Raw genomic sequence first — 50,869 nt, forward strand, 5'->3', positions numbered from 1 at the left:
ACGACAAAGAGTCTAGCCTTGCCCCTGCTTTCAGCACTTGAAGGCTCAGGACAGGGCAGTCGGGCCGAGGCTCCTTTACGTCAGGTCTAAGGGAGGTGAGGTCCTTAGCCTGAAGGTAAAGCCATTAGAGGGCAGAAGGGTGGGTCCCAGGCCCTACGTGAAGCCAACTGAGAGCACTGAATAGGGACTGAGGACCCAGTGATCCCAGGATAGAAAGGACTCCACAGAGCTGTCAGCACTGTGTTCCCCCTGTCAGGGCGGTGAGCTGGGGCACCCCTCACTTCCTCCTCATGGGTCCCCGGGACCACTGAGGTGTCAACTGCAGAGCAACAGAGAGGAGGAAGCCCAGGCCCTGGCTGCCGTCCACCTAAAGATCCTGAAGATGAACTGAGCAGACTCCCCGCCCTAGAACGCGGAAGGTCCCACTGGCAGCCCCTTCTGTCACCCCAGGGACACTCAGGTAGGCTGGCAGCCTGTAGCCCAAGGCTCACTCTACCGCCCTCCACAGGGGTCTCAGGGGACAGGCGGAGCAGGAGAACGGGAGCCCTGTGGGTCCTCGAGCAGTGCCCTCAAGGACCCTGCAGAGGCGGCCTTGGTTAAAGCCAGGGAGGAATCTCCCCGCTGAAGGTGCTCACAGCATCTCCTTGTCCCTCCCCCAGGTGCCCTCATTGCCTGCCTTCCTGCCCACACTCCCGCCTGCTGGCCCTGACCTGTGTCATCGTGCCTCGGGGCCAGAAGAGGAAGCGCCGTGCCCGCGAGAGACGCCACCAGGCCCGGGGGGAGACTCAGAGTCTCAAGGGTGCCCAGGCCACTGAGGCGGCGGCGGCGGCGGCGGCGGCGGCGGCGGCAGAGATAGAAGAGTCGCCCTCCTCCCCCGCTTCTGTTTCTCGGGGTACTCCCCCGAGCTCCCGTGCTGCTGGCGCTCGCCGGGAGCCTCGGGGAGCCCCAGCCACTAGCTGTCGTGATGCAGGGGTTTCCTGCCCAGGATCTGAAGAGGGTGCCCAGAGCCAAGATGAGGATAGCGAGTCACAGATGAGCGGGCCTGCCCCATCCTGGACGGTTCGTCTTTCCCTCCCCTACCTGGACACCGGTGGCTGGAGCATGCCCAGAGATCCTCCCTCTCGTGGTCAAGGACCACTGCTAGGTTTCCAGCCATACCAGGACCAAGCAAGACAAAACCGCCAGCACAGGTTGACGCAGGCGCACCAAGACCGAGAAGGTGACTCAAGGTAACCCAGGGTTCGTTATGCCTCATTTGTAATAACTTAGCATTGCGGCTTTTGCTTCCCCGCCCCACCCCATGGGTTCTGCTTGGGTGCTTATGGGTAAGTGCCTGCATACTAGCAGGAAAGTTACATAACCTAAAGCTGTCAATCGATTTGTCAGTCAAATAACACAGGACACAGGGAGGGACCACCACTCTACAAAACACGGCCCTACCCCATTGCGGGGCTGCTTCTGGTTTCCAGACAGCCCGCTCTCCTGCTTTCTCGGGAGTGTACTTTTGCTCTGCTTAACTGAACTCTTGCTACTTAAAACTGCTCTACGCCTCTCGATTGAATTCTTCCTCTTTGGGAGGGCAAGAACCAAGGAAATCGCCATTCTGCTGGTGACAGTATGGATCACACATTCATTACTTTTATCAGGTACAAGTTAAAGTTTTCATATTTTATAAAACAAATTTAGAAACCTTCCATTTTTTTTATGACCTCGAACAAGAAAACACAGCAATGGAAGAGGGATTTCCATGGAACTGTGAATAGACTCGGCAGTTAAATAATGTGGGTCCAGTAAAAAAGAAAAGAAAAAGAGTAAATGGTGGTACATTTTTGGTTTGGTTTATTCTTTTAGTGCTTCTTTTTGTAAAATTGAAAGATGTTTTCTTAGATTATTCAAGACTGTGAGAGAAATTAAACAATAATAAAGTAGACATCCTTATCGTTGCCACTCTTATTCCCAACCATTAATTGAGCATCTACTCTTTGGAAGGCTCCATGGCAGAACTGGGGATGGTAAGAAAAAGAAGACTGAGCCACTGTGCACAGAACTTTAGAGCCTAGGAGCTGCCGCCATATCAAGAAGATGGTGAGACACACTCTAAGACCTAAATAAATGACAAGTTAAAACAAGGGGTGAGAAAGAGAGGAGGTTCCAGATGAGAGCAGTCAAGTGTAAATGCTGTTTTTGCTCACAGATGACCTAACTGTCTATGTAGGAAATCTCAAATAATCAACAACAAGAAAACTCCTGGTATTAATAAGCCAAGGTTAATACTCAACAGTCAATTGTTGTCCAATAAACAAATGGAATTTGCAATTGAAAAACCTAATGCCATCTTACATTAGCACCAAAAAAAGATTGATTATAAATAACTCTTAAAAATATACGTATAAGATTTATATGAGAAATACAAACGTCACTGAAAAAAATTAAAGAAGATCTAAATAAATAGAGAAACACTCCATGTTCATGGATAGGAGGATGCAAGATTGTTGAGATGTCAGTTACTCCCAACTTGATTTATACACGCAATACAATTCTGCTCAAAACTCCAGCAAGTTATTTTGTAGATAGCAACAAACAATCTAAAGTTTATATAAAAAATGAAAAGATCCATAATAACCAACTCAAATCAATACCGAAGAAGATCAAAGTCAGAGAACTGATATTACTGGATTTCAAAACGGACTTTAAAGCTACAATAATCAAGACCACATACTATTAGCAAAAGAAGAGACAAATAGACCAAGGCACAGAATAGAAAACCTAGAAATAGACCCCTCATACAGTCAACTGACCTTTAACAAAGGAGCAAAGGCAATTCAATAGAGAAAGGAGTCTTTTAACTCACAGTGCTGGGACAACTAGACATGCGCACACAACAAAAAAGAATGTTGATACAGACTTTACATGTTGCAAAATAATTAACTCAAAATGGATCACAGACCTAAATGGAAAACTCAAAATTTAAAAAAAGCCCGGGCCTTCCCTCATGGTCCAGTGGTTAAGACTGCACTTCCACGGCAGGGGGCATGGGTTTGATCCTTGGTCAGGGAACTAAGATCCTGCCTGCCATGCGGAGTGGGAAAACAAAACAAAACAAAACAAAACAAAAAAACAGAAGGAAATATAGGAGAAAATCTTGGGTTTGGCAACGAGATTTTAGACGCAACACCAAAAGCACAATCCATGAAAGAGAAAAATGATAAGCTGAACTTCATTAAAATTAAAAACTTCTACTCTGTAAAAGGTACTATTAAGAGAATGAAAAGACAAGCCGCAGACTGGGAAAAAAATAATTGTAAGACACATATCTGATAATAAACATGAATCAAAAATATACAATGAACTCTTAAAAAACTCAACAATAAGAAAACAAAAACGTCAATTTAACAGTGGTGAAAAGAGCTGAACAGACGCCTCACCAAAAATATACACAGACGGCAAATAGCATACGAAAAGACGATCAACATCACAGGTCTTCAGGGAGTTTGGGATTTAAACAACAATGAGATACCTATTAATATGGCTAAAACAAAAACAAACACCTGACAATACCAAATGCTGGCAAGGATGGGGACCAATAGGAACTCTCATTCAGTGCTAAAGGGAATGCAAAGTGATAGAGACACACTGTCTGGAAACTGGCTGGAAGTTTCTTTTAAGCTAAACATAATCTTATCATATGATCTAGCAATTAAACGCCTAGGTATTTACTCAAAGGAGTTGAAAACTTATGTCCATCCGAAAGCCTTCAAACCAATGTTAAGAGTACACAAATTCATAGTTGCCAAAAACTGAAATCAACCAAGATGACCTTCAGCAGATGAATGGGTAAACAAACTGTGGTAGTCCACATGATGGAATGCTATTCAGCCATGAAGAGAAATGACATTTCAAACCACAAACAGATATAGAGAAACTTAAATGTATACTGATTAGCAAAAGGAGCTAGTTTAAAAAGCCTACATATTGAGTTATTTGTAGTGAGGTGGATGGACCTAGAGTCTGTCATACAGAGTGAAGTAAGTCAGAAAGAGAAAAACAAATACCGTATGCTAACACATACATATGGAATCTAAGAAAAAAGAAATATGGTCATGAAGAACCTAGGGGCAAGATGGGAATAAAGATGCAGACCTACTAGAGAATGGACCTGAGGATACGGGGAGGGGGAAGGGTAAGCTGGGACAAAGTGAGAGAGTGGCATGGACATATATACACTACCAAATGTCAAACAGAGAGCTAGCGGGAAGCAGTCGCTTAGCACAGGGAGATCAGCTCGGTGCTTTGTGACCACCTAGAGGGGTGGGATAGGGAGGGTGGGAGGGAGGGAGATGCAAGAGGGAAGAGATACGGGGATATATGTATAACTGATTCACTTTGTTACAAAGCAGAAACTAACACACCATTGTGAAGCAATACTGCTCCAATAAAGATGTTAAAAAAAAATCAAAAAAAAGGAAAAAAAAAAAAAAAAGAAAATACACCAGAGACTAAAGCAATAATATAAAAAACATACCTAGAAAGAAACCATACAAAAATGTATATAATCTACATGGAGGCAATTAGAAGAATTTCCTGACTGACTTAGGAAAAAGAAGTCTCAACCAGAATAGTATGTTATGTGTATTCGTGAGGCACAGATATTGTAAGAATATCGATTTTCCTTAATTCATTTACAGATTTAGTACCTTATCCATAGCAGCTGATGACAATCAAACATGGGCTACTGTTTCCTGTACCCAAAATCAACCATGGAAAAATTACAGAAGGAATAAAGAGAAAACATTAACAAAAGCAAAAACACAAAACTAAATAATCCCTGAGGGACGATAAGTCTCCACTGAACTAGAACCTGAGTGTGGGCAGGTAGGGGGATGCCCTGAATTCGAGACAGGTCTGTAGCCTGCAAGAGAGGCAGATGACAGGATTGATTAGAGAAAAGCCTTTAAACTTGAGCCCTTGATTCTTCCACTGTGCTCTGGGACCATGAATCTCTACTGCTTCACTGAAGGAACCTGAGGCAGCATTTCAGAGCCCGCATGCCAGGAGCATGGGACACCAAAGATTGGGCTGGATGTGGCAGTATGGTCCACAGGCTGTGAGATAACCATCTGAAACTTTGTTAGTGGATGACAACTGGCCTTTTTAAATGATCATCTTAATAGACTATCACACACGGACTCAAAGAGAATAGCAAGTAACACAGCAGTTGTACAAAAGGACAGAAATTCATTTCTGAACTTTTGGGCAATGCCCCTGATGTCAACAAAGAGAGACCACGGTGAGAACTGTCAGGCTAAGGAGCCCCTTCACTAACTCCTCTGGGATTCTGTGGGGCATGGTTGGGGACAGGGATGGAGTCATACCAGAGAAGGATGGAATCGCAGGCCCTGCCAGCAGTCAGTGTGAGGACCTTGAGTGAGACCTGATGGGCTCCAAACCACAGAAGAGAGTCTCGTCTCCTTTCCCCTCAGCTCATCTTACCTGCACCAGCCATCTCTGGGAGGCTCCAGGCAGAAGTGTCCAGATGAGATGTGCCTGCACTTCACACCAGCAGTCTCAGGGAGCTGATGTCTTTGATGCGAGGCCTCGGCCTCAGGTCAGCAGACGGGAGGTAGCCCAGCACCTACAGGGAGTCAAGAGAAGACACTGAGAGGGGATTGAGAGCAGCATCCACCATAGAACAGGGGGCCCCAAAGAGGCCTCACTGTCAGTCTCGGGGGACCCAGGCATGGCTGTGAGGCTCAGGCCCCCAGATACTTCCGGCTGGGGGTGCCCACAGAAATGAGAGCCAAGGTGTGACGCCTGCTGACTCAGCTCAGCAGAGGGAAAAGTCCCAGGACCTGCCAAGAGTCAATGAAAGGCCCACGTGCCAGTCCTGCGGGAAGCTCCGCCGGCACCACCCCACACCTCCCGTCCCGCCTCGCCCCGCCCCGCCTCGCCCCGCCCTGCCCCGCCCCGCCCCGCCCCGCCCCACCCCACCCCGGCCGGGGTCCGCCCCGCCCCGGCCGGCCGGACCCGCCCCGCCCCTGCTGTCCTCCTGGAGCCCAGATGCGCATGACCGGATGCGACGTCCTCCTAACCACGCTGTGGGGGCGAGGCCATTTTTGAGAGCTGCCGTCCTGCGAGGGTGAGCCGCGGGAGGAGTCCCACGTCTCCTCAGGTGTTAAAGTGTGAGGTAACCCCAGTTAGAAGTGCGGGGACGCCCCCGACACCCCCAATCCCCTTTCCCTCCCCAAAGAGGCGGCCACACAGGCCCCGCCCACCCCGCCCCTGCTCTCGGCCCGAGAGGCTCGGGCCTGGCTGTTAGGCCCCAAGTCCATCCGCTTCCCCCGCGGGGTCTCGGGCAAGGAAGGCCTCGCTCTGAGGTTGGTGGACCCTGGCTCAGCTCAGTAGAGGGAGCGCCCCAGGCCCTGTGCAGTGAAGGACGGGACCCTCGTGGGGTCCGAGGGGCTCCACACCCCAGAATGGCGGCCACGCAGACCCCGCCCCTGACGTCAGCCTGGGAGCCTCCGGGCAGGTCTCAAGATGGAGGGGCTCCCTCAGTGCGAACGCGGACGGACGGACGGACGGACGCGGGAGACTCAGGGAGGAGGGGGCCTTGTTCTGAGGGGCTGGCCGCAGGTCAGCAGAGGGAGGATTTCCAGGGCACGGGAGGAGTCAGGGTGAGGACCGTCCTCCCCGTCGCAAGGGCACCTCAGAACCCCTCCCCTGCTGTCAGCCGCTTCCTTCCGGCCACACACGGAGAAGGGAGGGCGGCTGTCTGAGAGGGGAGGTGCAGGCCAGCAGAAGGCGCGTCCCTGAGCACTCCCAAGAGTCAGCCCAAGCCCTTGAGTGAGGACCAGTGGGGCCGCCAACCACAGGGCCTCGACCTGTCTGCCGCACGCTGCAGGCTTGGTAAAACTCTGCCACATGCGGCCGCGTGGTCACCCTCACTGCCTCCTAATGAGACTCAAGGAGGTGCCGGCACTGGTGCGAGCAGATGGCCCTCGGGGCAAGAGGGGAGCTCCAGGCTGCACCGGCCGTCCAGGGAGGACCCCGAGTGAGGACTAAGGGAGCCACCCACCCCGAAGAGAAGGGACGAGAGAGAATATGGCCTGTCCCCTCCTGCCAACCCGTAAACTCCCAAGGAAGGACTGTCAGGCTGAGACTGCCCGTAATTTCCTCTGCCAGGTCCAAGGGAGGTTAGAGCTTTGTTCTGAAGGGGCCATCACCAGGCAGCAGAAGGGAGGGTCCCAGGACCCTTCGGTGGTGGGCTGAACGCTCCCTCCTTTCCTCCTCCTGGGTGTCATGGAAGATGGTGGTGTCAACTTCAGAGCAGCAGACGGGATGGGGTGGGGGGGGGGAGGGTGGGGGAGTCTTGCCAGCAACTGTCATCCTGACTCTGAATGGGAACCACGAGGACCTACGTCCCCTGCCAGCCCCCACTGTCACCCCCGTACCGCCCAGGCAGGGCTGGCTGGCTGTGCCCCAAGGCTCACTCTACCGTCCTCCACAGGGGTCTCAGGGGACAGGCGGAGCAGGAGAACGGGAGCCCTGTGGGTCCTCGAGCAGTGCCCTCAAGGACCCTGCAGAGGCGGCCTTGGTTAAAGCCAGGGAGGAATCTCCCCGCTGAAGGTGCTCACAGCATCTCCTTGTCCCTCCCCCAGGTGCCCTCATTGTCTGCCTTCCTGCCCACACTCCCGCCTGCTGGCCCTAACCTGTGTCATCATGCCTCGGGGCCAGAAGAGGAAGCGCCGTGCCCGCGAGAGACGCCACCAGGCCCGGGGGGAGACTCAGAGTCTCAAGGGTGCCCAGGCCACTGAGGCGGCGGCAGCGGCGGCGGCAGAGATAGAAGAGTCGCCCCCCTCCCCCGCTTCTGTTTCTCGGGGTACTCCCCCGAGCTCCCGTGCTGCTGGCGCTCGCCGGGAGCCTCAGGGAGCCCCAGCCACTAGCTCTCGTGATGCAGGGGTTTCCTGCCCAGGATCTGAAGAGGGTGCCCGGGTGAGCCAAGATGAGGAAAGTGTAAGTACCTCCCACACAGCACCTTCCACTCACAGCACTTGCATAGATCCTCTGTCCATGAAGGCCAGCATGTTGGTGCAGGTCCTGCTGGAGACGTACAAGCTGAACGAGCCCATCCCGCAGGCAGAAATGCTGAAGGCTGTCAGCAAGAAGTACACGAAGCACTTCCCTGAGATCCTCCGGAGAGCCTCTGAGTGCATGGAGCTGGTCTTTGGCCTCGAGCTGAAGGAAGTCGACCCCAGCCGTCACTCCTACGCCCTCATCAGCAAGCTGGCCCTCCCCAGCGAGGGAAGGCCGAGTGATGAGTCGGGGCTGCCCACGTCCGGTCTCCTGATGATTCTACTGGGCATGATCTTCAAGAAGGGCAACCGTGCCACCGAGGAGGAGATCTGGGAATTCCTCAATGCGGTGGGGTTGTATGCTGGGAGGAGGCACTCGATCTTTGGGGAGCCCAGGAGGATCATCAGCGAAGATTTCGTGCAGCAGAAGTACCTGACGTACCGCCAGGTGCCCAACAGCGATCCTCCGCGCTATGAGTTCCTGTGGGGCCCGAGAGCCCTGGCTGAAACCAGCAAGATGAAAGTGCTGGAGTTTGTGGCCAAGATCGCTGGTACCGTCCCCAGTGCCTTCCCAGATCTCTATGAGGAGGCTCTGGAAGATGAGGAAGAGAGAGCAGGAGTGAGAGCCGCGGCCAGAGCTGCAGCTATGGCTGAGGGCAGTGCACTTCCAGGGCCAAGGCCCCGCAGCTCCTCCCACATCTAGGGAGGGAGGCCGCGGGCAGTTTGTTCACTTTGTTTTGGAAGGGAGCAGTCAAGCTCCTAAATAGTGCAGAGTAGTAGGGGTGGAGGGGACAAAGTATAGATCTTATTTATCTTCCTGTTTTAAACTAGTAACCTCTATACCTTATTTATTGACTTATTTAGGTTTTTTCAAATGTTTTTATCTTGTAATAGATAGTGTGTTTTCTTAAGAGTATTGAATTCGTACATGACATTGCTTGCATATTTATTGCTGTTTAAAGAGTTCTAAAGTTACAGTTTTGGTACATGTAAAAGAAATTCACGAACCATCTATATTTTCTGTATGATCCACAAGTAGAAAACATGGCACTGCAATAGAGATTTTCATGGAAACGTGAAAGACGACCACAGAAAATATTTGGAAACAAAAAATGGAGAAAACATAGAGTAAAAGGTATTTAATTCGTGGTTTGCCTTATTTCTTTTAAACTTTCTCATTTGTGAGTATTTGTTTCTTTTGTCCTAGTGCACTGCATATTCTCTGCTACCTACTGGATTAAAAATAAACTCTGATGGGAGGGTGGTATTTTGGGGGTTCATAATAATCACATCATAACTGCCATTCATCAAAAACCCAATATTTCTTAATGAGTATGCCACTGCTTTATATGTAGTACATAACATTCCAACATTCATGCAGGATAGGATTTGGCAGACTCCCTTTCTAGGTGAATAACTTGCAAATTTCTCAAGTTCACAAGACTGATTAAGTGACCTTGCTGGGTCTAGTCCCCTGGTCGGGAATAGTCTAGAGCCTACACTCTTCCACTCCTCCCAGCCTAAGGCAGACCTTATGTCTTTTAATTCATTTTTCTTCTCACCACTCCAAAAGGTATCTCATGGGATAAAAGGGGCCCTGTTCCCAAAGCACTGTTTTGGAACACAGTAATAGTAACGCTGAATAAGTGAATGGTATGAATAAAAAAAAAAATATTCGGTGACAATGGGGTCTTCTACATATGCAATGCCAGATAACCTGAAAAGATCAGCATCTCCTCATTTACTCTTCAAGTTTCTCAGGGACATAAAAGCCTTGGTTTAAGAGCTGTGTCCTCAGGTCAGTGGAGGGAGGAGTCCCAGCCTCTGATAGTTATTCAAGGTGAGGACCTTAGAAGAGAAGGGGGCCCCACAAAGTGTACCCTGCTTTCTCCCTTGTGTGGCCATGGGCAGAGCTGTGTGTCTGAAGGTACCCCTTCTTTTCCTCCGGGGCAAGGGTGGAGAGGTTCTCAGGGAGGCGAGTTCCTTGGTCTTGTGGCAGCATCTCCAATCCTGCCCAAGTAGGGGATCCTAACAGGCCTTAATTTGATTCAGGGTGAGGACACTGGGTGCTGATGAGTGGACCCCCCATAACAAAGGGGACCACACAGAGGCCCCCGGCAGGGGTAGCCAGGGAATAGGTCTCTTACCTCCCCTTCTGGTGTCTCAGGAAGGTGAAAGCCTTGGCCTGAGGCTGGCAGGCAGACAGTCAGCAGGGAGGCTGGAGTCCCATATGCCACCTGAAGTCAAGGTAAGAAACCTGAGTTAGGACTGAGGGGCCACTGACTCCAGAAGAGTGGGGCCTTGTAAAATCCTGCTCCTCAGAAGACCCCAACAGCTTTGGACAGATCTGGTTCATCCTGACTTCCAATTCCGAATTTCCAAGAAGGTAACGCCTTTGTTCTGAGGAGCACAGCTTCAGGGGAGTGGAGGGCGGAGTCCTGGGTCTGGTCCGGCATCACGATGAGGACCCTGAATGAGGAGCAAGGGGACCACTCACTCCAGAACAGAGGAGAATGCAGAGTCCCACCCCTGATGTCAGCCCCAGGCGGCCCAGGACAAAGCTTTCTGGCTGACGTGCCCCCTCTTTCCACTGGGAGTGGTCTCAGGGAGGCGAGGGCCTTGGTCTGTTGGGAACAGCCTCACTCAGTAGAGACTGGAAATCTAGTGACTCTAAATGAGGATAAAGGGACTCCACCTAGAACAGAGCCCTGCCACTGGATACTTCCCCTCGGCAAATCCAGGAATGTTGGCATGATGCGCCCCACACGTTTCCTTTTAGAGCATCTCCGGTAGATGAGGCACTTGGTCTCAGGGGCCAGCCTCACGTTCGCACAGGGAGGAGTTCCAGGTCCTGCCAAGAGTCAAAGCAGAGCACCGTGAGGACTGAGGGAACCACCCAAATCATAAAAGTGGGGACGCCACAGAATCCCTCCCTTACTGTCGCCCATGAGTGACCACAGGCAGTCATGCCCACGCGAGGCAACCCTCACATCCTCCTAGGTGGTCTCAGGGAATTAAAGGCTGTGGTATGAGAGGACAGGCCTCTCTAGGTCACGGGAAGAGTCGGTGTAAGGACTCCTGAGTGAGGACCAAGGGGAACGCCCAACCGAAAAGAGAGAGGAACACAGAGCCCCACCACCCTTTCGGCCCTGGGAAGCCCCAGGCAGGGGTAGTTCGATGTGTCCCCCACTTGCTTCCAGCTCTGGAGGACTCAGGTCAGTAGAGGGAAGAGTCCCAGATCCTGACACAGTGAGGACTACTGAGGTCACAAAGCCCAGAAGAGTGGAGCCCGGAGAATCTTGCCCTCTGCTGTTAGTCCTCAGAAGCCCCTCAGAGAGAGCTGTGGCTGCATGTGGCCTACTGTGACTTCTCCTTCTGGGGACTCAGGGTGGTGAGGACTTTGCTCTGAGGCTGGCTGACTCAGCACAGGGGGACTTTCCAGGTTGTGCTAGGAGTTGGGGTGAGGACCTAAGGCTGGAGTGGAGCAGGAAAACCATAACGATGGGGGCAGCACATCATCTCTCCCCTGCCGTCAGTCCTGGGAGACGCCTGGATAGATGTCAGGCCGAGCAGAGGCAACCCTTAACTCCTCCCAGGGTGACAGAGACGGGAGGACAGTTAATAGGTGAAGAGAGCGAGAAATTACAGGTCTTCCCAGGAGTCAGACGGAGGAGCCTGAGTGAGGACTGGCGCGGCCAACCGTAATAAGGCCTGGATTCGCCTGCCACAGCTTTCTGCCTTCGGAGACCACAGGTAGACGTGGGGAATCAGGCTACCCTCACTTCCTTCTGTTGGGCCTCAGAGAGCTGTGGGCCTTTCTACGAGCACATGTCCTCAGGTAAAGAGAGAGGAGCCACAGGCCTTCCCAGGAGTCAAACTGAGAACGCTGAGTGACGACTAAGGGGAACATGCCCCACCCCCGGAGCTGTGGGGACGACAAAGAGTCTAGCCTTGCCCCTGCTTTCAGCACTTGAAGGCTCAGGACAGGGCAGTCGGGCCGAGGCTCCTTTACGTCAGGTCTAAGGGAGGTGAGATCCTTAGCCTGAAGGTAAAGCCATTAGAGGGCAGAAGGGTGGGTCCCAGGCCCTACGTGAAGCCAACTGAGAGCACTGAATAGGGACTGAGGACCCAGTGATCCCAGGATAGAAAGGACTCCACAGAGCTGTCAGCACTGTGTTCCCCCTGTCAGGGCGGTGAGCTGGGGCACCCCTCACTTCCTCCTCATGGGTCCCCGGGACCACTGAGGTGTCAACTGCAGAGCAACAGAGAGGAGGAAGCCCAGGCCCTGGCTGCCGTCCACCTAAAGATCCTGAAGATGAACTGAGCAGACTCCCCGCCCTAGAACGCGGAAGGTCCCACTGGCAGCCCCTTCTGTCACCCCAGGGACACTCAGGTAGGCTGGCAGCCTGTAGCCCAAGGCTCACTCTACCGCCCTCCACAGGGGTCTCAGGGGACAGGCGGAGCAGGAGAACGGGAGCCCTGTGGGTCCTCGAGCAGTGCCCTCAAGGACCCTGCAGAGGCGGCCTTGGTTAAAGCCAGGGAGGAATCTCCCCGCTGAAGGTGCTCACAGCATCTCCTTGTCCCTCCCCCAGGTGCCCTCATTGCCTGCCTTCCTGCCCACACTCCCGCCTGCTGGCCCTGACCTGTGTCATCGTGCCTCGGGGCCAGAAGAGGAAGCGCCGTGCCCGCGAGAGACGCCACCAGGCCCGGGGGGAGACTCAGAGTCTCAAGGGTGCCCAGGCCACTGAGGCGGCGGCGGCGGCGGCGGCGGCGGCGGCGGCAGAGATAGAAGAGTCGCCCTCCTCCCCCGCTTCTGTTTCTCGGGGTACTCCCCCGAGCTCCCGTGCTGCTGGCGCTCGCCGGGAGCCTCGGGGAGCCCCAGCCACTAGCTGTCGTGATGCAGGGGTTTCCTGCCCAGGATCTGAAGAGGGTGCCCAGAGCCAAGATGAGGATAGCGAGTCACAGATGAGCGGGCCTGCCCCATCCTGGACGGTTCGTCTTTCCCTCCCCTACCTGGACACCGGTGGCTGGAGCATGCCCAGAGATCCTCCCTCTCGTGGTCAAGGACCACTGCTAGGTTTCCAGCCATACCAGGACCAAGCAAGACAAAACCGCCAGCACAGGTTGACGCAGGCGCACCAAGACCGAGAAGGTGACTCAAGGTAACCCAGGGTTCGTTATGCCTCATTTGTAATAACTTAGCATTGCGGCTTTTGCTTCCCCGCCCCACCCCATGGGTTCTGCTTGGGTGCTTATGGGTAAGTGCCTGCATACTAGCAGGAAAGTTACATAACCTAAAGCTGTCAATCGATTTGTCAGTCAAATAACACAGGACACAGGGAGGGACCACCACTCTACAAAACACGGCCCTACCCCATTGCGGGGCTGCTTCTGGTTTCCAGACAGCCCGCTCTCCTGCTTTCTCGGGAGTGTACTTTTGCTCTGCTTAACTGAACTCTTGCTACTTAAAACTGCTCTACGCCTCTCGATTGAATTCTTCCTCTTTGGGAGGGCAAGAACCAAGGAAATCGCCATTCTGCTGGTGACAGTATGGATCACACATTCATTACTTTTATCAGGTACAAGTTAAAGTTTTCATATTTTATAAAACAAATTTAGAAACCTTCCATTTTTTTTATGACCTCGAACAAGAAAACACAGCAATGGAAGAGGGATTTCCATGGAACTGTGAATAGACTCGGCAGTTAAATAATGTGGGTCCAGTAAAAAAGAAAAGAAAAAGAGTAAATGGTGGTACATTTTTGGTTTGGTTTATTCTTTTAGTGCTTCTTTTTGTAAAATTGAAAGATGTTTTCTTAGATTATTCAAGACTGTGAGAGAAATTAAACAATAATAAAGTAGACATCCTTATCGTTGCCACTCTTATTCCCAACCATTAATTGAGCATCTACTCTTTGGAAGGCTCCATGGCAGAACTGGGGATGGTAAGAAAAAGAAGACTGAGCCACTGTGCACAGAACTTTAGAGCCTAGGAGCTGCCGCCATATCAAGAAGATGGTGAGACACACTCTAAGACCTAAATAAATGACAAGTTAAAACAAGGGGTGAGAAAGAGAGGAGGTTCCAGATGAGAGCAGTCAAGTGTAAATGCTGTTTTTGCTCACAGATGACCTAACTGTCTATGTAGGAAATCTCAAATAATCAACAACAAGAAAACTCCTGGTATTAATAAGCCAAGGTTAATACTCAACAGTCAATTGTTGTCCAATAAACAAATGGAATTTGCAATTGAAAAACCTAATGCCATCTTACATTAGCACCAAAAAAAGATTGATTATAAATAACTCTTAAAAATATACGTATAAGATTTATATGAGAAATACAAACGTCACTGAAAAAAATTAAAGAAGATCTAAATAAATAGAGAAACACTCCATGTTCATGGATAGGAGGATGCAAGATTGTTGAGATGTCAGTTACTCCCAACTTGATTTATACACGCAATACAATTCTGCTCAAAACTCCAGCAAGTTATTTTGTAGATAGCAACAAACAATCTAAAGTTTATATAAAAAATGAAAAGATCCATAATAACCAACTCAAATCAATACCGAAGAAGATCAAAGTCAGAGAACTGATATTACTGGATTTCAAAACGGACTTTAAAGCTACAATAATCAAGACCACATACTATTAGCAAAAGAAGAGACAAATAGACCAAGGCACAGAATAGAAAACCTAGAAATAGACCCCTCATACAGTCAACTGACCTTTAACAAAGGAGCAAAGGCAATTCAATAGAGAAAGGAGTCTTTTAACTCACAGTGCTGGGACAACTAGACATGCGCACACAACAAAAAAGAATGTTGATACAGACTTTACATGTTGCAAAATAATTAACTCAAAATGGATCACAGACCTAAATGGAAAACTCAAAATTTAAAAAAAGCCCGGGCCTTCCCTCATGGTCCAGTGGTTAAGACTGCACTTCCACGGCAGGGGGCATGGGTTTGATCCTTGGTCAGGGAACTAAGATCCTGCCTGCCATGCGGAGTGGGAAAACAAAACAAAACAAAACAAAACAAAAAAACAGAAGGAAATATAGGAGAAAATCTTGGGTTTGGCAACGAGATTTTAGACACAACACCAAAAGCACAATCCATGAAAGAGAAAAATGATAAGCTGAACTTCATTAAAATTAAAAACTTCTACTCTGTAAAAGGTACTATTAAGAGAATGAAAAGACAAGCCGCAGACTGGGAAAAAAATAATTGTAAGACACATATCTGATAATAAACATGAATCAAAAATATACAATGAACTCTTAAAAAACTCAACAATAAGAAAACAAAAACGTCAATTTAACAGTGGTGAAAAGAGCTGAACAGACGCCTCACCAAAAATATACACAGACGGCAAATAGCATACGAAAAGACGATCAACATCACAGGTCTTCAGGGAGTTTGGGATTTAAACAACAATGAGATACCTATTAATATGGCTAAAACAAAAACAAACACCTGACAATACCAAATGCTGGCAAGGATGGGGACCAATAGGAACTCTCATTCAGTGCTAAAGGGAATGCAAAGTGATAGAGACACACTGTCTGGAAACTGGCTGGAAGTTTCTTTTAAGCTAAACATAATCTTATCATATGATCTAGCAATTAAACGCCTAGGTATTTACTCAAAGGAGTTGAAAACTTATGTCCATCCGAAAGCCTTCAAACCAATGTTAAGAGTACACAAATTCATAGTTGCCAAAAACTGAAATCAACCAAGATGACCTTCAGCAGATGAATGGGTAAACAAACTGTGGTAGTCCACATGATGGAATGCTATTCAGCCATGAAGAGAAATGACATTTCAAACCACAAACAGATATAGAGAAACTTAAATGTATACTGATTAGCAAAAGGAGCTAGTTTAAAAAGCCTACATATTGAGTTATTTGTAGTGAGGTGGATGGACCTAGAGTCTGTCATACAGAGTGAAGTAAGTCAGAAAGAGAAAAACAAATACCGTATGCTAACACATACATATGGAATCTAAGAAAAAAGAAATATGGTCATGAAGAACCTAGGGGCAAGATGGGAATAAAGATGCAGACCTACTAGAGAATGGACCTGAGGATACGGGGAGGGGGAAGGGTAAGCTGGGACAAAGTGAGAGAGTGGCATGGACATATATACACTACCAAATGTCAAACAGAGAGCTAGCGGGAAGCAGTCGCTTAGCACAGGGAGATCAGCTCGGTGCTTTGTGACCACCTAGAGGGGTGGGATAGGGAGGGTGGGAGGGAGGGAGATGCAAGAGGGAAGAGATACGGGGATATATGTATAACTGATTCACTTTGTTACAAAGCAGAAACTAACACACCATTGTGAAGCAATACTGCTCCAATAAAGATGTTAAAAAAAAATCAAAAAAAAGGAAAAAAAAAAAAAAAGAAAATACACCAGAGACTAAAGCAATAATATAAAAAACATACCTAGAAAGAAACCATACAAAAATGTATATAATCTACATGGAGGCAATTAGAAGAATTTCCTGACTGACTTAGGAAAAAGAAGTCTCAACCAGAATAGTATGTTATGTGTATTCGTGAGGCACAGACATTGTAAGAATATCGATTTTCCTTAATTCATTTACAGATTTAGTACCTTATCCATAGCAGCTGATGACAATCAAACATGGGCTACTGTTTCCTGTACCCAAAATCAACCATGGAAAAATTACAGAAGGAATAAAGAGAAAACATTAACAAAAGCAAAAACACAAAACTAAATAATCCCTGAGGGACGATAAGTCTCCACTGAACTAGAACCTGAGTGTGGGCAGGTAGGGGGATGCCCTGAATTCGAGACAGGTCTGTAGCCTGCAAGAGAGGCAGATGACAGGATTGATTAGAGAAAAGCCTTTAAACTTGAGCCCTTGATTCTTCCACTGTGCTCTGGGACCATGAATCTCTACTGCTTCACTGAAGGAACCTGAGGCAGCATTTCAGAGCCCGCATGCCAGGAGCATGGGACACCAAAGATTGGGCTGGATGTGGCAGTATGGTCCACAGGCTGTGAGATAACCATCTGAAACTTTGTTAGTGGATGACAACTGGCCTTTTTAAATGATCATCTTAATAGACTATCACACACGGACTCAAAGAGAATAGCAAGTAACACAGCAGTTGTACAAAAGGACAGAAATTCATTTCTGAACTTTTGGGCAATGCCCCTGATGTCAACAAAGAGAGACCACGGTGAGAACTGTCAGGCTAAGGAGCCCCTTCACTAACTCCTCTGGGATTCTGTGGGGCATGGTTGGGGACAGGGATGGAGTCATACCAGAGAAGGATGGAATCGCAGGCCCTGCCAGCAGTCAGTGTGAGGACCTTGAGTGAGACCTGATGGGCTCCAAACCACAGAAGAGAGTCTCGTCTCCTTTCCCCTCAGCTCATCTTACCTGCACCAGCCATCTCTGGGAGGCTCCAGGCAGAAGTGTCCAGATGAGATGTGCCTGCACTTCACACCAGCAGTCTCAGGGAGCTGATGTCTTTGATGCGAGGCCTCGGCCTCAGGTCAGCAGACGGGAGGTAGCCCAGCACCTACAGGGAGTCAAGAGAAGACACTGAGAGGGGATTGAGAGCAGCATCCACCATAGAACAGGGGGCCCCAAAGAGGCCTCACTGTCAGTCTCGGGGGACCCAGGCATGGCTGTGAGGCTCAGGCCCCCAGATACTTCCGGCTGGGGGTGCCCACAGAAATGAGAGCCAAGGTGTGACGCCTGCTGACTCAGCTCAGCAGAGGGAAAAGTCCCAGGACCTGCCAAGAGTCAATGAAAGGCCCACGTGCCAGTCCTGCGGGAAGCTCCGCCGGCACCACCCCACACCTCCCGTCCCGCCTCGCCCCGCCCCGCCTCGCCCCGCCCCGCCCCGCCCCGCCCCGCCCCGCCCCACCCCACCCCACCCCGGCCGGGGTCCGCCCCGCCCCGGCCGGCCGGACCCGCCCCGCCCCTGCTGTCCTCCTGGAGCCCAGATGCGCATGACCGGATGCGACGTCCTCCTAACCACGCTGTGGGGGCGAGGCCATTTTTGAGAGCTGCCGTCCTGCGAGGGTGAGCCGCGGGAGGAGTCCCACGTCTCCTCAGGTGTTAAAGTGTGAGGTAACCCCAGTTAGAAGTGCGGGGACGCCCCCGACACCCCCAATCCCCTTTCCCTCCCCAAAGAGGCGGCCACACAGGCCCCGCCCACCCCGCCCCTGCTCTCGGCCCGAGAGGCTCGGGCCTGGCTGTTAGGCCCCAAGTCCATCCGCTTCCCCCGCGGGGTCTCGGGCAAGGAAGGCCTCGCTCTGAGGTTGGTGGACCCTGGCTCAGCTCAGTAGAGGGAGCGCCCCAGGCCCTGTGCAGTGAAGGACGGGACCCTCGTGGGGTCCGAGGGGCTCCACACCCCAGAATGGCGGCCACGCAGACCCCGCCCCTGACGTCAGCCTGGGAGCCTCCGGGCAGGTCTCAAGATGGAGGGGCTCCCTCAGTGCGAACGCGGACGGACGGACGGACGGACGCGGGAGACTCAGGGAGGAGGGGGCCTTGTTCTGAGGGGCTGGCCGCAGGTCAGCAGAGGGAGGATTTCCAGGGCACGGGAGGAGTCAGGGTGAGGACCGTCCTCCCCGTCGCAAGGGCACCTCAGAACCCCTCCCCTGCTGTCAGCCGCTTCCTTCCGGCCACACACGGAGAAGGGAGGGCGGCTGTCTGAGAGGGGAGGTGCAGGCCAGCAGAAGGCGCGTCCCTGAGCACTCCCAAGAGTCAGCCCAAGCCCTTGAGTGAGGACCAGTGGGGCCGCCAACCACAGGGCCTCGACCTGTCTGCCGCACGCTGCAGGCTTGGTAAAACTCTGCCACATGCGGCCGCGTGGTCACCCTCACTGCCTCCTAATGAGACTCAAGGAGGTGCCGGCACTGGTGCGAGCAGATGGCCCTCGGGGCAAGAGGGGAGCTCCAGGCTGCACCGGCCGTCCAGGGAGGACCCCGAGTGAGGACTAAGGGAGCCACCCACCCCGAAGAGAAGGGACGAGAGAGAATATGGCCTGTCCCCTCCTGCCAACCCGTAAACTCCCAAGGAAGGACTGTCAGGCTGAGACTGCCCGTAATTTCCTCTGCCAGGTCCAAGGGAGGTTAGAGCTTTGTTCTGAAGGGGCCATCACCAGGCAGCAGAAGGGAGGGTCCCAGGACCCTTCGGTGGTGGGCTGAACGCTCCCTCCTTTCCTCCTCCTGGGTGTCATGGAAGATGGTGGTGTCAACTTCAGAGCAGCAGACGGGATGGGGTGGGGGGGGGAGGGTGGGGGAGTCTTGCCAGCAACTGTCATCCTGACTCTGAATGGGAACCACGAGGACCTACGTCCCCTGCCAGCCCCCACTGTCACCCCCGTACCGCCCAGGCAGGGCTGGCTGGCTGTGCCCCAAGGCTCACTCTACCGTCCTCCACAGGGGTCTCAGGGGACAGGCGGAGCAGGAGAACGGGAGCCCTGTGGGTCCTCGAGCAGTGCCCTCAAGGACCCTGCAGAGGCGGCCTTGGTTAAAGCCAGGGAGGAATCTCCCCGCTGAAGGTGCTCACAGCATCTCCTTGTCCCTCCCCCAGGTGCCCTCATTGTCTGCCTTCCTGCCCACACTCCCGCCTGCTGGCCCTAACCTGTGTCATCATGCCTCGGGGCCAGAAGAGGAAGCGCCGTGCCCGCGAGAGACGCCACCAGGCCCGGGGGGAGACTCAGAGTCTCAAGGGTGCCCAGGCCACTGAGGCGGCGGCAGCGGCGGCGGCAGAGATAGAAGAGTCGCCCCCCTCCCCCGCTTCTGTTTCTCGGGGTACTCCCCCGAGCTCCCGTGCTGCTGGCGCTCGCCGGGAGCCTCAGGGAGCCCCAGCCACTAGCTCTCGTGATGCAGGGGTTTCCTGCCCAGGATCTGAAGAGGGTGCCCGGGCGAGCCAAGATGAGGAAAGTGCAAGTACCTCCCACACAGCACCTTCCACTCACAGCACTTGCATAGATCCTCTGTCCATGAAGGCCAGCATGTTGGTGCAGGTCCTGCTGGAGACGTACAAGCTGAACGAGCCCATCCCGCAGGCAGAAATGCTGAAGGCTGTCAGCAAGAAGTACACGAAGCACTTCCCTGAGATCCTCCGGAGAGCCTCTGAGTGCATGGAGCTGGTCTTTGGCCTCGAGCTGAAGGAAGTCGACCCCAGCCGTCACTCCTACGCCCTCATCAGCAAGCTGGCCCTCCCCAGCGAGGGAAGGCCGAGTGATGAGTCGGGGCTGCCCACGTCCGGTCTCCTGATGATTCTACTGGGCATGATCTTCAAGAAGGGCAACCGTGCCACCGAGGAGGAGATCTGGGAATTCCTCAATGCGGTGGGGTTGTATGCTGGGAGGAGGCACTCGATCTTTGGGGAGCCCAGGAGGATCATCAGCGAAGATTTCGTGCAGCAGAAGTACCTGACGTACCGCCAGGTGCCCAACAGCGATCCTCCGCGCTATGAGTTCCTGTGGGGCCCGAGAGCCCTGGCTGAAACCAGCAAGATGAAAGTGCTGGAGTTTGTGGCCAAGATCGCTGGTACCGTCCCCAGTGCCTTCCCAGATCTCTATGAGGAGGCTCTGGAAGATGAGGAAGAGAGAGCAGGAGTGAGAGCCGCGGCCAGAGCTGCAGCTATGGCTGAGGGCAGTGCACTTCCAGGGCCAAGGCCCCGCAGCTCCTCCCACATCTAGGGAGGGAGGCCGCGGGCAGTTTGTTCACTTTGTTTTGGAAGGGAGCAGTCAAGCTCCTAAATAGTGCAGAGTAGTAGGGGTGGAGGGGACAAAGTATAGATCTTATTTATCTTCCTGTTTTAAACTAGTAACCTCTATACCTTATTTATTGACTTATTTAGGTTTTTTCAAATGTTTTTATCTTGTAATAGATAGTGTGTTTTCTTAAGAGTATTGAATTCGTACATGACATTGCTTGCATATTTATTGCTGTTTAAAGAGTTCTAAAGTTACAGTTTTGGTACATGTAAAAGAAATTCACGAACCATCTATATTTTCTGTATGATCCACAAGTAGAAAACATGGCACTGCAATAGAGATTTTCATGGAAACGTGAAAGACGACCACAGAAAATATTTGGAAACAAAAAATGGAGAAAACATAGAGTAAAAGGTATTTAATTCGTGGTTTGCCTTATTTCTTTTAAACTTTCTCATTTGTGAGTATTTGTTTCTTTTGTCCTAGTGCACTGCATATTCTCTGCTACCTACTGGATTAAAAATAAACTCTGATGGGAGGGTGGTATTTTGGGGGTTCATAATAATCACATCATAACTGCCATTCATCAAAAACCCAATATTTCTTAATGAGTATGCCACTGCTTTATATGTAGTACATAACATTCCAACATTCATGCAGGATAGGATTTGGCAGACTCCCTTTCTAGGTGAATAACTTGCAAATTTCTCAAGTTCACAAGACTGATTAAGTGACCTTGCTGGGTCTAGTCCCCTGGTCGGGAATAGTCTAGAGCCTACACTCTTCCACTCCTCCCAGCCTAAGGCAGACCTTATGTCTTTTAATTCATTTTTCTTCTCACCACTCCAAAAGGTATCTCATGGGATAAAAGGGGCCCTGTTCCCAAAGCACTGTTTTGGAACACAGTAATAGTAACGCTGAATAAGTGAATGGTATGAATAAAAAAAAAAATATTCGGTGACAATGGGGTCTTCTACATATGCAATGCCAGATAACCTGAAAAGATCAGCATCTCCTCATTTACTCTTCAAGTTTCTCAGGGACATAAAAGCCTTGGTTTAAGAGCTGTGTCCTCAGGTCAGTGGAGGGAGGAGTCCCAGCCTCTGATAGTTATTCAAGGTGAGGACCTTAGAAGAGAAGGGGGCCCCACAAAGTGTACCCTGCTTTCTCCCTTGTGTGGCCATGGGCAGAGCTGTGTGTCTGAAGGTACCCCTTCTTTTCCTCCGGGGCAAGGGTGGAGAGGTTCTCAGGGAGGCGAGTTCCTTGGTCTTGTGGCAGCATCTCCAATCCTGCCCAAGTAGGGGATCCTAACAGGCCTTAATTTGATTCAGGGTGAGGACACTGGGTGCTGATGAGTGGACCCCCCATAACAAAGGGGACCACACAGAGGCCCCCGGCAGGGGTAGCCAGGGAATAGGTCTCTTACCTCCCCTTCTGGTGTCTCAGGAAGGTGAAAGCCTTGGCCTGAGGCTGGCAGGCAGACAGTCAGCAGGGAGGCTGGAGTCCCATATGCCACCTGAAGTCAAGGTAAGAAACCTGAGTTAGGACTGAGGGGCCACTGACTCCAGAAGAGTGGGGCCTTGTAAAATCCTGCTCCTCAGAAGACCCCAACAGCTTTGGACAGATCTGGTTCATCCTGACTTCCAATTCCGAATTTCCAAGAAGGTAACGCCTTTGTTCTGAGGAGCACAGCTTCAGGGGAGTGGAGGGCGGAGTCCTGGGTCTGGTCCGGCATCACGATGAGGACCCTGAATGAGGAGCAAGGGGACCACTCACTCCAGAACAGAGGAGAATGCAGAGTCCCACCCCTGATGTCAGCCCCAGGCGGCCCAGGACAAAGCTTTCTGGCTGACGTGCCCCCTCTTTCCACTGGGAGTGGTCTCAGGGAGGCGAGGGCCTTGGTCTGTTGGGAACAGCCTCACTCAGTAGAGACTGGAAATCTAGTGACTCTAAATGAGGATAAAGGGACTCCACCTAGAACAGAGCCCTGCCACTGGATACTTCCCCTCGGCAAATCCAGGAATGTTGGCATGATGCGCCCCACACGTTTCCTTTTAGAGCATCTCCGGTAGATGAGGCACTTGGTCTCAGGGGCCAGCCTCACGTTCGCACAGGGAGGAGTTCCAGGTCCTGCCAAGAGTCAAAGCAGAGCACCGTGAGGACTGAGGGAACCACCCAAATCATAAAAGTGGGGACGCCACAGAATCCCTCCCTTACTGTCGCCCATGAGTGACCACAGGCAGTCATGCCCACGCGAGGCAACCCTCACATCCTCCTAGGTGGTCTCAGGGAATTAAAGGCTGTGGTATGAGAGGACAGGCCTCTCTAGGTCACGGGAAGAGTCGGTGTAAGGACTCCTGAGTGAGGACCAAGGGGAACGCCCAACCGAAAAGAGAGAGGAACACAGAGCCCCACCACCCTTTCGGCCCTGGGAAGCCCCAGGCAGGGGTAGTTCGATGTGTCCCCCACTTGCTTCCAGCTCTGGAGGACTCAGGTCAGTAGAGGGAAGAGTCCCAGATCCTGACACAGTGAGGACTACTGAGGTCACAAAGCCCAGAAGAGTGGAGCCCGGAGAATCTTGCCCTCTGCTGTTAGTCCTCAGAAGCCCCTCAGAGAGAGCTGTGGCTGCATGTGGCCTACTGTGACTTCTCCTTCTGGGGACTCAGGGTGGTGAGGACTTTGCTCTGAGGCTGGCTGACTCAGCACAGGGGGACTTTCCAGGTTGTGCTAGGAGTTGGGGTGAGGACCTAAGGCTGGAGTGGAGCAGGAAAACCATAACGATGGGGGCAGCACATCATCTCTCCCCTGCCGTCAGTCCTGGGAGACGCCTGGATAGATGTCAGGCCGAGCAGAGGCAACCCTTAACTCCTCCCAGGGTGACAGAGACGGGAGGACAGTTAATAGGTGAAGAGAGCGAGAAATTACAGGTCTTCCCAGGAGTCAGACGGAGGAGCCTGAGTGAGGACTGGCGCGGCCAACCGTAATAAGGCCTGGATTCGCCTGCCACAGCTTTCTGCCTTCGGAGACCACAGGTAGACGTGGGGAATCAGGCTACCCTCACTTCCTTCTGTTGGGCCTCAGAGAGCTGTGGGCCTTTCTACGAGCACATGTCCTCAGGTAAAGAGAGAGGAGCCACAGGCCTTCCCAGGAGTCAAACTGAGAACGCTGAGTGACGACTAAGGGGAACATGCCCCACCCCCGGAGCTGTGGGGACGACAAAGAGTCTAGCCTTGCCCCTGCTTTCAGCACTTGAAGGCTCAGGACAGGGCAGTCGGGCCGAGGCTCCTTTACGTCAGGTCTAAGGGAGGTGAGATCCTTAGCCTGAAGGTAAAGCCATTAGAGGGCAGAAGGGTGGGTCCCAGGCCCTACGTGAAGCCAACTGAGAGCACTGAATAGGGACTGAGGACCCAGTGATCCCAGGATAGAAAGGACTCCACAGAGCTGTCAGCACTGTGTTCCCCCTGTCAGGGCGGTGAGCTGGGGCACCCCTCACTTCCTCCTCATGGGTCCCCGGGACCACTGAGGTGTCAACTGCAGAGCAACAGAGAGGAGGAAGCCCAGGCCCTGGCTGCCGTCCACCTAAAGATCCTGAAGATGAACTGAGCAGACTCCCCGCCCTAGAACGCGGAAGGTCCCACTGGCAGCCCCTTCTGTCACCCCAGGGACACTCAGGTAGGCTGGCAGCCTGTAGCCCAAGGCTCACTCTACCGCCCTCCACAGGGGTCTCAGGGGACAGGCGGAGCAGGAGAACGGGAGCCCTGTGGGTCCTCGAGCAGTGCCCTCAAGGACCCTGCAGAGGCGGCCTTGGTTAAAGCCAGGGAGGAATCTCCCCGCTGAAGGTGCTCACAGCATCTCCTTGTCCCTCCCCCAGGTGCCCTCATTGCCTGCCTTCCTGCCCACACTCCCGCCTGCTGGCCCTGACCTGTGTCATCGTGCCTCGGGGCCAGAAGAGGAAGCGCCGTGCCCGCGAGAGACGCCACCAGGCCCGGGGGGAGACTCAGAGTCTCAAGGGTGCCCAGGCCACTGAGGCGGCGGCGGCGGCGGCGGCGGCAGAGATAGAAGAGTCGCCCTCCTCCCCCGCTTCTGTTTCTCGGGGTACTCCCCCGAGCTCCCGTGCTGCTGGCGCTCGCCGGGAGCCTCGGGGAGCCCCAGCCACTAGCTGTCGTGATGCAGGGGTTTCCTGCCCAGGATCTGAAGAGGGTGCCCAGAGCCAAGATGAGGATAGCGAGTCACAGATGAGCGGGCCTGCCCCATCCTGGACGGTTCGTCTTTCCCTCCCCTACCTGGACACCGGTGGCTGGAGCATGCCCAGAGATCCTCCCTCTCGTGGTCAAGGACCACTGCTAGGTTTCCAGCCATACCAGGACCAAGCAAGACAAAACCGCCAGCACAGGTTGACGCAGGCGCACCAAGACCGAGAAGGTGACTCAAGGTAACCCAGGGTTCGTTATGCCTCATTTGTAATAACTTAGCATTGCGGCTTTTGCTTCCCCGCCCCACCCCATGGGTTCTGCTTGGGTGCTTATGGGTAAGTGCCTGCATACTAGCAGGAAAGTTACATAACCTAAAGCTGTCAATCGATTTGTCAGTCAAATAACACAGGACACAGGGAGGGACCACCACTCTACAAAACACGGCCCTACCCCATTGCGGGGCTGCTTCTGGTTTCCAGACAGCCCGCTCTCCTGCTTTCTCGGGAGTGTACTTTTGCTCTGCTTAACTGAACTCTTGCTACTTAAAACTGCTCTACGCCTCTCGATTGAATTCTTCCTCTTTGGGAGGGCAAGAACCAAGGAAATCGCCATTCTGCTGGTGACAGTATGGATCACACATTCATTACTTTTATCAGGTACAAGTTAAAGTTTTGATATTTTATAAAACAAATTTAGAAACCTTCCATTTTTTTTATGACCTCGAACAAGAAAACACAGCAATGGAAGAGGGATTTCCATGGAACTGTGAATAGACTCGGCAGTTAAATAATGTGGGTCCAGTAAAAAAGAAAAGAAAAAGAGTAAATGGTGGTACATTTTTGGTTTGGTTTATTCTTTTAGTGCTTCTTTTTGTAAAATTGAAAGATGTTTTCTTAGATTATTCAAGACTGTGAGAGAAATTAAACAATAATAAAGTAGACATCCTTATCGTTGCCACTCTTATTCCCAACCATTAATTGAGCATCTACTCTTTGGAAGGCTCCATGGCAGAACTGGGGATGGTAAGAAAAAGAAGACTGAGCCACTGTGCACAGAACTTTAGAGCCTAGGAGCTGCCGCCATATCAAGAAGATGGTGAGACACACTCTAAGACCTAAATAAATGACAAGTTAAAACAAGGGGTGAGAAAGAGAGGAGGTTCCAGATGAGAGCAGTCAAGTGTAAATGCTGTTTTTGCTCACAGATGACCTAACTGTCTATGTAGGAAATCTCAAATAATCAACAACAAGAAAACTCCTGGTATTAATAAGCCAAGGTTAATACTCAACAGTCAATTGTTGTCCAATAAACAAATGGAATTTGCAATTGAAAAACCTAATGCCATCTTACATTAGCACCAAAAAAAGATTGATTATAAATAACTCTTAAAAATATACGTATAAGATTTATATGAGAAATACAAACGTCACTGAAAAAAATTAAAGAAGATCTAAATAAATAGAGAAACACTCCATGTTCATGGATAGGAGGATGCAAGATTGTTGAGATGTCAGTTACTCCCAACTTGATTTATACACGCAATACAATTCTGCTCAAAACTCCAGCAAGTTATTTTGTAGATAGCAACAAACAATCTAAAGTTTATATAAAAAATGAAAAGATCCATAATAACCAACTCAAATCAATACCGAAGAAGATCAAAGTCAGAGAACTGATATTACTGGATTTCAAAACGGACTTTAAAGCTACAATAATCAAGACCACATACTATTAGCAAAAGAAGAGACAAATAGACCAAGGCACAGAATAGAAAACCTAGAAATAGACCCCTCATACAGTCAACTGACCTTTAACAAAGGAGCAAAGGCAATTCAATAGAGAAAGGAGTCTTTTAACTCACAGTGCTGGGACAACTAGACATGCGCACACAACAAAAAAGAATGTTGATACAGACTTTACATGTTGCAAAATAATTAACTCAAAATGGATCACAGACCTAAATGGAAAACTCAAAATTTAAAAAAAGCCCGGGCCTTCCCTCATGGTCCAGTGGTTAAGACTGCACTTCCACGGCAGGGGGCATGGGTTTGATCCTTGGTCAGGGAACTAAGATCCTGCCTGCCATGCGGAGTGGGAAAACAAAACAAAACAAAACAAAACAAAAAAACAGAAGGAAATATAGGAGAAAATCTTGGGTTTGGCAACGAGATTTTAGACACAACACCAAAAGCACAATCCATGAAAGAGAAAAATGATAAGCTGAACTTCATTAAAATTAAAAACTTCTACTCTGTAAAAGGTACTATTAAGAGAATGAAAAGACAAGCCGCAGACTGGGAAAAAAATAATTGTAAGACACATATCTGATAATAAACATGAATCAAAAATATACAATGAACTCTTAAAAAACTCAACAATAAGAAAACAAAAACGTCAATTTAACAGTGGTGAAAAGAGCTGAACAGACGCCTCACCAAAAATATACACAGACGGCAAATAGCATACGAAAAGACGATCAACATCACAGGTCTTCAGGGAGTTTGGGATTTAAACAACAATGAGATACCTATTAATATGGCTAAAACAAAAACAAACACCTGACAATACCAAATGCTGGCAAGGATGGGGACCAATAGGAACTCTCATTCAGTGCTAAAGGGAATACAAAGTGATAGAGACACACTGTCTGGAAACTGGCTGGAAGTTTCTTTTAAGCTAAACATAATCTTATCATATGATCTAGCAATTAAACGCCTAGGTATTTACTCAAAGGAGTTGAAAACTTATGTCCATCCGAAAGCCTTCAAACCAATGTTAAGAGTACACAAATTCATAGTTGCCAAAAACTGAAATCAACCAAGATGACCTTCAGCAGATGAATGGGTAAACAAACTGTGGTAGTCCACATGATGGAATGCTATTCAGCCATGAAGAGAAATGACATTTCAAACCACAAACAGATATAGAGAAACTTAAATGTATACTGATTAGCAAAAGGAGCTAGTTTAAAAAGCCTACATATTGAGTTATTTGTAGTGAGGTGGATGGACCTAGAGTCTGTCATACAGAGTGAAGTAAGTCAGAAAGAGAAAAACAAATACCGTATGCTAACACATACATATGGAATCTAAGAAAAAAGAAATATGGTCATGAAGAACCTAGGGGCAAGATGGGAATAAAGATGCAGACCTACTAGAGAATGGACCTGAGGATACGGGGAGGGGGAAGGGTAAGCTGGGACAAAGTGAGAGAGTGGCATGGACATATATACACTACCAAATGTCAAACAGAGAGCTAGCGGGAAGCAGTCGCTTAGCACAGGGAGATCAGCTCGGTGCTTTGTGACCACCTAGAGGGGTGGGATAGGGAGGGTGGGAGGGAGGGAGATGCAAGAGGGAAGAGATACGGGGATATATGTATAACTGATTCACTTTGTTACAAAGCAGAAACTAACACACCATTGTGAAGCAATACTGCTCCAATAAAGATGTTAAAAAAAAATCAAAAAAAAGGAAAAAAAAAAAAAAAGAAAATACACCAGAGACTAAAGCAATAATATAAAAAACATACCTAGAAAGAAACCATACAAAAATGTATATAATCTACATGGAGGCAATTAGAAGAATTTCCTGACTGACTTAGGAAAAAGAAGTCTCAACCAGAATAGTATGTTATGTGTATTCGTGAGGCACAGACATTGTAAGAATATCGATTTTCCTTAATTCATTTACAGATTTAGTACCTTATCCATAGCAGCTGATGACAATCAAACATGGGCTACTGTTTCCTGTACCCAAAATCAACCATGGAAAAATTACAGAAGGAATAAAGAGAAAACATTAACAAAAGCAAAAACACAAAACTAAATAATCCCTGAGGGACGATAAGTCTCCACTGAACTAGAACCTGAGTGTGGGCAGGTAGGGGGATGCCCTGAATTCGAGACAGGTCTGTAGCCTGCAAGAGAGGCAGATGACAGGATTGATTAGAGAAAAGCCTTTAAACTTGAGCCCTTGATTCTTCCACTGTGCTCTGGGACCATGAATCTCTACTGCTTCACTGAAGGAACCTGAGGCAGCATTTCAGAGCCCGCATGCCAGGAGCATGGGACACCAAAGATTGGGCTGGATGTGGCAGTATGGTCCACAGGCTGTGAGATAACCATCTGAAACTTTGTTAGTGGATGACAACTGGCCTTTTTAAATGATCATCTTAATAGACTATCACACACGGACTCAAAGAGAATAGCAAGTAACACAGCAGTTGTACAAAAGGACAGAAATTCATTTCTGAACTTTTGGGCAATGCCCCTGATGTCAACAAAGAGAGACCACGGTGAGAACTGTCAGGCTAAGGAGCCCCTTCACTAACTCCTCTGGGATTCTGTGGGGCATGGTTGGGGACAGGGATGGAGTCATACCAGAGAAGGATGGAATCGCAGGCCCTGCCAGCAGTCAGTGTGAGGACCTTGAGTGAGACCTGATGGGCTCCAAACCACAGAAGAGAGTCTCGTCTCCTTTCCCCTCAGCTCATCTTACCTGCACCAGCCATCTCTGGGAGGCTCCAGGCAGAAGTGTCCAGATGAGATGTGCCTGCACTTCACACCAGCAGTCTCAGGGAGCTGATGTCTTTGATGCGAGGCCTCGGCCTCAGGTCAGCAGACGGGAGGTAGCCCAGCACCTACAGGGAGTCAAGAGAAGACACTGAGAGGGGATTGAGAGCAGCATCCACCATAGAACAGGGGGCCCCAAAGAGGCCTCACTGTCAGTCTCGGGGGACCCAGGCATGGCTGTGAGGCTCAGGCCCCCAGATACTTCCGGCTGGGGGTGCCGACAGAAATGAGAGCCAAGGTGTGACGCCTGCTGACTCAGCTCAGCAGAGGGAAAAGTCCCAGGACCTGCCAAGAGTCAATGAAAGGCCCACGTGCCAGTCCTGCGGGAAGCTCCGCCGGCACCACCCCACACCTCCCGTCCCGCCTCGCCCCGCCCCGCCTCGCCCCGCCCCGCCCCGCCCCGCCCCGCCCCACCCCACCCCGGCCGGGGTCCGCCCCGCCCCGGCCGGCCGGACCCGCCCCGCCCCTGCTGTCCTCCTGGAGCCCAGATGCGCATGACCGGATGCGACGTCCTCCTAACCACGCTGTGGGGGCGAGGCCATTTTTGAGAGCTGCCGTCCTGCGAGGGTGAGCCGCGGGAGGAGTCCCACGTCTCCTCAGGTGTTAAAGTGTGAGGTAACCCCAGTTAGAAGTGCGGGGACGCCCCCGACACCCCCAATCCCCTTTCCCTCCCCAAAGAGGCGGCCACACAGGCCCCGCCCACCCCGCCCCTGCTCTCGGCCCGAGAGGCTCGGGCCTGGCTGTTAGGCCCCAAGTCCATCCGCTTCCCCCGCGGGGTCTCGGGCAAGGAAGGCCTCGCTCTGAGGTTGGTGGACCCTGGCTCAGCTCAGTAGAGGGAGCGCCCCAGGCCCTGTGCAGTGAAGGACGGGACCCTCGTGGGGTCCGAGGGGCTCCACACCCCAGAATGGCGGCCACGCAGACCCCGCCCCTGACGTCAGCCTGGGAGCCTCCGGGCAGGTCTCAAGATGGAGGGGCTCCCTCAGTGCGAACGCGGACGGACGGACGGACGGACGCGGGAGACTCAGGGAGGAGGGGGCCTTGTTCTGAGGGGCTGGCCGCAGGTCAGCAGAGGGAGGATTTCCAGGGCACGGGAGGAGTCAGGGTGAGGACCGTCCTCCCCGTCGCAAGGGCACCTCAGAACCCCTCCCCTGCTGTCAGCCGCTTCCTTCCGGCCACACACGGAGAAGGGAGGGCGGCTGTCTGAGAGGGGAGGTGCAGGCCAGCAGAAGGCGCGTCCCTGAGCACTCCCAAGAGTCAGCCCAAGCCCTTGAGTGAGGACCAGTGGGGCCGCCAACCACAGGGCCTCGACCTGTCTGCCGCACGCTGCAGGCTTGGTAAAACTCTGCCACATGCGGCCGCGTGGTCACCCTCACTGCCTCCTAATGAGACTCAAGGAGGTGCCGGCACTGGTGCGAGCAGATGGCCCTCGGGGCAAGAGGGGAGCTCCAGGCTGCACCGGCCGTCCAGGGAGGACCCCGAGTGAGGACTAAGGGAGCCACCCACCCCGAAGAGAAGGGACGAGAGAGAATATGGCCTGTCCCCTCCTGCCAACCCGTAAACTCCCAAGGAAGGACTGTCAGGCTGAGACTGCCCGTAATTTCCTCTGCCAGGTCCAAGGGAGGTTAGAGCTTTGTTCTGAAGGGGCCATCACCAGGCAGCAGAAGGGAGGGTCCCAGGACCCTTCGGTGGTGGGCTGAACGCTCCCTCCTTTCCTCCTCCTGGGTGTCATGGAAGATGGTGGTGTCAACTTCAGAGCAGCAGACGGGATGGGGTGGGGGGGGGAGGGTGGGGGAGTCTTGCCAGCAACTGTCATCCTGACTCTGAATGGGAACCACGAGGACCGACGTCCCCTGCCAGCCCCCACTGTCACCCCCGTACCGCCCAGGCAGGGCTGGCTGGCTGTGCCCCAAGGCTCACTCTACCGTCCTCCACAGGGGTCTCAGGGGACAGGCGGAGCAGGAGAACGGGAGCCCTGTGGGTCCTCGAGCAGTGCCCTCAAGGACCCTGCAGAGGCGGCCTTGGTTAAAGCCAGGGAGGAATCTCCCCGCTGAAGGTGCTCACAGCATCTCCTTGTCCCTCCCCCAGGTGCCCTCATTGCCTGCCTTCCTGCCCACACTCCCGCCTGCTGGCCCTAACCTGTGTCATCATGCCTCGGGGCCAGAAGAGGAAGCGCCGTGCCCGCGAGAGACGCCACCAGGCCCGGGGGGAGACTCAGAGTCTCAAGGGTGCCCAGGCCACTGAGGCGGCGGCGGCGGCGGCGGCAGAGATAGAAGAGTCGCCCCCCTCCCCCGCTTCTGTTTCTCGGGGTACTCCCCCGAGCTCCCGTGCTGCTGGCGCTCGCCGGGAGCCTCAGGGAGCCCCAGCCACTAGCTCTCGTGATGCAGGGGTTTCCTGCCCAGGATCTGAAGAGGGTGCCCGGGTGAGCCAAGATGAGGAAAGTGCAAGTACCTCCCACACAGCACCTTCCACTCACAGCACTTGCATAGATCCTCTGTCCATGAAGGCCAGCATGTTGGTGCAGGTCCTGCTGGAGACGTACAAGCTGAACGAGCCCATCCCGCAGGCAGAAATGCTGAAGGCTGTCAGCAAGAAGTACACGAAGCACTTCCCTGAGATCCTCCGGAGAGCCTCTGAGTGCATGGAGCTGGTCTTTGGCCTCGAGCTGAAGGAAGTCGACCCCAGCCGTCACTCCTACGCCCTCATCAGCAAGCTGGCCCTCCCCAGCGAGGGAAGGCCGAGTGATGAGTCGGGGCTGCCCACGTCCGGTCTCCTGATGATTCTACTGGGCATGATCTTCAAGAAGGGCAACCGTGCCACCGAGGAGGAGATCTGGGAATTCCTCAATGCGGTGGGGTTGTATGCTGGGAGGAGGCACTCGATCTTTGGGGAGCCCAGGAGGATCATCAGCGAAGATTTCGTGCAGCAGAAGTACCTGACGTACCGCCAGGTGCCCAACAGCGATCCTCCGCGCTATGAGTTCCTGTGGGGCCCGAGAGCCCTGGCTGAAACCAGCAAGATGAAAGTGCTGGAGTTTGTGGCCAAGATCGCTGGTACCGTCCCCAGTGCCTTCCCAGATCTCTATGAGGAGGCTCTGGAAGATGAGGAAGAGAGAGCAGGAGTGAGAGCCGCGGCCAGAGCTGCAGCTATGGCTGAGGGCAGTGCACTTCCAGGGCCAAGGCCCCGCAGCTCCTCCCACATCTAGGGAGGGAGGCCGCGGGCAGTTTGTTCACTTTGTTTTGGAAGGGAGCAGTCAAGCTCCTAAATAGTGCAGAGTAGTAGGGGTGGAGGGGACAAAGTATAGATCTTATTTATCTTCCTGTTTTAAACTAGTAACCTCTATACCTTATTTATTGACTTATTTAGGTTTTTTCAAATGTTTTTATCTTGTAATAGATAGTGTGTTTTCTTAAGAGTATTGAATTCGTACATGACATTGCTTGCATATTTATTGCTGTTTAAAGAGTTCTAAAGTTACAGTTTTGGTACATGTAAAAGAAATTCACGAACCATCTATATTTTCTGTATGATCCACAAGTAGAAAACATGGCACTGCAATAGAGATTTTCATGGAAACGTGAAAGACGACCACAGAAAATATTTGGAAACAAAAAATGGAGAAAACATAGAGTAAAAGGTATTTAATTCGTGGTTTGCCTTATTTCTTTTAAACTTTCTCATTTGTGAGTATTTGTTTCTTTTGTCCTAGTGCACTGCATATTCTCTGCTACCTACTGGATTAAAAATAAACTCTGATGGGAGGGTGGTATTTTGGGGGTTCATAATAATCACATCATAACTGCCATTCATCAAAAACCCAATATTTCTTAATGAGTATGCCACTGCTTTATATGTAGTACATAACATTCCAACATTCATGCAGGATAGGATTTGGCAGACTCCCTTTCTAGGTGAATAACTTGCAAATTTCTCAAGTTCACAAGACTGATTAAGTGACCTTGCTGGGTCTAGTCCCCTGGTCGGGAATAGTCTAGAGCCTACACTCTTCCACTCCTCCCAGCCTAAGGCAGACCTTATGTCTTTTAATTCATTTTTCTTCTCACCACTCCAAAAGGTATCTCATGGGATAAAAGGGGCCCTGTTCCCAAAGCACTGTTTTGGAACACAGTAATAGTAACGCTGAATAAGTGAATGGTATGAATAAAAAAAAAAATATTCGGTGACAATGGGGTCTTCTACATATGCAATGCCAGATAACCTGAAAAGATCAGCATCTCCTCATTTACTCTTCAAGTTTCTCAGGGACATAAAAGCCTTGGTTTAAGAGCTGTGTCCTCAGGTCAGTGGAGGGAGGAGTCCCAGCCTCTGATAGTTATTCAAGGTGAGGACCTTAGAAGAGAAGGGGGCCCCACAAAGTGTACCCTGCTTTCTCCCTTGTGTGGCCATGGGCAGAGCTGTGTGTCTGAAGGTACCCCTTCTTTTCCTCCGGGGCAAGGGTGGAGAGGTTCTCAGGGAGGCGAGTTCCTTGGTCTTGTGGCAGCATCTCCAATCCTGCCCAAGTAGGGGATCCTAACAGGCCTTAATTTGATTCAGGGTGAGGACACTGGGTGCTGATGAGTGGACCCCCCATAACAAAGGGGACCACACAGAGGCCCCCGGCAGGGGTAGCCAGGGAATAGGTCTCTTACCTCCCCTTCTGGTGTCTCAGGAAGGTGAAAGCCTTGGCCTGAGGCTGGCAGGCAGACAGTCAGCAGGGAGGCTGGAGTCCCATATGCCACCTGAAGTCAAGGTAAGAAACCTGAGTTAGGACTGAGGGGCCACTGACTCCAGAAGAGTGGGGCCTTGTAAAATCCTGCTCCTCAGAAGACCCCAACAGCTTTGGACAGATCTGGTTCATCCTGACTTCCAATTCCGAATTTCCAAGAAGGTAACGCCTTTGTTCTGAGGAGCACAGCTTCAGGGGAGTGGAGGGCGGAGTCCTGGGTCTGGTCCGGCATCACGATGAGGACCCTGAATGAGGAGCAAGGGGACCACTCACTCCAGAACAGAGGAGAATGCAGAGTCCCACCCCTGATGTCAGCCCCAGGCGGCCCAGGACAAAGCTTTCTGGCTGACGTGCCCCCTCTTTCCACTGGGAGTGGTCTCAGGGAGGCGAGGGCCTTGGTCTGTTGGGAACAGCCTCACTCAGTAGAGACTGGAAATCTAGTGACTCTAAATGAGGATAAAGGGACTCCACCTAGAACAGAGCCCTGCCACTGGATACTTCCCCTCGGCAAATCCAGGAATGTTGGCATGATGCGCCCCACACGTTTCCTTTTAGAGCATCTCCGGTAGATGAGGCACTTGGTCTCAGGGGCCAGCCTCACGTTCGCACAGGGAGGAGTTCCAGGTCCTGCCAAGAGTCAAAGCAGAGCACCGTGAGGACTGAGGGAACCACCCAAATCATAAAAGTGGGGACGCCACAGAATCCCTCCCTTACTGTCGCCCATGAGTGACCACAGGCAGTCATGCCCACGCGAGGCAACCCTCACATCCTCCTAGGTGGTCTCAGGGAATTAAAGGCTGTGGTATGAGAGGACAGGCCTCTCTAGGTCACGGGAAGAGTCGGTGTAAGGACTCCTGAGTGAGGACCAAGGGGAACGCCCAACCGAAAAGAGAGAGGAACACAGAGCCCCACCACCCTTTCGGCCCTGGGAAGCCCCAGGCAGGGGTAGTTCGATGTGTCCCCCACTTGCTTCCAGCTCTGGAGGACTCAGGTCAGTAGAGGGAAGAGTCCCAGATCCTGACACAGTGAGGACTACTGAGGTCACAAAGCCCAGAAGAGTGGAGCCCGGAGAATCTTGCCCTCTGCTGTTAGTCCTCAGAAGCCCCTCAGAGAGAGCTGTGGCTGCATGTGGCCTACTGTGACTTCTCCTTCTGGGGACTCAGGGTGGTGAGGACTTTGCTCTGAGGCTGGCTGACTCAGCACAGGGGGACTTTCCAGGTTGTGCTAGGAGTTGGGGTGAGGACCTAAGGCTGGAGTGGAGCAGGAAAACCATAACGATGGGGGCAGCACATCATCTCTCCCCTGCCGTCAGTCCTGGGAGACGCCTGGATAGATGTCAGGCCGAGCAGAGGCAACCCTTAACTCCTCCCAGGGTGACAGAGACGGGAGGACAGTTAATAGGTGAAGAGAGCGAGAAATTACAGGTCTTCCCAGGAGTCAGACGGAGGAGCCTGAGTGAGGACTGGCGCGGCCAACCGTAATAAGGCCTGGATTCGCCTGCCACAGCTTTCTGCCTTCGGAGACCACAGGTAGACGTGGGGAATCAGGCTACCCTCACTTCCTTCTGTTGGGCCTCAGAGAGCTGTGGGCCTTTCTACGAGCACATGTCCTCAGGTAAAGAGAGAGGAGCCACAGGCCTTCCCAGGAGTCAAACTGAGAACGCTGAGTGACGACTAAGGGGAACATGCCCCACCCCCGGAGCTGTGGGGACGACAAAGAGTCTAGCCTTGCCCCTGCTTTCAGCACTTGAAGGCTCAGGACAGGGCAGTCGGGCCGAGGCTCCTTTACGTCAGGTCTAAGGGAGGTGAGATCCTTAGCCTGAAGGTAAAGCCATTAGAGGGCAGAAGGGTGGGTCCCAGGCCCTACGTGAAGCCAACTGAGAGCACTGAATAGGGACTGAGGACCCAGTGATCCCAGGATAGAAAGGACTCCACAGAGCTGTCAGCACTGTGTTCCCCCTGTCAGGGCGGTGAGCTGGGGCACCCCTCACTTCCTCCTCATGGGTCCCCGGGACCACTGAGGTGTCAACTGCAGAGCAACAGAGAGGAGGAAGCCCAGGCCCTGGCTGCCGTCCACCTAAAGATCCTGAAGATGAACTGAGCAGACTCCCCGCCCTAGAACGCGGAAGGTCCCACTGGCAGCCCCTTCTGTCACCCCAGGGACACTCAGGTAGGCTGGCAGCCTGTAGCCCAAGGCTCACTCTACCGCCCTCCACAGGGGTCTCAGGGGACAGGCGGAGCAGGAGAACGGGAGCCCTGTGGGTCCTCGAGCAGTGCCCTCAAGGACCCTGCAGAGGCGGCCTTGGTTAAAGCCAGGGAGGAATCTCCCCGCTGAAGGTGCTCACAGCATCTCCTTGTCCCTCCCCCAGCTGCCCTCATTGCCTGCCTTCCTGCCCACACTCCCGCCTGCTGGCCCTGACCTGTGTCATCGTGCCTCGGGGCCAGAAGAGGAAGCGCCGTGCCCGCGAGAGACGCCACCAGGCCCGGGGGGAGACTCAGAGTCTCAAGGGTGCCCAGGCCACTGAGGCGGCGGCGGCGGCGGCGGCGGCGGCGGCGGCAGAGATAGAAGAGTCGCCCTCCTCCCCCGCTTCTGTTTCTCGGGGTACTCCCCCGAGCTCCCGTGCTGCTGGCGCTCGCCGGGAGCCTCGGGGAGCCCCAGCCACTAGCTGTCGTGATGCAGGGGTTTCCTGCCCAGGATCTGAAGAGGGTGCCCAGAGCCAAGATGAGGATAGCGAGTCACAGATGAGCGGGCCTGCCCCATCCTGGACGGTTCGTCTTTCCCTCCCCTACCTGGACACCGGTGGCTGGAGCATGCCCAGAGATCCTCCCTCTCGTGGTCAAGGACCACTGCTAGGTTTCCAGCCATACCAGGACCAAGCAAGACAAAACCGCCAGCACAGGTTGACGCAGGCGCACCAAGACCGAGAAGGTGACTCAAGGTAACCCAGGGTTCGTTATGCCTCATTTGTAATAACTTAGCATTGCGGCTTTTGCTTCCCCGCCCCACCCCATGGGTTCTGCTTGGGTGCTTATGGGTAAGTGCCTGCATACTAGCAGGAAAGTTACATAACCTAAAGCTGTCAATCGATTTGTCAGTCAAATAACACAGGACACAGGGAGGGACCACCACTCTACAAAACACGGCCCTACCCCATTGCGGGGCTGCTTCTGGTTTCCAGACAGCCCGCTCTCCTGCTTTCTCGGGAGTGTACTTTTGCTCTGCTTAACTGAACTCTTGCTACTTAAAACTGCTCTACGCCTCTCGATTGAATTCTTCCTCTTTGGGAGGGCAAGAACCAAGGAAATCGCCATTCTGCTGGTGACAGTATGGATCACACATTCATTACTTTTATCAGGTACAAGTTAAAGTTTTGATATTTTATAAAACAAATTTAGAAACCTTCCATTTTTTTTATGACCTCGAACAAGAAAACACAGCAATGGAAGAGGGATTTCCATGGAACTGTGAATAGACTCGGCAGTTAAATAATGTGGGTCCAGTAAAAAAGAAAAGAAAAAGAGTAAATGGTGGTACATTTTTGGTTTGGTTTATTCTTTTAGTGCTTCTTTTTGTAAAATTGAAAGATGTTTTCTTAGATTATTCAAGACTGTGAGAGAAATTAAACAATAATAAAGTAGACATCCTTATCGTTGCCACTCTTATTCCCAACCATTAATTGAGCATCTACTCTTTGGAAGGCTCCATGGCAGAACTGGGGATGGTAAGAAAAAGAAGACTGAGCCACTGTGCACAGAACTTTAGAGCCTAGGAGCTGCCGCCATATCAAGAAGATGGTGAGACACACTCTAAGACCTAAATAAATGACAAGTTAAAACAAGGGGTGAGAAAGAGAGGAGGTTCCAGATGAGAGCAGTCAAGTGTAAATGCTGTTTTTGCTCACAGATGACCTAACTGTCTATGTAGGAAATCTCAAATAATCAACAACAAGAAAACTCCTGGTATTAATAAGCCAAGGTTAATACTCAACAGTCAATTGTTGTCCAATAAACAAATGGAATTTGCAATTGAAAAACCTAATGCCATCTTACATTAGCACCAAAAAAAGATTGATTATAAATAACTCTTAAAAATATACGTATAAGATTTATATGAGAAATACAAACGTCACTGAAAAAAATTAAAGAAGATCTAAATAAATAGAGAAACACTCCATGTTCATGGATAGGAGGATGCAAGATTGTTGAGATGTCAGTTACTCCCAACTTGATTTATACACGCAATACAATTCTGCTCAAAACTCCAGCAAGTTATTTTGTAGATAGCAACAAACAATCTAAAGTTTATATAAAAAATGAAAAGATCCATAATAACCAACTCAAATCAATACCGAAGAAGATCAAAGTCAGAGAACTGATATTACTGGATTTCAAAACGGACTTTAAAGCTACAATAATCAAGACCACATACTATTAGCAAAAGAAGAGACAAATAGACCAAGGCACAGAATAGAAAACCTAGAAATAGACCCCTCATACAGTCAACTGACCTTTAACAAAGGAGCAAAGGCAATTCAATAGAGAAAGGAGTCTTTTAACTCACAGTGCTGGGACAACTAGACATGCGCACACAACAAAAAAGAATGTTGATACAGACTTTACATGTTGCAAAATAATTAACTCAAAATGGATCACAGACCTAAATGGAAAACTCAAAATTTAAAAAAAGCCCGGGCCTTCCCTCATGGTCCAGTGGTTAAGACTGCACTTCCACGGCAGGGGGCATGGGTTTGATCCTTGGTCAGGGAACTAAGATCCTGCCTGCCATGCGGAGTGGGAAAACAAAACAAAACAAAACAAAACAAAAAAACAGAAGGAAATATAGGAGAAAATCTTGGGTTTGGCAACGAGATTTTAGACGCAACACCAAAAGCACAATCCATGAAAGAGAAAAATGATAAGCTGAACTTCATTAAAATTAAAAACTTCTACTCTGTAAAAGGTACTATTAAGAGAATGAAAAGACAAGCCGCAGACTGGGAAAAAAATAATTGTAAGACACATATCTGATAATTAACATGAATCAAAAATATACAATGAACTCTTAAAAAACTCAACAATAAGAAAACAAAAACGTCAATTTAACAGTGGTGAAAAGAGCTGAACAGACGCCTCACCAAAAATATACACAGACGGCAAATAGCATACGAAAAGACGATCAACATCACAGGTCTTCAGGGAGTTTGGGATTTAAACAACAATGAGATACCTATTAATATGGCTAAAACAAAAACAAACACCTGACAATACCAAATGCTGGCAAGGATGGGGACCAATAGGAACTCTCATTCAGTGCTAAAGGGAATACAAAGTGATAGAGACACACTGTCTGGAAACTGGCTGGAAGTTTCTTTTAAGCTAAACATAATCTTATCATATGATCTAGCAATTAAACGCCTAGGTATTTACTCAAAGGAGTTGAAAACTTATGTCCATCCGAAAGCCTTCAAACCAATGTTAAGAGTACACAAATTCATAGTTGCCAAAAACTGAAATCAACCAAGATGACCTTCAGCAGATGAATGGGTAAACAAACTGTGGTAGTCCACATGATGGAATGCTATTCAGCCATGAAGAGAAATGACATTTCAAACCACAAACAGATATAGAGAAACTTAAATGTATACTGATTAGCAAAAGGAGCTAGTTTAAAAAGCCTACATATTGAGTTATTTGTAGTGAGGTGGATGGACCTAGAGTCTGTCATACAGAGTGAAGTAAGTCAGAAAGAGAAAAACAAATACCGTATGCTAACACATACATATGGAATCTAAGAAAAAAGAAATATGGTCATGAAGAACCTAGGGGCAAGATGGGAATAAAGATGCAGACCTACTAGAGAATGGACCTGAGGATACGGGGAGGGGGAAGGGTAAGCTGGGACAAAGTGAGAGAGTGGCATGGACATATATACACTACCAAATGTCAAACAGAGAGCTAGCGGGAAGCAGTCGCTTAGCACAGGGAGATCAGCTCGGTGCTTTGTGACCACCTAGAGGGGTGGGATAGGGAGGGTGGGAGGGAGGGAGATGCAAGAGGGAAGAGATACGGGGATATATGTATAACTGATTCACTTTGTTACAAAGCAGAAACTAACACACCATTGTGAAGCAATACTGCTCCAATAAAGATGTTAAAAAAAAATCAAAAAAAAGGAAAAAAAAAAAAAAAGAAAATACACCAGAGACTAAAGCAATAATATAAAAAACATACCTAGAAAGAAACCATACAAAAATGTATATAATCTACATGGAGGCAATTAGAAGAATTTCCTGACTGACTTAGGAAAAAGAAGTCTCAACCAGAATAGTATGTTATGTGTATTCGTGAGGCACAGACATTGTAAGAATATCGATTTTCCTTAATTCATTTACAGATTTAGTACCTTATCCATAGCAGCTGATGACAATCAAACATGGGCTACTGTTTCCTGTACCCAAAATCAACCATGGAAAAATTACAGAAGGAATAAAGAGAAAACATTAACAAAAGCAAAAACACAAAACTAAATAATCCCTGAGGGACGATAAGTCTCCACTGAACTAGAACCTGAGTGTGGGCAGGTAGGGGGATGCCCTGAATTCGAGACAGGTCTGTAGCCTGCAAGAGAGGCAGATGACAGGATTGATTAGAGAAAAGCCTTTAAACTTGAGCCCTTGATTCTTCCACTGTGCTCTGGGACCATGAATCTCTACTGCTTCACTGAAGGAACCTGAGGCAGCATTTCAGAGCCCGCATGCCAGGAGCATGGGACACCAAAGATTGGGCTGGATGTGGCAGTATGGTCCACAGGCTGTGAGATAACCATCTGAAACTTTGTTAGTGGATGACAACTGGCCTTTTTAAATGATCATCTTAATAGACTATCACACACGGACTCAAAGAGAATAGCAAGTAACACAGCAGTTGTACAAAAGGACAGAAATTCATTTCTGAACTTTTGGGCAATGCCCCTGATGTCAACAAAGAGAGACCACGGTGAGAACTGTCAGGCTAAGGAGCCCCTTCACTAACTCCTCTGGGATTCTGTGGGGCATGGTTGGGGACAGGGATGGAGTCATACCAGAGAAGGATGGAATCGCAGGCCCTGCCAGCAGTCAGTGTGAGGACCTTGAGTGAGACCTGATGGGCTCCAAACCACAGAAGAGAGTCTCGTCTCCTTTCCCCTCAGCTCATCTTACCTGCACCAGCCATCTCTGGGAGGCTCCAGGCAGAAGTGTCCAGATGAGATGTGCCTGCACTTCACACCAGCAGTCTCAGGGAGCTGATGTCTTTGATGCGAGGCCTCGGCCTCAGGTCAGCAGACGGGAGGTAGCCCAGCACCTACAGGGAGTCAAGAGAAGACACTGAGAGGGGATTGAGAGCAGCATCCACCATAGAACAGGGGGCCCCAAAGAGGCCTCACTGTCAGTCTCGGGGGACCCAGGCATGGCTGTGAGGCTCAGGCCCCCAGATACTTCCGGCTGGGGGTGCCGACAGAAATGAGAGCCAAGGTGTGACGCCTGCTGACTCAGCTCAGCAGAGGGAAAAGTCCCAGGACCTGCCAAGAGTCAATGAAAGGCCCACGTGCCAGTCCTGCGGGAAGCTCCGCCGGCACCACCCCACACCTCCCGTCCCGCCTCGCCCCGCCCCGCCTCGCCCCGCCCCGCCCCGCCCCGCCCCGCCCCACCCCACCCCGGCCGGGGTCCGCCCCGCCCCGGCCGGCCGGACCCGCCCCGCCCCTGCTGTCCTCCTGGAGCCCAGATGCGCATGACCGGATGCGACGTCCTCCTAACCACGCTGTGGGGGCGAGGCCATTTTTGAGAGCTGCCGTCCTGCGAGGGTGAGCCGCGGGAGGAGTCCCACGTCTCCTCAGGTGTTAAAGTGTGAGGTAACCCCAGTTAGAAGTGCGGGGACGCCCCCGACACCCCCAATCCCCTTTCCCTCCCCAAAGAGGCGGCCACACAGGCCCCGCCCACCCCGCCCCTGCTCTCGGCCCGAGAGGCTCGGGCCTGGCTGTTAGGCCCCAAGTCCATCCGCTTCCCCCGCGGGGTCTCGGGCAAGGAAGGCCTCGCTCTGAGGTTGGTGGACCCTGGCTCAGCTCAGTAGAGGGAGCGCCCCAGGCCCTGTGCAGTGAAGGACGGGACCCTCGTGGGGTCCGAGGGGCTCCACACCCCAGAATGGCGGCCACGCAGACCCCGCCCCTGACGTCAGCCTGGGAGCCTCCGGGCAGGTCTCAAGATGGAGGGGCTCCCTCAGTGCGAACGCGGACGGACGGACGGACGGACGCGGGAGACTCAGGGAGGAGGGGGCCTTGTTCTGAGGGGCTGGCCGCAGGTCAGCAGAGGGAGGATTTCCAGGGCACGGGAGGAGTCAGGGTGAGGACCGTCCTCCCCGTCGCAAGGGCACCTCAGAACCCCTCCCCTGCTGTCAGCCGCTTCCTTCCGGCCACACACGGAGAAGGGAGGGCGGCTGTCTGAGAGGGGAGGTGCAGGCCAGCAGAAGGCGCGTCCCTGAGCACTCCCAAGAGTCAGCCCAAGCCCTTGAGTGAGGACCAGTGGGGCCGCCAACCACAGGGCCTCGACCTGTCTGCCGCACGCTGCAGGCTTGGTAAAACTCTGCCACATGCGGCCGCGTGGTCACCCTCACTGCCTCCTAATGAGACTCAAGGAGGTGCCGGCACTGGTGCGAGCAGATGGCCCTCGGGGCAAGAGGGGAGCTCCAGGCTGCACCGGCCGTCCAGGGAGGACCCCGAGTGAGGACTAAGGGAGCCACCCACCCCGAAGAGAAGGGACGAGAGAGAATATGGCCTGTCCCCTCCTGCCAACCCGTAAACTCCCAAGGAAGGACTGTCAGGCTGAGACTGCCCGTAATTTCCTCTGCCAGGTCCAAGGGAGGTTAGAGCTTTGTTCTGAAGGGGCCATCACCAGGCAGCAGAAGGGAGGGTCCCAGGACCCTTCGGTGGTGGGCTGAACGCTCCCTCCTTTCCTCCTCCTGGGTGTCATGGAAGATGGTGGTGTCAACTTCAGAGCAGCAGACGGGATGGGGTGGGGGGGGGAGGGTGGGGGAGTCTTGCCAGCAACTGTCATCCTGACTCTGAATGGGAACCACGAGGACCGACGTCCCCTGCCAGCCCCCACTGTCACCCCCGTACCGCCCAGGCAGGGCTGGCTGGCTGTGCCCCAAGGCTCACTCTACCGTCCTCCACAGGGGTCTCAGGGGACAGGCGGAGCAGGAGAACGGGAGCCCTGTGGGTCCTCGAGCAGTGCCCTCAAGGACCCTGCAGAGGCGGCCTTGGTTAAAGCCAGGGAGGAATCTCCCCGCTGAAGGTGCTCACAGCATCTCCTTGTCCCTCCCCCAGGTGCCCTCATTGCCTGCCTTCCTGCCCACACTCCCGCCTGCTGGCCCTAACCTGTGTCATCATGCCTCGGGGCCAGAAGAGCAAGCGCCGTGCCCGCGAGAGACGCCACCAGGCCCGGGGGGAGACTCAGAGTCTCAAGGGTGCCCAGGCCACTGAGGCGGCGGCGGCGGCGGCGGCAGAGATAGAAGAGTCGCCCCCCTCCCCCGCTTCTGTTTCTCGGGGTACTCCCCCGAGCTCCCGTGCTGCTGGCGCTCGCCGGGAGCCTCAGGGAGCCCCAGCCACTAGCTCTCGTGATGCAGGGGTTTCCTGCCCAGGATCTGAAGAGGGTGCCCGGGTGAGCCAAGATGAGGAAAGTGCAAGTACCTCCCACACAGCACCTTCCACTCACAGCACTTGCATAGATCCTCTGTCCATGAAGGCCAGCATGTTGGTGCAGGTCCTGCTGGAGACGTACAAGCTGAACGAGCCCATCCCGCAGGCAGAAATGCTGAAGGCTGTCAGCAAGAAGTACACGAAGCACTTCCCTGAGATCCTCCGGAGAGCCTCTGAGTGCATGGAGCTGGTCTTTGGCCTCGAGCTGAAGGAAGTCGACCCCAGCCGTCACTCCTACGCCCTCATCAGCAAGCTGGCCCTCCCCAGCGAGGGAAGGCCGAGTGATGAGTCGGGGCTGCCCACGTCCGGTCTCCTGATGATTCTACTGGGCATGATCTTCAAGAAGGGCAACCGTGCCACCGAGGAGGAGATCTGGGAATTCCTCAATGCGGTGGGGTTGTATGCTGGGAGGAGGCACTCGATCTTTGGGGAGCCCAGGAGGATCATCAGCGAAGATTTCGTGCAGCAGAAGTACCTGACGTACCGCCAGGTGCCCAACAGCGATCCTCCGCGCTATGAGTTCCTGTGGGGCCCGAGAGCCCTGGCTGAAACCAGCAAGATGAAAGTGCTGGAGTTTGTGGCCAAGATCGCTGGTACCGTCCCCAGTGCCTTCCCAGATCTCTATGAGGAGGCTCTGGAAGATGAGGAAGAGAGAGCAGGAGTGAGAGCCGCGGCCAGAGCTGCAGCTATGGCTGAGGGCAGTGCACTTCCAGGGCCAAGGCCCCGCAGCTCCTCCCACATCTAGGGAGGGAGGCCGCGGGCAGTTTGTTCACTTTGTTTTGGAAGGGAGCAGTCAAGCTCCTAAATAGTGCAGAGTAGTAGGGGTGGAGGGGACAAAGTATAGATCTTATTTATCTTCCTGTTTTAAACTAGTAACCTCTATACCTTATTTATTGACTTATTTAGGTTTTTTCAAATGTTTTTATCTTGTAATAGATAGTGTGTTTTCTTAAGAGTATTGAATTCGTACATGACATTGCTTGCATATTTATTGCTGTTTAAAGAGTTCTAAAGTTACAGTTTTGGTACATGTAAAAGAAATTCACGAACCATCTATATTTTCTGTATGATCCACAAGTAGAAAACATGGCACTGCAATAGAGATTTTCATGGAAACGTGAAAGACGACCACAGAAAATATTTGGAAACAAAAAATGGAGAAAACATAGAGTAAAAGGTATTTAATTCGTGGTTTGCCTTATTTCTTTTAAACTTTCTCATTTGTGAGTATTTGTTTCTTTTGTCCTAGTGCACTGCATATTCTCTGCTACCTACTGGATTAAAAATAAACTCTGATGGGAGGGTGGTATTTTGGGGGTTCATAATAATCACATCATAACTGCCATTCATCAAAAACCCAATATTTCTTAATGAGTATGCCACTGCTTTATATGTAGTACATAACATTCCAACATTCATGCAGGATAGGATTTGGCAGACTCCCTTTCTAGGTGAATAACTTGCAAATTTCTCAAGTTCACAAGACTGATTAAGTGACCTTGCTGGGTCTAGTCCCCTGGTCGGGAATAGTCTAGAGCCTACACTCTTCCACTCCTCCCAGCCTAAGGCAGACCTTATGTCTTTTAATTCATTTTTCTTCTCACCACTCCAAAAGGTATCTCATGGGATAAAAGGGGCCCTGTTCCCAAAGCACTGTTTTGGAACACAGTATTAGTAACGCTGAATAAGTGAATGGTATGAATAAAAAAAAAATATTCGGTGACAATGGGGTCTTCTACATATGCAATGCCAGATAACCTGAAAAGATCAGCATCTCCTCATTTACTCTTCAAGTTTCTCAGGGACATAAAAGCCTTGGTTTAAGAGCTGTGTCCTCAGGTCAGTGGAGGGAGGAGTCCCAGCCTCTGATAGTTATTCAAGGTGAGGACCTTAGAAGAGAAGGGGGCCCCACAAAGTGTACCCTGCTTTCTCCCTTGTGTGGCCATGGGCAGAGCTGTGTGTCTGAAGGTACCCCTTCTTTTCCTCCGGGGCAAGGGTGGAGAGGTTCTCAGGGAGGCGAGTTCCTTGGTCTTGTGGCAGCATCTCCAATCCTGCCCAAGTAGGGGATCCTAACAGGCCTTAATTTGATTCAGGGTGAGGACACTGGGTGCTGATGAGTGGACCCCCCATAACAAAGGGGACCACACAGAGGCCCCCGGCAGGGGTAGCCAGGGAATAGGTCTCTTACCTCCCCTTCTGGTGTCTCAGGAAGGTGAAAGCCTTGGCCTGAGGCTGGCAGGCAGACAGTCAGCAGGGAGGCTGGAGTCCCATATGCCACCTGAAGTCAAGGTAAGAAACCTGAGTTAGGACTGAGGGGCCACTGACTCCAGAAGAGTGGGGCCTTGTAAAATCCTGCTCCTCAGAAGACCCCAACAGCTTTGGACAGATCTGGTTCATCCTGACTTCCAATTCCGAATTTCCAAGAAGGTAACGCCTTTGTTCTGAGGAGCACAGCTTCAGGGGAGTGGAGGGCGGAGTCCTGGGTCTGGTCCGGCATCACGATGAGGACCCTGAATGAGGAGCAAGGGGACCACTCACTCCAGAACAGAGGAGAATGCAGAGTCCCACCCCTGATGTCAGCCCCAGGCGGCCCAGGACAAAGCTTTCTGGCTGACGTGCCCCCTCTTTCCACTGGGAGTGGTCTCAGGGAGGCGAGGGCCTTGGTCTGTTGGGAACAGCCTCACTCAGTAGAGACTGGAAATCTAGTGACTCTAAATGAGGATAAAGGGACTCCACCTAGAACAGAGCCCTGCCACTGGATACTTCCCCTCGGCAAATCCAGGAATGTTGGCATGATGCGCCCCACACGTTTCCTTTTAGAGCATCTCCGGTAGATGAGGCACTTGGTCTCAGGGGCCAGCCTCACGTTCGCACAGGGAGGAGTTCCAGGTCCTGCCAAGAGTCAAAGCAGAGCACCGTGAGGACTGAGGGAACCACCCAAATCATAAAAGTGGGGACGCCACAGAATCCCTCCCTTACTGTCGCCCATGAGTGACCACAGGCAGTCATGCCCACGCGAGGCAACCCTCACATCCTCCTAGGTGGTCTCAGGGAATTAAAGGCTGTGGTATGAGAGGACAGGCCTCTCTAGGTCACGGGAAGAGTCGGTGTAAGGACTCCTGAGTGAGGACCAAGGGGAACGCCCAACCGAAAAGAGAGAGGAACACAGAGCCCCACCACCCTTTCGGCCCTGGGAAGCCCCAGGCAGGGGTAGTTCGATGTGTCCCCCACTTGCTTCCAGCTCTGGAGGACTCAGGTCAGTAGAGGGAAGAGTCCCAGATCCTGACACAGTGAGGACTACTGAGGTCACAAAGCCCAGAAGAGTGGAGCCCGGAGAATCTTGCCCTCTGCTGTTAGTCCTCAGAAGCCCCTCAGAGAGAGCTGTGGCTGCATGTGGCCTACTGTGACTTCTCCTTCTGGGGACTCAGGGTGGTGAGGACTTTGCTCTGAGGCTGGCTGACTCAGCACAGGGGGACTTTCCAGGTTGTGCTAGGAGTTGGGGTGAGGACCTAAGGCTGGAGTGGAGCAGGAAAACCATAACGATGGGGGCAGCACATCATCTCTCCCCTGCCGTCAGTCCTGGGAGACGCCTGGATAGATGTCAGGCCGAGCAGAGGCAACCCTTAACTCCTCCCAGGGTGACAGAGACGGGAGGACAGTTAATAGGTGAAGAGAGCGAGAAATTACAGGTCTTCCCAGGAGTCAGACGGAGGAGCCTGAGTGAGGACTGGCGCGGCCAACCGTAATAAGGCCTGGATTCGCCTGCCACAGCTTTCTGCCTTCGGAGACCACAGGTAGACGTGGGGAATCAGGCTACCCTCACTTCCTTCTGTTGGGCCTCAGAGAGCTGTGGGCCTTTCTACGAGCACATGTCCTCAGGTAAAGAGAGAGGAGCCACAGGCCTTCCCAGGAGTCAAACTGAGAACGCTGAGTGACGACTAAGGGGAACATGCCCCACCCCCGGAGCTGTGGGGACGACAAAGAGTCTAGCCTTGCCCCTGCTTTCAGCACTTGAAGGCTCAGGACAGGGCAGTCGGGCCGAGGCTCCTTTACGTCAGGTCTAAGGGAGGTGAGATCCTTAGCCTGAAGGTAAAGCCATTAGAGGGCAGAAGGGTGGGTCCCAGGCCCTACGTGAAGCCAACTGAGAGCACTGAATAGGGACTGAGGACCCAGTGATCCCAGGATAGAAAGGACTCCACAGAGCTGTCAGCACTGTGTTCCCCCTGTCAGGGCGGTGAGCTGGGGCACCCCTCACTTCCTCCTCATGGGTCCCCGGGACCACTGAGGTGTCAACTGCAGAGCAACAGAGAGGAGGAAGCCCAGGCCCTGGCTGCCGTCCACCTAAAGATCCTGAAGATGAACTGAGCAGACTCCCCGCCCTAGAACGCGGAAGGTCCCACTGGCAGCCCCTTCTGTCACCCCAGGGACACTCAGGTAGGCTGGCAGCCTGTAGCCCAAGGCTCACTCTACCGCCCTCCACAGGGGTCTCAGGGGACAGGCGGAGCAGGAGAACGGGAGCCCTGTGGGTCCTCGAGCAGTGCCCTCAAGGACCCTGCAGAGGCGGCCTTGGTTAAAGCCAGGGAGGAATCTCCCCGCTGAAGGTGCTCACAGCATCTCCTTGTCCCTCCCCCAGGTGCCCTCATTGCCTGCCTTCCTGCCCACACTCCCGCCTGCTGGCCCTGACCTGTGTCATCGTGCCTCGGGGCCAGAAGAGGAAGCGCCGTGCCCGCGAGAGACGCCACCAGGCCCGGGGGGAGACTCAGAGTCTCAAGGGTGCCCAGGCCACTGAGGCGGCGGCGGCGGCGGCGGCGGCGGCGGCGGCAGAGATAGAAGAGTCGCCCTCCTCCCCCGCTTCTGTTTCTCGGGGTACTCCCCCGAGCTCCCGTGCTGCTGGCGCTCGCCGGGAGCCTCGGGGAGCCCCAGCCACTAGCTGTCGTGATGCAGGGGTTTCCTGCCCAGGATCTGAAGAGGGTGCCCAGAGCCAAGATGAGGATAGCGAGTCACAGATGAGCGGGCCTGCCCCATCCTGGACGGTTCGTCTTTCCCTCCCCTACCTGGACACCGGTGGCTGGAGCATGCCCAGAGATCCTCCCTCTCGTGGTCAAGGACCACTGCTAGGTTTCCAGCCATACCAGGACCAAGCAAGACAAAACCGCCAGCACAGGTTGACGCAGGCGCACCAAGACCGAGAAGGTGACTCAAGGTAACCCAGGGTTCGTTATGCCTCATTTGTAATAACTTAGCATTGCGGCTTTTGCTTCCCCGCCCCACCCCATGGGTTCTGCTTGGGTGCTTATGGGTAAGTGCCTGCATACTAGCAGGAAAGTTACATAACCTAAAGCTGTCAATCGATTTGTCAGTCAAATAACACAGGACACAGGGAGGGACCACCACTCTACAAAACACGGCCCTACCCCATTGCGGGGCTGCTTCTGGTTTCCAGACAGCCCGCTCTCCTGCTTTCTCGGGAGTGTACTTTTGCTCTGCTTAACTGAACTCTTGCTACTTAAAACTGCTCTACGCCTCTCGATTGAATTCTTCCTCTTTGGGAGGGCAAGAACCAAGGAAATCGCCATTCTGCTGGTGACAGTATGGATCACACATTCATTACTTTTATCAGGTACAAGTTAAAGTTTTGATATTTTATAAAACAAATTTAGAAACCTTCCATTTTTTTTATGACCTCGAACAAGAAAACACAGCAATGGAAGAGGGATTTCCATGGAACTGTGAATAGACTCGGCAGTTAAATAATGTGGGTCCAGTAAAAAAGAAAAGAAAAAGAGTAAATGGTGGTACATTTTTGGTTTGGTTTATTCTTTTAGTGCTTCTTTTTGTAAAATTGAAAGATGTTTTCTTAGATTATTCAAGACTGTGAGAGAAATTAAACAATAATAAAGTAGACATCCTTATCGTTGCCACTCTTATTCCCAACCATTAATTGAGCATCTACTCTTTGGAAGGCTCCATGGCAGAACTGGGGATGGTAAGAAAAAGAAGACTGAGCCACTGTGCACAGAACTTTAGAGCCTAGGAGCTGCCGCCATATCAAGAAGATGGTGAGACACACTCTAAGACCTAAATAAATGACAAGTTAAAAACAAGGGGTGAGAAAGAGAGGAGGTTCCAGATGAGAGCAGTCAAGTGTAAATGCTGTTTTTGCTCACAGATGACCTAACTGTCTATGTAGGAAATCTCAAATAATCAACAACAAGAAAACTCCTGGTATTAATAAGCCAAGGTTAATACTCAACAGTCAATTGTTGTCCAATAAACAAATGGAATTTGCAATTGAAAAACCTAATGCCATCTTACATTAGCACCAAAAAAAGATTGATTATAAATAACTCTTAAAAATATACGTATAAGATTTATATGAGAAATACAAACGTCACTGAAAAAAATTAAAGAAGATCTAAATAAATAGAGAAACACTCCATGTTCATGGATAGGAGGATGCAAGATTGTTGAGATGTCAGTTACTCCCAACTTGATTTATACACGCAATACAATTCTGCTCAAAACTCCAGCAAGTTATTTTGTAGATAGCAACAAACAATCTAAAGTTTATATAAAAAATGAAAAGATCCATAATAACCAACTCAAATCAATACCGAAGAAGATCAAAGTCAGAGAACTGATATTACTGGATTTCAAAACGGACTTTAAAGCTACAATAATCAAGACCACATACTATTAGCAAAAGAAGAGACAAATAGACCAAGGCACAGAATAGAAAACCTAGAAATAGACCCCTCATACAGTCAACTGACCTTTAACAAAGGAGCAAAGGCAATTCAATAGAGAAAGGAGTCTTTTAACTCACAGTGCTGGGACAACTAGACATGCGCACACA

At 51.5% G+C, this 50,869-nt stretch overlaps 4 pseudogenes across 4 annotated transcripts; all 4 read left to right on the forward strand.

Moving 5' to 3' along the window:
* Nucleotides 1-7,716: 7,716 nt before the first annotated feature.
* Nucleotides 7,717-8,910, forward strand: LOC309651839 (melanoma-associated antigen B4 pseudogene; annotated as a pseudogene). Its single transcript has one exon. The product of its transcript is annotated as a melanoma-associated antigen B4 pseudogene (transcript).
* A 10,811-nt stretch (nt 8,911-19,721) lies between these two features.
* LOC309651837 (melanoma-associated antigen B4 pseudogene) lies at nt 19,722-20,915 on the forward strand (annotated as a pseudogene). Its single transcript has one exon. The product of its transcript is annotated as a melanoma-associated antigen B4 pseudogene (transcript).
* Nucleotides 20,916-31,473: 10,558 nt separating this feature from the next.
* LOC309651838 (melanoma-associated antigen B4 pseudogene) lies at nt 31,474-32,901 on the forward strand (annotated as a pseudogene). The gene has a single exon. The product of its transcript is annotated as a melanoma-associated antigen B4 pseudogene (transcript).
* A 10,801-nt stretch (nt 32,902-43,702) lies between these two features.
* On the forward strand, nt 43,703-44,896 carry LOC309652249 (melanoma-associated antigen B4 pseudogene; annotated as a pseudogene). Its single transcript has one exon. The product of its transcript is annotated as a melanoma-associated antigen B4 pseudogene (transcript).
* The last annotated feature ends 5,973 nt before the right edge of the window (nt 44,897-50,869 follow it).

The sequence above is a fragment of the Balaenoptera physalus genome, assembly GCF_965194825.1.
Source record: "Balaenoptera physalus genome assembly, chromosome: X".
NCBI lineage: Eukaryota > Metazoa > Chordata > Mammalia > Artiodactyla > Balaenopteridae > Balaenoptera > Balaenoptera physalus.